This window comes from Vicia villosa, linkage group LG2, assembly GCF_029867415.1.
Source record: "Vicia villosa cultivar HV-30 ecotype Madison, WI linkage group LG2, Vvil1.0, whole genome shotgun sequence".
NCBI lineage: Eukaryota > Viridiplantae > Streptophyta > Magnoliopsida > Fabales > Fabaceae > Vicia > Vicia villosa.
Genome location: NC_081181.1, coordinates 73,958,333 through 74,030,421, shown reverse-complemented (window position 1 = coordinate 74,030,421; position 72,089 = coordinate 73,958,333). Strand labels below are relative to the sequence as shown.

The window sequence follows — 72,089 nt, the reverse complement described above, 5'->3', positions numbered from 1 at the left end:
TGCTTGAAGAGAAGAATGGAAGATCAAAATAAGAAGCAACTCTAAATAAGAACTGTTGTTATTAATCTGCTTGAAGAGAAGAATAGAAGATGCAGACAAGAAGATTCAAACGATTACTCACTTTAAAGAAATTACTTGTCCTAGTATCAAACAGTTTGTATTTAGAACATCAGCTTACTTAAGAAGCACTGTATTGAAACCAATTTAATTTGGTGATGATGCCTTGAGCGACCAAGTAAAGGTCCGAAGCTTGAGAATACAATGATGGTGGTCAATGTGTAAATTCTCTTGGAGACCAAGTGAATGTCAGAAGTCCAGGAGTCAATGGATGTTATATCTGTTGATCAAATCACTGAACAGTTCATTGTAGTTAGTCACGAGCACTTGGCTTGTCCAAGGATACTAGATTGATGAACGTTATATCTCACTGAGATCACTGAACGGTTCAGTCATCTAGGGGTTAGTCACTCACAGGTAGCTTGTGCAGGGTTACTCACAGTAGTTGGATGTGCATGTTGTTAGTCCCGACGGTTGATTGTGCAGGTTGTTAGTCACATCAATTGGTTATAGTGGATTAAGTCCTCTGTTGAGAGGCAAATCACCTGAGGAGGGTGGAATGGAGGTAGCCTTATTCAGAAGGTGATCCGGGATAAAAATGAACGTGTCTTATACTTTCTGTACAATTCATTTAACTCAAATCATTCACGCAGAATGTCTTCAGAACTATACTGAGGCAAGTCAGAAGTTCTGATGATATAAAGAAGTTAAAATGAACATCTAATTGGTTATGCAACTCCATTCCAAACATGCTTCCGCAACATTAAAGCATATCCAGAAGATGAGAAACTAAGAGAAAGAAAAGAATTGAAAGAAAGGGAATTTTAATTTGATAAAGAACACAATTCAATCCCTCCTTTCTTGTGTTTTTATCCACCTTCATTTTCAACAATAGGACTCGTTGAAGGAATCCATCCATCCACACGTGTTTCTAAGCGTAAAGCACATTATACCCGCCGCGAGCTGGTCACAAGAACCCCAAACCTCTATTAGAATATGGATATGAAGGCTAGTATGGACAAACCGATATAAGACCTTGTAATTAAAAACCTTCTAGTAGCCAATATATTTACGACAACTACAAGCAAAGGGACAACCCTATGAATTCTCTTCATTTGCAGTATAGTTTGATGATATTTCATCTTATCTACAAACCACAAAATAAGAAAGTTGAGTAAATAGTCACCAAGAAAGCATTAAAGAGAATAATAAAATTTCTACCTCACTCACCATACATGACTTGCCTTTCCTCTTTAGTAGTGCCTTTGACTACCAAATGTGTTTCAATGAACTATTTGTTTTGATTCTTTTGTGCCGCCCTAGTAGGAGTAACATCAACAATGAAACCCAAACCCTCAAAGAAGGCAACCAGATTATTATCCAAATTGTTGACATAATATCAAGCATCAATCTATAATGATTCTGACACTTGAACTTGGCAAATCAACCAAAGAATTAGAAAGAAAGCTAAAGTTCTATGTTGCATATGTTAGTGTGAGCTACCTCAGTAAGGGTAGTAATAAAATAATACCAACCCTTGAAGTTCTTCACACTAACAAATTAAACCTTAAACATCTTGCTATTTTGAATGAGGGAAATTAGAATTGACTCTACGACGAGTTGGAAGAACTCTGTTGGGTTTTGAAGAGGTGAAAATAGACTTCCAAAGACATCATGCTTCTCTTGTATTCCCACTAGTACTAGAAGAATTTGAATTAACTCCAACTCATGTGGTGTATTTGTAAAAGATAAATTTCCTAATGATTTAAAACGCCCACCCTGAAGTCATTAAAAGGGAGGAAAAACCATTCAAGTAAAACATGCATTCATGAAGGGGAGGCGTGACACTGTTATCATACTTGTTGCATATCCTTTTAAAACACCTCCCAATCTGAAGAAGGACCCACCTCAGTGAAGGCATATGATCCAGATCACCTTTACTAGAGAAGGCATAAATAATATCCAATTTTGCTCAATCTACTCACAGAGGTGAGTTATCTCTTGGCATGTTTTGGGCTTTGGGTCGAGAGTTATACATTTTAAAGAGGGATCCCAACATATAAAAAGAAATAATCATTTGTAGAAGCATTGAATCAATATAAATTTAAGCTTAACATGCCTCTCGAAAGGTTTTCATGATACATGATTTCGCCAAAATATGAGATAGGAATGACCAAAGCCCTAACATCTTTTCAGAGTAGATATCACAACCCAACATTCCATCATTGATGCTGATTTTATCCTTCAAACCATCCATAGTTCTCATCTTCAAAACCTATAGTAATATAAATAAATAAATATAAAAGAAAGGAAAGAAATTTTTACTCTTTTAGCACTACAAGAATTTTAGTGAAAAATAAGAATTTTAGAAAGAAAGAGTAGCAAACAATAGAGAGAGATTTCTATTCAGAGATCTGGTGTGGAAGGAAATGATGAGGAATCTCTTTTTTATATAAAAATAGATTTGGCTAAAAAAGAAAATAATCTATGGGACAAATAAATGAATTAATCGGTTAAAAAATGTTTTGAATCGATTAAACTTCCTTAAAACGACAACCCTAATCCAGAAAAGGAAACAAGGATTAATGGATTTTCTAATAGAGTAGAAGGAGTTTCTCTCTGCCTCGATTTGACCAAGTTCTTAACTGATTAGGTAGTGAGTTAACTTTCCTATTTGATTAGAAACACTTCTTAATAAATTTCATACTTGTTTGGATTCGTTTTAAGAAGTATAATAAAAATTGAAGAGGTTTCAAAAGAATTTCAATGGGTATGTATGATTTTCTTAGTACCTCAAGACTTACTCTTGTCCTTTTTACAATAAATTGATCACTCCAAGACACTAAAAGCATGACCATGCGAGCTTTCACTTTTTCTCACTTTCACAACTTTAAGACTTCAAGTCCTTCTACTCAATTCATCATTTGCTTAACATTTTAATTGGAAATTTGAATCATCTGACCAATGAGACTTGAGATATCTTCTTCTTAATTAGATGCCACCATTAGGAACTACTAGGCAATTTTAATCAACTCCCCCTTTGATATTTTTCATAAAGAACTCTGCGGAGTTATCTGATTTTAATCTACTTAATAGTTATAATCAGTTGTCACTATCAAAATCAATTGACGCTTATACCTACACAACACATAGATCCAAAACACATTGTATGCTCAACTAGAGGATGGGGCGCAAATATAACAAAATGATGACCAACTAGAGGATATTGACGAAGATGAAAAAAGTCGCAAACACAGAAGAAAAGCTCTCAAGACTCGTGAATGATGAAAAAGGATATAGTAACCCTAGGTACCCTCATATATACTCAACCAAAGATGGTCGTATAATCCATAGTGGTACACATTGGGAAGCTGTGTACCATGAAAATTGGCAAACAACCTCTGGTCTCCAATGAAATGATTAACTTACAGGATCAACCAGTGAATCCTAGGACATGTGCTATTGTTTGGATCACGTTTTCTTGAATGTTGAACACTTCGATAACATTCATAATTTAGAGATTGTTTGTTAAAAGATATAACTTGTAAAATGTAAAGGAAATGCAATAAAGAGTGCTTTTCTAAAAGAGATTGCAATGAAAGGTAAATGTTGGAAATTTAAACGAACTGTAAACTGAAATAAAAATAATGGTGTTTTCACACATACATTCTCATCAACTCTTTTCTCAATTCAAAAAATACTTTGAGTATTTATGAGTGTTTGTACCACGAATGAACACACGGAAAATCCTAACACTAAGACCCCTATATATACTAAGTCGAAATAACCGCTACCAACAATCTTTCTCCCAGAAAGTGACACGTTTCGCTCGACATGTCTTCCATTTATCCCGAGGCTCCACGCGTCTTTTTTTTAATCTAGATAAGGATAAAATACAATTATTCCTTATTCGAATTAAAACTACTCGTCGAACGCAACTTCAGTATTGTTGTTCGTCGAATCGTTACTTAAACTAGAAAAATATTTCTATGTCCTATTCAACATCTTCCTCTCATACAAGGATGACTTTGACTAGGACTTTTCAACAACTTCGTGTCGAATTCCAGAACAATCTTTGAAATATTTCCTTTTTCCCTTATCATATCAAATCAAGATTGGCGTCGAAACTTCCAGCTAACAGAAGCGTGAACCACCGACGATCCAAATCTTGCCTAAGACTATTCATAACACTCAAATACCTTAGTACATGTAGATATCATTGTTATCAGACGTAAGGCCACGCGTCGAGACTCCCTTTCAAAATGTTTGCTAATCATGAGGGAGATATTTAATGTATCTGTTCCTAATGTTATTGATGTCCCATCAAAACTCTTCAACTAGAAGTCAGACTGAAGGCATGTGTAACAAGCTCTCACTCTTTGAGTAAGAACAAAGGCCTTGAGAGGAACTGTTATGGGCCGTTCTCCACACCTACGATGGAAGACCCAACAACAAGCATTGCACTAAAAGGAACATAGAACAAGTGGGATCTCACCCAACCATGGACAGGTGATTCCGGCCTCCAACATATTTCCCACCATTATATTTGATCGGACGACAACCCCGCATAAGGCGTCGTATCCCACGAAGATAGTTTCAACTGTCCCTACTATATAAAATCCAACACATATCATTTTAGATATGCTTTCATTCATACACTTATATTACTTTCTCATTTAGTCACCGACTTAGACGTTGAAGTCCTAAGCTTGTAGATCCATCCCCGCTTCATTATACCAAAAATTCATTCCATCACATCAAACCTCCGTCCATTCGATATCCACCTATTTCTTATTCCAATTCAGAACAAAGCCTAATTTATCTAGAATTGACTTTAACGACGAGGGTACAAATATAAAAGTAATCAATATCATCACCGAATGAAATTCGCATTGAATATGAAAAACTAAATAGTATTAATTAGTATCAACTAACAAAACAAACAAGACTTGACCCAAATGACTTGTATTCACCGTTTATTCATTGGACGAAACATATATTGTGGTATGGTATCTATGCCTACATAAAATTTCTAAAATAGTTATTCTGATTTTGTATTATGTTTTAAGGCTTCTTTATTTTATATATATATGACTAGATGCCCTAAAGTCAGCTTCTCAATTTTGAAATCGGGGGTACTCCTGTGTACATTTTTATATTCATTGAAGGATTAAAGTAGATTTTGTATGCACTCTTCTTTAATATTGTTATTTTAATCCTATCTACTTTGATATTGTTATAGAGAAAAAATAAGTCTCTACCCCATTGTCATACCTAGCTAAGTGGTTGGGGTGATTATTTTTTTAATGGGAAGATTTAAGTTCGATAATTATGTTTTAGATTTTTTAATTTTAACCATAATTTTTTAAAGAAAAAGTTGTGTTTCGTAAGAATCAAACTCTTTTCATTGTTAAAACACTTTTCACCTAGCCCTAGTAATCACATTAAGAATATTTTTGGTAAAAATGACTTATAACTTATAAACTTAAGTAACAATTTAGATTTGTTTGGTAGCAGTTTATTTTTTATTTGGCTAACTTATAGTTTATTTTCAGACGCTATTTTAAATAGCATTTTAACTTATAATTTATAGTTTATCATTTTTCTTTCTTTTTTATTCTTATTATTTTAACAAAAACTCACTTTTATCCTTTATAATTTATTTTAATTTAAAATAAAATAATTATATATTAAATAATTTTTATGTTATTTTACATTTATAAGTTAGTTGAACCGCTAATTTTACCAAATACTTCAATTAACTTATCAGCTATCAGTCTCAGCTATCAAAGCTATCAGTCATCAGTCATCCGTTATAAGCTATAAATTATCAGCTAACTTATCAGTCAACCGATATTTTTACCCAACAGACCTTAATTGTATTTTTTCATCCAAATATGTTATTGCAGATATTCTTCCAATTTAAATAAAGAATGATACATTTTAAATTGTTATATATTTTTAATTTTGAACATAATTTTTAATCATCTTCAAATTGTTTAAGACAATCATGCTTTAAATTCACTATAAAACTAAAATATTTGAATCAATAGACGACAATGGAAAACATCTTCATTTCAAGGGCCTCTCGTATCGAATGATATTACACTTCAATTTACTTTAACTTAGAATAAAACATTAAGTTCTTATCCAGATGAATTTCACTCAATTTCATGGAATAATACAAATTTCGCTTTCTCAACACCCAGTGGCGGATCTTGCTCAAAATATTAAGGGGTGCGATAAATATTATTTAAAATTATAGTAATAATAATTTATTTTTATTTTTAAAAGTTTTTCTCTTGAGAAAATACTATTGTATCACTCTTAAAAATACATAAATCAATTACTATTAACTAAATCAATTACTATTATTACATTGATAAAATATGAATAAATTAATATCAATTCCAAAGTCACTCATGTGACAATGGCAAGAATATACATACGGTAGTTGATAAAATAAAGTAGGAAGATTATCTATCATGCTGAAATCATGCTTCAATATAAAACCTTTATAGAAAAAGTAGTCATCATTTTTTTGAGGGGTGCAGTGGCACCCTCCCGCTCCCAAGTAACTCCGCCATTGTCAACACCTAACTTTTCTAGGAATTTCTTCATCCACAATTTTTTAGATGTTTCAATTATTGTAATTTACTCGGCCCCATTGATAGATAAAAATGAACACATTTTTGTAACTTTTTCTAAGACACTTCTCTCATGTAAAAGTCATTATGTATTTGGAAGTAAATTTTCTAGAGTCAATATTACCAATCATACCTGCATATGTGTAACCATTTGTCGAATGCTAAATTGTTGTGAATTTGAGCGTGAATAATTAGTATTCATCGACCTAATTCACTTGCTTTTAGTCAATAAACTTCAATTTTTGTGTACATTTTGTATAGTTTATGTTATAGTGTATACTGTGTGTTATCGTGTAAATATCATTGAGTTTAATTATTTTTATCTCATTTTTTTGTAGATATTCAAGCAATGATATTTATGCATTGCAAGATAGAACATTGAATAAGCTTTACGACGATATTGACCGGGCGTAAATCAGAGTTACGATTCTCCAGTTATGATGAAATCAAGAAATTATTTTTCTGCCTGTTATTAATATCGCGCGGCGAGATCGGAGTGAGCCTAGAGCATTGTGAATGCCTAGAGCTCGCCAGGAGAGCTTGGAATGAGCTTGCATGTTTCTGCGCTGCATTTTGTGAATAAAACACTTCGCCGAGTGATTTTTTTGGGCGTCGGGAGAATTTTCTTGGGCTGAAACTTCTATTTAGGGTTTTATAACACAATTTTAGGTATGATTTTGGGTTTTTTTCTCCCAACTCCATTAATTTCATTCTTTTGATAGACAAAGGCTAGAAAACAACAATGGATCTTGCATATGGATGATTTGGAGCGGATTTCTCATCAATCTTAGTTGACAATCCATGAGATATTTGGTTCATTTTTCTTCTTCTCTCTGTATTTCTCTATTTGTTGGGTTATGTTTGTAAGCTTACTCCGAACCTATGTATATTTATTGATCATGGTGTTGTATAATATATGCTTTACAAATCATTATTGGTGTCTTCCTTGATCTTTTTGCATTTATGTTTGGATTTGTGTTGTTATAGACATATACCTCACAAATCTGGATTGAGGATGAATATCTATTAGTTTCGAGATTCTAGAGATATATTTAGAGCTAATATTCATTGTGGGTATCGAAGCTTAATGTCTCTGTGTTGTTTGAGTTGCGTGAGACATCGCCAATGAAAGTAATACAATTGTTCTCACAAATTTGCGTTAGACATAACCTTTGTTGTGGTGCATCTCGTAGGTGTTTCAGAAATGGTCACTAATGTGAGAGATATGTGATGATAATGAGGAGTATTGTATATTGAGTGCAACTAATCAATATGTTTAAGTTTGTGATGAGTAGATTAAATTCATGATAGACAATTCTCTCCTCTCTAAAGAATGCATTTATTTTTTGTTCATATGTTTCCCTTTTAAACCATTCAAACCAAGCTCAAAAACGTGAACATTGTTGAACGAAATTCTTACCCTCGCACCGATTTTTGTGGATACAATAAAACCCATAATATTTTCAATCTTTTGCTTGCCGCTCTACTGCGTCAATAAAATGACGCTGTTTTGATATTGAATTGCATTACAATAGTTTTTATATTTTTTTAGCTTTGTACATATTTGATTATATTGTATAAATATTTGTAAATTAACTTGTTTATTTTATACATATGCTTACTTTGTATATATAAGCGTATAGATACTTGTTATGCGTTTGTTTTACATATATTTATTTATTTTTTAATTTGTTCCAATGTTTGTATATATGTGTTGTCCATCAATGTTTGTTTAAGTGTTGTATAAATTCTGTTTTTTTTGTAACATTTGTTCAAGTGTTTGGTTAGGACATCTGCTTTTGGTTTGCAATTTGAAGAAATCATCGGTGACGCGAGGAGGTTACTAGCCAAGCACAATAAAAGCGTCGAGCTTGCGACGTGAAACTAGCACTGGTTGGGAGGCAACCCAACGGTTTTTGGTTTATGTTGTTTGTGTTTAGTTAGTTTTAGTTAAATTTTGTTAGGTTATTAGAAATAAATTGTGTTTGTTCTCAAGTTTTGGTTTTATTAGCTTGAGGTCGAATTTTGTGATTGTCCGAGTTTGATTGTCTTAACAAGACATTGTTATGGTACTGTGAAAAGTTTAAAGAGAGTTGCATTGCTAAGGTTTGTGTTTAATTCTTTTCTAGAACATAGCATATTTATGAATCTTAGGCTTTGTACAACTTACAATACCTTTATTCTTTCGCAATTTTTGTTCAATTTTGAATCACTTTAGTTCATAATCAATGTGAGGAACCTTTCCATTGTTTACTGAATTGCATGGAGACCAACATTATTGTTTTACTCATTTGAATTATGTTTAATCTCTCATTTGTGTTTTTTTGTATGATAGCATCAAAATGATCAAGGTATTTGTTTGATTTTGAGGACAACCACGTGGCCAAATAGTCAATTTACCTTATAAGTTAGTGAGAAATTTTCTTACCCCTTTGAGCCTTTGTTAGAATCCATGTTGATGTTAATTTTAGTTATTGTATGGATTCTAAACTTTTTTCTTGAACCATAACCACGACTTGTTATTTGAGTTTTTACCCTTGCCTAATACGTTTGGAAGCATTCACATTACATGTTTTATTGTATTCAGGTTGGGAGAAGGAAAGGTAGTTTTCTATGTGTAACACCCAAGGCCAAAGAAGGTGAGGGGTGGTTGCACCGCATGTAACACTCGAGGCCATTCATGGCAAGCAGTGGCCGCCACATTGGAATGAGAGGGATCTTGAGAACATGCAGGTACGAGACTGCATGGTTGAAAGAAAGCTTATAAGGATTGATGGGTACTACCTATACCAACAAGATGAATCTTCTTTTCGGTAACCCGTTCTATAAGAACTCCACAGTTAAGCATGCTTGACTTGGAGAAATATTTGGATGAGTTACTTTCTGGAAAGTTTCTCAAAAAGCATGTGAGTGAGGTTAAAGCATGCTGAAATGATCCGTGTTGGTTTGTGGGGTCATTCAATCATCCCGAAAGCAGTTCGGGGTGTTACAAATGGTATCAGAGCCATACCTCTCCTAGTACGATGTGGTTCGAGGACGAACCATGCAGAAGCTGGTGGGAATGTAACACCCGAGACCGAAGAAGGCGAGGGGTGGTTGCGCCGCATGTAACACTCGAGGCCAATTATGGCAAGGAGTGGTCGCCATATCAGAATGAGAGGGATCCTGAGGCCGTGCAGGTATGAGACTACATGGTTGAAGGAAAGCTTATAAGGATTGATGGGTACTACCTATACCAATAAAATGCATCTTCTTTTCGGTAGCCCGTTCTATAAGAACTCCACAGTTAAGCGTGCTTGACTTGGAGAAATATTGGGATGGGTGACCTTCTGGGAAGTGTCTCAAAGATGAAAAAAGTCAAAAAGAAAATTGACAAAGAAAAGACTTGAAAAAATAGAATAATTGTTGTGTTAATAAGTTGTATGGATTGACGTAACAATGGGAAAAGAGAAAAAGGAATGAAATTTGTGGATGCTTTAAATGGTGAGACGTAATTTCTCATTTGATTAGGAAAGTTTTTGTTTCATTTACCTAGAAAATAATTGTTTGTCACCCAATCCGCATTACAACCCTTGAAGCCCTTATGATTTTTACTTCTATAGTTTCAATATGAGTTTTTTAGATGATTCATAATATGAATTGATGTTAGCATGATTTTTGTTATGTGACTTGTCCGACATATTTGTTTTTCATCCCTTGATGATTTGTGTGTTAGGTGTGATTCATTCTTGAACATGTTTTGCTTTTGAATATTTGACACGTGTTTTGTGCATTAGACTTTGTTTCATATTCTTTGTTTCGTTGTAGTTTAGTGGTAAACATTGTCTTGCGTGTGCTTTTGATATTTGTATACCATACATTTTCTTTTCATTTGTAAAACTTGTTGAGCATGATTTCTTCGAAATTTCATTTTTTTCTTAGGTTGATTAATTTTTGTTTGAGGACAACCAAGTTTAAGTTGGAGAGAGTTTGTTGAGTGCTTAATTGTTGTAAATTTGAGTGTTAATAATTAGCATTCATCAGCCTAATTTTTTTAGTCAATAAACCTAAACTTTTGTGTATATTTTGTATAGTTTATATTATAGTGTATACTGTGCTTTATCGTGTAAATATTATTGGGTTTAATTGTTTTTATCTCAATTTTTGTAGGTATTCAAGCAATGATATTTATACATTGCAAGATAGAGCATTTAATAAGGTTTCCAACGCTTCTGACCGGGCGTAAATCGGAGTTACGATTCTCAAGTTATGGTGAAAGCAAGAAATTATTTTTCTGCCTGCTGTCAATTTCGCCCAGCGAGATCGGGGCGAGCCTGGAGCATTGTAAACGCCTAGATCTAGCCAGGGGATCTCAGGGCGAGCCTGCCTGTTCGTGCGCTATATTTTATGAATAAAACACTTCGCCGAGCGATTTTTTTGGGCGCCAAGCAAATATTCTTGGGCAAAAACTTATATTTAGGGTTTTAGAACACCATTTTAGGTGTGGTTTTGGTTATTTTTCTCCCAACTCCACCAATTTCATTATTTTTATAGAGAGAGGGTAGATAACAACAATCTGGCTTGCATATGGATGATCTGGAGCGGATTTATCATCAATCGAAGTTGACAACCCATGAAATATTTGGTTCATTTCTCTTCTTCTCTATTTATTTCTCTATCTGTTGGCTAGTGTTTGTAAGCTTACTCTAAACCTATGTATCTTTGTTGATCATAGTGTTGTATAATATATGCTTTACAAATCATTATTTTTGTCTTCCTTGATTTGTTTGCATTTATGTTTGGATTTGTGTTGTTATAGACATATACCTCACAAATCTTGATTTATGATGGATATCTATTAGTTTCTAGATTCTAGACATAGATTTAGAGCTAATATTCACTATGGGTATCGAAGCTTAATTTCTTCGTGTTGTGTGAGTTGCGCGAGACATCTCCTACGAAAGAAATATGGTTGTTCTCGCAAATTTGCATTGGACATAACCTTTATTATGGTGCATCTCGTAGGTGTTTTAAAAACAACACAGATGTGAGAGATACATGATGATAATGATGAGTATTTTATGTTGAGTGCAACTGATCGATAGGTTTAAGTTTGTGACGAGTAGATTAAATTCTTGCTAGACAGTTCTCTTCTCTCTAAAGAATGTAATTAATTTTTGTTCATATGTTTCCTCTTTAAACTATTCAAACCAAGCTCAAAAACGCAAAACTGTTGAACGACATTCTTTCCCTCTCACTAATCCCTGTAGATACGATAAAAACTGGAATACTTCCAATCTTTTGCTTGCCGCTTTATTGCATCAACACCATCTAACACAATTTCACAATTCCCAAAGTATAAGCACACTCTGAACCACTTTAGACTTTGATTATTTGTGTCATGACTAATAACCAAATGTAATCTAACATATACAAAATAATAACAAAATCATCATCAAATTATTTCTTCATAAAAACACATTGGTCAGTAGTAGTTTTACAATACCCATTTTTATTTTTTATGAAAGAATCAAACTTCTTATACCATTGTCTTCGTGTTGGATTGAGCTTGTACTAAATTGTCTTCAATCTGAAAAAATATCTTCTTTGTATTTTACTTCAAATCCCTCGATTTTATGCATAATAATATCTTCCTCTAAATCATCATGAAAGAAAGTCATATTTACTTCAAATTGTTTAACTTTTAGTTTCGAGCTAGTTGCTAATTTAAATACAAATCAAATAGAAGTTATCTTCACCACAAATAAGAAAATTTATTCAAAGTTAATACCTTTATCTAATCAAATCCTTTCAAAAAAAATCTTGTCTTTTATCTTGACCGTGATTTATTATCTTCAAACTTTATCTTATATATCCATTTGTTCTTGAGTTCTCTTTTGCCTTTAGGAAATTTCACCAACTCAAATGTGTGACTCGAATGCTAGAAATCCATCTCTTCTTGCATGTACTTCAACCAATTTTATTTATCAACATTTATAATGTCGTTCTTTAGCTCTCTATTATCAATGATCATCACACACTTATGTGAATGCTATCTATAAAAGAAACTTAACACTCTCTAGTAGACCTTCTAAACCAAGGCTTAGCTAGTGACCCATGCATGGCCTCCTTAACACACCCATCATAATAACATGATAAAGTTATTGTTCATTAGTTATCTTTTCATCATTTACCTATATACATCCCTCTTCAATAAAATTTTCATTATGAGGCTTACGAAAAATATTATTGTTACTTCTATAATTAGTTTTATGCCTCCCATATTATAAAAATCTTCAAAAATAAGGTTGTTAAGAAATATCACACCATTTCTGATGATTTTCTTGCCAATTAGATCCCATAAGCTATAACCAAATTCACCATGATCATAACCCACATACGCAAACACTATTTCAATTTCTTATCAAACTTGAACCTCTCATCTCTTAGAATATGAATGAAATTCCTACAAATAAACACTCTCAAGTAACCATAAGAGACATCTTCCCTTCTCCATAATTTTTTTGGAAAACCCTTATCAACTAGAACAAAAGGAGAAATGTTGATCAAATTCCATATAGTTGTTATTGCTTCACCCCAAAATGATTTTGATTTTTGCAAGAGAAAACATATACCTAATTTTATCATTAACGGTATGATTCATTTTCTCCGTAACTCTATAATGTCGAGGCATCTTTAAAAATATTTTCTTTGCAAGACTCTTTAAAAGGGCCTTAGTATTCACAACCATTATCTCCTCAATCACATTTCAACTTCTTTCCATTTTCTATTTAAATACTTGCATGAAAGTTATTGAAGACACCAAGTACTTTGTCTTTATATTTCCAAACAAAAGTCCATGTTTTTCTAGATTGGTCGTTAATAAAATTAACAAAATTGATGTATAACCAAGCTATTTTCCATCCATCATGGAAATACATATGTAAACTAAATCTAGAATATTTAGTCTTGTGTGAGGACCAAAACTATGAATGGAATTTCTATGTTGTTTATTAGAAAAATAAGTGCAAGTTTTTAGAAGTGTACTTTTTACCACAAGAAAATTTTGTTTGTAAGAATGTTAAGTCCTTTCTCACTCAAGTGACCAAGACTTGTATGTCATGAATCACTAGACGCATCTTCAATCACATTCCTTTTCTCCTTTCATAAATTTACATGCACCGTGTATAAAGTTGCAGGACTTTTCTCCTTTTCTACCTACCATTAGCGATTCTTTCGTGATCTAACATATGCCATCACTATAAAATTAAGTGTGATAGGTTCAAGGCTTTGATCAAAATAAAATTGAGACGACTATCTTGAATATGTATAAAACTATTCAATTGAAGCTTACATCAAACACCAATTTCAACCGAAACATCTTTCACACAAAAGATTTCATAAAATTCGAATTCACATTTTTAGTGTACTAAAATCACCAACAATATATTATAAGAAGAAATCATGCCTAGGAGTAACGTGATACTGTGCTCTAAAATCAATAACCCAAGTTAAATATTAACATGCAAGGTTTATGAAATTACCATCATAGAAATAAAGATATCACTATCACGTGCAATGTAGTTGTATCTTTAACATTTTCCTCCCACAATTTGAATATGGAGAAAAACACAAGAAATGGGGGATTGAATTGTGTTCTTCCAAAAACATATTTCCCTTTCTTTAAAATCTTTTCTTTCTTTTAGTGTCTCATTATTTGGATATGCTATGATTTATGTTGCGGAAGCATAGTTGAAATAGAGTTGCATAACCAATGATACATTCATTTTAACTTCTGTATATTATCAGAACTTCTGACTTGGCTTAATACAGTTCTGAAGATTTCTGCGTGGATGTTCTGAGTTAAAAATGAAATGTACAGAAAGTAAAAGAGACATTCATTTTTATCCTGGTTCACCTTCTGAATAAGGCTACCTCCAGTACATCCTCCTTAGGTGATTTTGCCTCTCTCCAGAGGACTTAATCCACTATAACCAATCAGATTACAACTGCACAATCAACCATTGTGACTAACAACCTGCACAGCCAACTGCTGTGACTAACCCTGCCCAAGCTACCCGCGAGTGACTAACCCCTAGATGATGAAGCGTTCAATGATCTCAGCAAGATATAACGTTCATCAACCTAGTAAATCCTGCACAAGCCAATTGCTCGTGACTAACTGCAATGGACTGTTCAGTGATCTGATCCACAAATATAACATCCATTGACTCTTGCACAGCCCACTGTTGTGATTAACCCTACACAATCAAACTGTTGTGACTGACCCTGCACAAGCCAACTGCTCGTGACTAACCATAGATGATGAACCGTTCAGTGATCCCATCAGGATATAACGTTCATCAATCTTCTAGAGATTACAAGTGTGCTTCTTAGTTAAGTAGATTTTCTCCTATTCTAAGTACATATGTTTACGACACACTGACTAGAAGTCACTTTTGGTGCCTAAACAAACTATCAGAAGTTTCATAAGATATAACACACTACGAGCAACAAATCTATGTGTTTTACATTTAATTACAAGGATTGAAACATATTCTTGCAGTCTTATTTTCTTCAACTCCTGGATAAGATCTTCTTCTGAAAGCAGATTAAGAGCAACAACTTTTGTATCAGTTTGATTCTTTCAGTTTGGTCTTCTGTGGTTTGAGTAAGGTGATTAGAGCTTCAACTCTTGAATGTAATTCCTTCTTGTAAGACCATCTTATTTTCTTCTTCATAAGTAGGTATGGAACAACAACTCTTATGTTGATTGCTTCTTGTACATAGATCTTCATCTTCTTCTTGAATACTGATCATAAAGCTTGTTACAACTAATGACACATTTAATGATCATAAGTAAACATGAAACACTATCGAGCAGCAACTCAATGTATTCAGTTTCTCTAGTCATTCAATGTGGGGAATATATGGACTGATCAAGTATTTGTGGATTTCTGATAACTTCATTGGAGCATACTGCAGAACTTGCAGAATTTCCTTTTTCACTCTTTTTGATTTTCTTTTCATAGGCTTATGTATATTTCAACATTCTTGTTTTCTCATCATACACTTCGTGTATGTTGCCTCTCTTATTGATGCAGCAGATTTTTCTTATGTTGTTTGTGCTTGCGCACCTGCTCTCATACACTCTTGCACCATGTCATATTTTCTTTCAACCGTTTTGTTCTTTATATAGAGTTATGGTATATTACCGTTGGAAACCTAGCCGTTTGAATCATGTTTGGACATGCAGTTAATGCTTGGTGTAGACTGGATCAGGAAAATAACAATTACCGAGGAAAATCTTATATTTGGCATTGGTAGCCTGTCCTCTTCAACTTGCTTCTTCTAAGATGGTTGCTTATTGGTGGTGTATCTTCTTTTACCAAAATATAGACCAAAATAGATGTCATAATTTTGTCTTTACATTGAGTAACGTGCTTTCTTACATGTGTTATAATTGAAGCAGCATATCCAGTTCTTCGAATCTTCTGAACATAGATTAAAAAATTTTTGTTGCTATGAACGCTGATGTTGCTTCTACTTATGAGGAAGCTTAATATTCTTTGTATTGTCAAGCCTTGATTTATGATCTTCTGTTACTGATTGTTGAGTTCTTTCTTTTTGTACATAACTTCTGATCATTTACTCACGGGGTCTTCTTGTTGTAATGAGTTCTTCATGTATCTAAATGTTTCTGTTTAATTCTTTGAAGCTTGTGTGATTTACTTTCTGATTGCTGTCGTATAAGGCTTTATAGCATAGTATCTGCACACTCAATGAAAATATTAGTAGTAAAATTGTTACTACCAAAATATATGTTTGTTATCACCAAAACCAGATTCTGAACATAGATTCTCAATCTTGTTCTAACACAATCATCTTCTTATTTTGAATAATCTTTCTTGATGAATTTTCTATTTCTTTTTATGTATCCCACATTTCAAAAATTGTAGCACATAACTTATTTTATAGTTATTGACTTGTCGCAGCTCATAGATTTGTCATATTTATGAAAATTTCTAATTTACATTCTCCCTCGCAACTTTATGGCTAAAACTTCATATCAATAAGTAGTATAAATCGAACCACACTTTTTCTTATAACTTCTTTATCAAACATGCTACCTTAACAGCTTAAATTACTAAATTTCTATTTGGAGCTGAGTAAGTAAATGTCACAATAACAACTTTCTAGTAATCAAACAAGGAATTGGGCAACAATAAGAAAGTTTGCAACTCCTCATCCAAATTAATGCTAACAGTTGTCAACTGATTCACAATATTCTAAAATATCTCCATATGCTCTATCATTGAATCACCATCTTTACATTTCTTATCAACAAAAGTCTAAATCAAACATGCTATCTTTGTCCTGTTTTGGCGCTGATACAACAATTTTAATTTCATCCACATATTATAAGCATCTGTTTTTGGCTTCAACGTGAGGATACACTAAAAAAGATAACAAAGTAACACTTCCAAAAAAAAATATATATATATTAAAAAAATTTAAAAATAGAACTACTCATAAACATATAAAAAAAATTTAAGAAACAGTTAATTTATAAATATTAATAACTTATTTACATAAACACATATGGGTAAAAATTGATCCTTGATTTACAACTTATACTAATTTAACTCAATTAATACATATGACTATATGAGTGAAGTTACCTCACCCAACCCTTGAATCAAATAAAGAAATTAACTAAGTGATAAAAATAATATTACGAACACTTAATGCACTTTTCAATCACTTAACTTAATTTTAGATTTCACTTTCGTCTTTTATTTAATAAATGTTGGTTTTAAGTCTCTCAAATCTTAGGTTGTTAGTCACATTGGTTCTTTCTATTAAATTTTGTCAAAAACCATTAACTTAGATAGATGTGACACTCCGACTGATATAAATTTGATTGAGATGAAATTGTTTTAATTGAGTTGGACTATTTTTTAATTAAACATCAATTTAGAATTGAAAAACAGTGGATGACGAAAAGGCAGATTCATTAGAAGCAAGCCCTAATTGTTTTTCATTTTCAACTAGTGTGATACCCGTGCGTTCGCACAGGTACCCGTTGGTTTCGCGCATTTGAAATGAGCAAAATAAAATGTATTAATAAAATATTAAATTTGGGTTAAAATAAAATATTATTATTTTGATCAGTAACTTCGTGTTCTCTTTAATTTTTAATATTTTGAATATTAACGGGATACCCGTGCATTCGCACAGGTACCAGTGTGATACACTCATTTGTTTTAAATGGTTTATTTTACATAGAAAATTAAATAGGATAGTTAAATCAAAATTATGTAAAAAAACTATATATGAAGATATGAAGGAAAATTAATACGCTCATTTGTTCAAAAAATATAATAAAAATAAAATGAGATTTTTTTAGAAAATATAATAAATCGGTGCCTATAATTCTTTTAATATATAAAAAATATTTAAATCAGTAATATATATATATATATATATATATATATATATATATATATATATATATATATATATATATATTATTTTTGTTTTCGAATTATTGTCAAAAATATTTAAACCAATATTAAAGTTGTTCTTTTATTATTCAATATTTTTATGAATAGTTAAAAAACAATAAATTTTTCTCGTTGAATTCGTATATTTTTAAAATATTTTTATTATTTTTAATTTTTCGAAAAAATGTAATAACTCGTGGATTCGCAAAAAATATAATAACTTTATATTTCCGTTAATATTCAATATTTTTATCAGTAACTTTATATTTTCGTTAATATTTAATATTTTTATCTGGAAAAAGAACCATGGTGCAAACAAATTATTAGGCCCTATTATGTAAAATCTACCACATGAACGTTAATAATAAAGTTTTTCCAAAAAAATTTGTCCAGCTACGTTACTTAAAAGTTCTCCTTATTACTAATTATTCATTTACATATATAAGTTTCACGTTTGCAATTTAATTGGTCTAGAAATAACAACTAAATCTAATTGATAAGTATTATTGAGCAAACTAATCAAGTATGACAAGTTTTTACAGCAAAACGACGACTTGCAACAAATGTTATAATTTATAAACTCTTCAAAAAAAACTCATAGAGAGCAATGCAAGAGTTGAATTATGAAACTACCAAATGCAAAAGGCAACATTTACACTTACATTCATTAACTTTTAACATGTAATTTGAAATAGTTAACATATCAACACAATAGACAGAGCTTAACAGAAACACATACACACCTTACTTAAATTAACAATTATAAATTGATAATGAAAACTATATTCCTTAAGACTACATATTCATGAGTATTTTAGAATCTACTAAAGTTCTGCTCAAACCATACTACAACATCACCATAAAACCATTCTCTTCCAATTAAACTCTCCTCCCATAACTTAATCTTAAACATCCAACAAACATAAATTATTCAACAAACAGAACTACCAAAACCATAACTCAACCTTCAACATCAGCATCATTCAAACCTTCACTTTTCTCATAACTAACCTCACGATAAGCAACGTAAAAACAACACTTAGAACCTATGAAAGTAGAGAACCACAACACACAATAATAGATAAAATAAAAGTGAAATAGAAGGAGAAAAAGAGAGGGCCAAGCAGGGACGGATCCAGACATTGCATATTGGTGTGACTAAACATAACAAAATTATAAATTAAATTATATTAAAATTAAAAAATAATATTGTTTAATACAGTACTTTTACAATGAAAATTATCTACCATCTATTTCTTGAAAACCAGTTAAAATAACATCATTCTTAATTATTCCAAAAACATCTCCTTCTATAAAAGTTACAAGATAGACATTTAATTAATAATCACTTATTTTATTTTATAACAACTAACTCTTCACAAATTTTATAATTGAAAAAATACATTCCACGTTTGTAGTTGCTTTCGGCAAAACTAAAGATAACTTCAAAATCTTATATCATATTATGTTGTACTTATTTATTTTCACAAATTCTGCTTAAAAATTCAAAATTTATTTTAATTTTGTAAATTTTAGATCACATCAAACATTTTTAATCTAATAGAGAGAGCACACGAGTCTCAGTAACGTAAAAAAGATCATACAAAAGAAATTTCTCCGAAAATGTTAGTGAAAGCAATAAGTATAGTGACAAATATATTGCAAGAAAATATGCATACAATGAATTTCACGAAATCCCCTGATGGTAATGCTAAATTTTAGATCAAATATTTATAGGTTAATTTTGAATTTCATGTGAAGGTAATAATATATAAACACTTTTAGTTTTAAATAATATTTTTATTTTATTTCCAAAATAATTAAATTCAATTGAAGATGCATAATTTGGTCCATTTGTGCAAAAAGTTCCATTATAGAAAGTCAGTCCTTGGTCTTCTTATTTGGATCGATTAGTGATTGCTAACAAAATAGATCTTATATTAAGTGGAAAGATTTGTAGGCAATAATGCATACATGTTTGGTTACAACATAGAACATTGATAAAATAATGGTAAAATTATGGTGTGGCTTTAGCCACATAATGCCACAAGGTGCATCCGCCCATGGAGCCAAGACTGTTGCAGTGGAGACCTTTTTTTTCCTCTGCATTAGCCGAAATAGCTCTTGACACCATTGCGGACACAATCTTCGTCCTCCATGCGAAGCTCCAATGCCGACGAAACGCACACGCCTAAATCATGACGTCCCCATTACATCAGTTCTCTTCACCTTCAAATTTATATATAGCAATTATGTCAAGACAATATGATTTTTCACAGTAGGAGTATAGTATTTTAATAGACAAACATTTCACAGGAGACAGTCTATTTTGGTTGTCTATACCCTTCAATCAAATAAATTCACTTTTAACAGGAAGAAGAGATTAAAAAATTTAAAACATTCGCATTCATATGACTCTTATGGGTGCAAATAGATTATCGCTTCGACAGGATTTTCTGAAGTGATGATGGAGTATCTGTGTCGGTTTCAGTAAGTAGTGATACTATCTAAAGATTAGTAGCTTTAAAACCGATTCCAACATGTTTGGTATTCTTAAATAACCGTTTAGAAATCAATTTTCTCTATCCATATATTTTTTCCCTTAAATTAAACAACATTAATAACTCCCATTATCTTTTACCCTTAAAGACAGAAACAGACAGTAGTACAAGAGTACTCTCAAAATCAAATGGTAGCCCGCCAAAAATTATCCAACCAAATCCAATTGTAAATAGATCCTAAAAATCAATGCAGAATAATCATTAGATGGAGTAAATAAACAATGTACTATGATTATTGAAAACTTGAAAAAAAGGAATTACTATAAAAAAACTGATCAAAGGGCAATCATTACCTTAAATTTCTTATTATGGATTCAGTAGCATTGGCCTCCTCTAATGTTGTTAGTAGCAGTAGCTGCAGAAGCAACATCTTTCTTTTAATCAATTAGCCTTCAAATCAAGAGCGGGTTCACAATGAAAGATTAATCAAATTAGCCTTTAAATCAAAGAGTAAATTCACAATAAAAGGTTATTCAAATTAGCCTTCAAACCAAAGAGTAAATTGAACTGAAAATCATGGAGAATGTATGGATGGGAAGAATAATAAACACAAATTAAGAGATATAGATATCAGAGGCACGTCCAACTCAATGAGTTTTACCTTGATAATCATCCCACAGCTGCACAAATCCAACTACAGAACATGAGAAATATAAGTAAATTTCCAAATAGAATAAACTAGAATTTGGGTATTGAAATTTTTCATAAAAGCAAACAGCATCCATTTAAGCGATGAGATAATCAGGTATCCATTTTAGCAAATCTAGAACTGGTTCCAACTGTCCAACGACATCTATTTGCTCTCCATATTCCAGAATCTCCCATGATAGTACAAATGCAGTAAAAGCCATTGGAAAACCAAACTTCATATTATCTCCAACATCAAACATTCATTTGGAAAGATCTATTTTTACTTGCTTTCCATCCTTAAGAGCCGAATCCCCTCTCCAACTTATTTTGTTGTTCTCTAACTTGCCAGCTGCATGACACGAATCAAACATATCTCGGGCAACTCGACTGAAATGTGAAAAACATGTACAACATTAACATGCCAGAGATCAGACACTTAGAGCTGGCAGCCGTCCTGGAAATCAACTGCATAGAGTTGTCCAATCAGTGAGATACTCAGATTACGCCATCCGTTGACCAGCCCATTACTTATTGGAGTCCATGTATCGGTTTCATGTGAATAGGATACGCATATGACATTGCGGTTAGACCCGAGACCCATCAAAAACCATATACTAAAACCCTTACTCATGTGCTTTTGTTTTAACAAATACCATTATTTATAACATGTTGCAGTACAAACAAATAGATGAAATATAGACAATGATTTAACAGATAACATGTGATAGTTTGCATACCACATGTAAATCTATGCATTCTGCCCTTCTTATCTTGTACTTTGAAGGAAAAGTATAGGGCATGCTTGCAGACGAATAAGGAGCCGATTTCCCTATTTCTCCTCCATCAGAACCTATTTGAAGGAGTTCACACTGAAAAATATGAAATAATGTGTGAGTAGATTAAAAATCTAAAAACATTATCCAAACAACTTCATTGCATATAACCTCCAAGTTTCGCCATCATCGTCATTTGGAGATAAGGCCATTGTTGAATCCCAAAATCTGTGCATCAGGGAGGTTTCCAACCTGAATCCCAAAGCAGCCTTGCATATGTTCTCTTCAACAGAAAAAAAATATAACATGACATGACAGACCATACAACTTAACATTATTTCTTATCATGTACAGACATAAACTAAAGACAAAGAATAAAATGAAGGATAAATCACTTACCTAGTTTAAGAGACATAGAAGTTAAAACAGGTTCACGATTTCCCCTCTCGGCTTTAATAGAAGCAATGAAAGAATCAGCATTCAGCCCCAATCCTTTTGTTCCCACCAGCTTCACTCCTAGCTTTTCGCAAAGGTGATTCAATCTCATTTAAATAAATCTGCAAGAAGGGAAGCACAGGTATGAGCATTTGAAGGAGACTTTTCAACCTTCACATTCATTGATCAATTATTAGCATGGTGGGCCATATTTCTTGCTTCTCGTAGACCACTTAGAAAAGCCCCATGCATAGTAGCAGGATAACGCCTATTGGTTGCTTCTCCAACAAAGAAAAGTCTACCATCTCCCACACTTTCAACTAAAACATCATAATCTCCACCAGAAGCTCCAACTGCAACATTAGAGTAAGAACCAAAGAAGAAGGGATCACTACCCCATCTAGTACAAACAGTTTGGATAGGTTTGGGAACATTGATTCCTTTTGGTTCATAGATACGTGCACACAGATAAAGCATTTTTTCACACATATTTTCTTAAATAAAATAGTAATCAGACCCAAAACAATTATGACCAGCATGTAAGTAAAAAAATGCCCAGGATGAATGAGAAAGTGTATGCAAACTGTCAAGAGGATTCACATATTTGAAGAATGGGTCCTTTTTACCTAATAGAACATTGTGAACACTATTGAGAAGAATGGTGATTGCCGAGAGGATTGACATATCGTTAACAACTTGAAGAACATAAGGGCTTAAGGTGAAAATGTATACAATCTGTCTTTGGAATATCATTATTAGAACCCAGAAGACTAATCCAACCACTGTTGATTGTATCACAGATACTTGCATTGCAAATTTTGCTGATTTTCCTTTTCCCGCTCCAATTTCGTTCGTCACCCGCACCCTTATAATTAGGTGACCAGCTGATCGAGCTCAACTTTAATTGACCAATAAAAAGCTGTAGTTTATGTTTCAAAAAGTAGTAAAAATAGCCTACCCGGTACCGACAAAGAAGGCAAGGGGAATCATCATTTTCCATCCATTGATAGTCATAGTGCAAAACCAATTACATCCACCACATTCCTCATACACTAATAAATATAAAACATGTAAATCAAACCCAAAATATATTATCAATTTCAATGAAGCCACAAAAAATAATAACTTTCTTTGATCTGCTATGTCAAACTGCCGCAGTTCTGCAGTGAAGGGTATTGTCTGTTGATATAAAATTTTTCAAAACTAAAGGGACAAACCAAACTTAATAAATATTCAAAGCATACATGTCCAAAAAGACGCACCGAAGAACCTAGACAAACACATGAAACTGTTGTGGAACTACCCCTGAGTAAATCGCAATTGAAACATATGATTTAGGGACTGCCACAACAAAGGTGGAGCGCGCGTATGCTCTATCGACACGCTTCACATCTTTCTGCACAGTATGAATTTAAAATATTTATTTATATTTTAAAAAAATATTCCTTTTGCAGGCTGTAAATATAGTGTAATAATCAATCATAGTATGTTCGATTCCAAAGGCACGAAAGAGATATTACCGCTTTGAAGACTTTGAAGGGCCACTTTTGAATAAGGCGAATCCAGTGAGTGTTCCATTTCTAAGCAGCAAATATAAAGAAACCATAAGAAAGCTTCAAATAACATCTACTGCAAATACAAGGTTGACAGTGAATTGAAATCAAATAAAACCTAGAAAGACCTAAAAATGAGATTAATGAAATTGGGAACTACATAGCGAATGAAAAAGAGGGGACCTAGGTGAGTAAACGTTGATAGTGAATTTCTCAGTGCCGTTAGGGGGATGTATGGGAGGAAGATAGGGGTTCTTTGACCATAGGTGCCTGTGAAATTAAATTCTCAACTATAAGATTCCAATGGTTTTCAATTCTCATAAAACAAACACTCCATAGTATTACATAGAAAAAATACTGAACAGTGTGAAACTTATTAATCGGTAAACCAAATTGACCCTTCTGAAATTAACGAAAGATTAAGACCTTATAACGTTTAAATTTCAAACCTTTATCAAAGTGGTTGTTCTACTTGAAGAATTATCCACAGTCACTCTGCAAAACAAACACAAACATGAAATTCAATTAAGTTCCAAACAACAACAATAGAAGATTCATAATTCATCATTAGAGTTTATGTGAAGGAATCAGAATTTTTAAGGGGAATAATTCAAATCATGGGTCTAATCTTTACTACAAATCACAAATAAACTTTGGTTCACAGTAAAGAGAATCTGATTCACAATTTTCACTGTAGCAGAATACAAAACCAAAACCCTAAAATTCCATCATCATCATCATGTATACAAATTTTCCAAAAACTATGAGAAGAAAGAAAAAGAACTCAGTTCATATTCAGTAAATGGGATACAACACTAACGTTCATGAAACCCTATTTTATCATCATCTTCCTCATTTTTTACACAAACCCTTCAGAAAATATTGAGAGAAGAAGAGAAATTAGAGAACTCAAAACACGAAAAACAAAGAAAGATCTCACCGATTTGCTGTGACTTTGAGCGTCACCAACATCATCATCAATTTCTCGACCGTAACCCTTAGCAACAACCATCAACGGTTAAAAATCAACATCACGATATCATCAGCAAACGTGTTCATCGTCACCATCAACATCATATTCATCTGCACATAAATCAAAAGAAGAACGATATCAGAGAAATAGAGACAAAAGAAAGAGGAAGAGGAAGAGTAAGAGAGAGAACAATTTTTCAAAATAGAAGCAACCCTAGGCACATAAAGTAGAAGTGAGAAAAGGAAACGTGAAGTGAGCAGAACATAGAATTACAACCAAGGCATCCACGTGGATGAAGCAGAAAGCAAAGGGGGCAAATAAGTACTTTCCAGATCATAAAACTTTCTTATATTGTAGATTCTAAACAGAAGCCTTTGCTCTCTCGTCACTTTCACTGTGTTTGACAAATAGACAACCTAGATTTCCAAGAGTTGAAGACAAACGAAGTGCAACCAAAACTAAAATATTCATGTTATTCATCTTTCTCACGTTTGAAGACTTCACTGAATCAGGATATTTTCAAAATGTGTGAATTCTTAACTCTAACTTGCTAAAAATGTAAACTTTTTTCTTTATCCATCTTTCTCACCGCTTCTACATTATTTAATTTGATCCGATCGTATTATTGCCTTAAATGAAAAAAGAAGACGGCGATTTTCATGGTCAGACGACCTAGACCAACACGAACCACCCTTTGAAAAACCACCACTCTGTATAAACTCCTTGTCATCTCCTCTATAAAACTATCAAGATAGGAGAAAATAGTTGAAACTTGAAAAGCAGTGCGTTGGAAATCGCACCACCATGCCGGAAAAGCTGTTGAAGATGGTTTTGTTTATGTTCCAGTGGTTCTATTTTGCATTGGAGGGTTGAGGCCAGTTATTCTTTATTCTTTATTGTTGATATATAAGTTGAATCTTTATTCTTTGCATGTTTTCAAGGAAACATTTGGTAGTTAGGTTATAAACAGGATAAAACAGAACATATGATTTCTGTTTCATGTTTAGTGCATATTAAAAAGTAGAATAGAATAGATCATCTTAAGTGATTTAAAATTCATTTTTACGGAACAGAACATAGGTTGAATTTTGATTAAATTATAGTTTATGGAAGCTTTTCAATTAAGATAAGCTATTCCACTGTATCATATAATTCTTCAATATTAATAATTATTGTAAGATTACTTTTAATGTAAGTGCTTATAGAGATGATTATCTAAACTAACAAGTAGTTTTGCTTTGATTGGATAGTACGTTTACCTCCTATTCTTGCTTAATGTTTGTAAAAAAAATTGACAGTAACACATCCTTGGCTCGCTGGGTTCAAACAATTTATATGTTTGGTCAGTTGATACAGAATTTTGCTCTAATTTCCCGTAAATGGACATTGTGATTAGTTTCCTTAAATTAGTGGATCGCAAGATAAAAAGAAAAACAACAATCTTTACTTTTGAGCAATGGTTTTATGGCATTCAAGTTAGTATCTATGTAGCTAGCATTTCATGTCTTCGGATGGTTATATGGAATCCCTTGTGCTGCTCTTGTAGAAGTTGGATGGTTATATGGCATTCAAGTTAGTTCATTTTATTTTTTGGTGTTAACCGACCGGTATCCGCGGGGAAAAGGGGTCTCACGTGACTAATCCGGACCCGGGCTCGGAGGCGACGACACCGTGCCCCCATGGCGTTTTTGACTCCAACCGAGATCGAACCCGGGTACTAGCCGGTTCCGTCCCTTTTGTGGAGAAAGCTCATTTGCCAACTGAGCCAACCCTTTGAGTTAAAGGACTTTGTATTGATTAAGAATATGTTTGAATTGGTGGTGGATAAAATTAATTTTAATAGAACTAAGTTTTATAAGATTGATTTTTATAGAATTGAGTTTAGCAGAATTGATTTATGTTTAGTGTGTGTTTGGTTCTGCGGTAAAAAAAAATTAATTTTGAAGCAATTGATTTTAATTAAAATTGAGTTTAATATAATGAGATTTATGTTTAGATATTTTCACGACAAAAGTGAATTGCATGAAAAATGTTGTTTAGATAACTTTATCAAAATTGCTCTTGGAGGTGTAAATGACGGAAAGGGCAAAAAAATGATGAGAGTTATTGATGTTGTTCAATTTAAGGGCAAAAAAAAAATTATAAGAAGAGAGAATTGATTTCAAAAAGTTAGGAATTGTAGCTTCATAAAAAATCAATTCTGAACCAGAAAAAGCACGGTGGCGACAGACTATTTGAGGATGCCAAACACTCCATAATTGATTTTAAGGGCTAATAATTGATTATGATACTTTCTGTAACACCCCGACTGATTTTGGGATGATCGACTGACCCCACAAACCAACACGGGTCTTTTCAACATGCTTTGACCTCACTCGCACGTTTTCTGGGAAACTTCCCAGAAGGTTCTTATGGAACGGGCTATCGAAAAGAAGATGCATCTTATTTGTATAGGTAGTACCCATCAATCCTTATAAGCTTTCCTTCAACGATGCAGTCTCATACCTGCACGGCCTCCCTCTCATTCCGATGTGGCGACCACCCTTGCCCTCTTCGACCTTAGGTGTTCCATGTGGTGCAACCACCCATATCCTTTTTCAGCCTCGCGTGTAACACTTTCTATTGGGTAACCAAACATAAACTTAATTACAACTTATATAAAAGTGAGTTGAGCAATAAATTTCAATGTAAAAAATCACCTAGAATAAATTCTACCTTCAATTAAAATCAATTCTGAAGGCTGAATTAATTCTATTTTAAAAAAAGAGTGAAGACCGATTTTGATCTCTCACAAAAACTACACAACCCAAATTAGTCCCTCACAAAAAAATGGGCCTGATTTAATGCCTTACAAAATTTAAGCGGACCATATTAGTCCTTTTATTAATATTTTTCAAATTGATTTTTTTTCATACTTTTAAACCGTGACTGGACTTCCACGTTGTATTTTATTTTTTATTTTTCATTTTTTAGATACTAAAATAATTTTTAATTTTAATTTCACTTTTAAATAATTCTGATTTAATAATATCTAAAAAGTCAAAATTGTTTCTCATGAGGAATCGAACCGAAGACTTTTAAACAACATCTTTAGTTAGGCATGACAAATAAACCTGCCCCCACCGGGCCCCGCCCATCCCCGCCTTAAAATTAGTGGGGAAAACCCTGTTTAACCGGAGGTGGGTGCGGGTGGGGGAAAAATCCAGTTTTTATTTATTGGGCGAGTGATGCTGGTACCCGCCCTGCACCCGCACCCGCCAACTAAATTTCATTTATTTCATTTATTTTTAATAGTTTTATTACTCATGTACACTTTTTAATGTAATAATATCATGTTTATTAGAATTATTATTTATTTTTTAAAAGAATACAATTTAAATAAAAATATCAAACATAAAAAATGCTTTTATAATAATCAATTATTTAGTTTAATTATTGATTTTTATTTTTATTAAAAAATATAAATTTTATTCGGGAGGGTGAGTGAAACTTGTTTTTGGTTGGGGGCGGAGGCGGGGGAACAAATATTAGCTCCGACTGGGTTTAGGGGCGGGGGCGGGTATGAGTGGCGGGTGCGGGCCTGGGTCTGAATGGCAGGTGCGGGTCTGTGTGTGCTTAAATCCGCTCCCGACCCACCCTATCTTTAGTTTTTACCACTAGGTTAATATGCATTCATGACAAATAATTCTCAAATTTTTTAATACTATTAAATAATATTGAATTAAAAAAATTACAAAATTTGTACCAATGGGGTCTCGAACCTAAGTCCGATAAATAATAATCACTTTATAATTAGACAAATCAATTTCTATTGTTAATATTATTAATGGTAAATACATAACTTAATAATTTAGAACAAATAATTTCTTATTTCAAATAACACACAAATAAATATTTACTAATTTCAAATAATACACCAATATAAAAGTAAAATTTATAAAATGTAAATTCTCAATATATTTAATGAAAAATATATGTAATTGAAATTAAATAACACACTATTTCAAACTAATTCAAATTAAATAATAATTAATTAATTTAATAGTAATTCAATTAGTTGTTAACAAATTTAATCAATTTAAATTAAATAATCAATTAATTTCTAAAATCAATTAGTTAATTCAAACTAATTAGTGATCAATTATTTTAATAATAATTCAATTAAATATTAATTAATTAATTTTATTTGATTAATTATATTTAGGATTTATATTTTATTAATTTTATTTTTAAATTTTTGTAATATTTAAAATTAATAAATATTTATTTGTTTTTTTATTCGAAATAAGTGAATGATTGTTTTGAATTATTAAATTAAGTATTTATCATTAAGAATATTAATAGTAGAAATTGAGTTGTCTAGTTGTAAAATGATTTTTAATATTTTGAACGGACCTGAGTTTGAGACCTCATTGGTACAAATTTTAACTTTTTTATTTTCAATTTGAAATTATTTAATATTATTAAAAATCATAGAAATTATTTGTCTTGAATGTACATTGGACTAGTGGTAAATACTTAAAATATTGGTTAAAGATCTAGAGTTCATTTCTATATAAAAAACAATTTTGGATTTTTTATATCATTAATTCAGAATTGTTTTTAAAAAAAGTATAATTAAAATTTAGTTTATTATTTAAAAATTGGAAAATAAAAAATAAAAACCAACGTGGTAGTCCAGTTACGATTTAAAAGTATGAAAAAAACCGGTTTAAAAAAATATTAAGAGAAAGACTAATATAATCTGATTAAATTTTGTAAGGGATTAAATAAGTTTTTTTTTTTTTGAAGGACTAATTTGAGTTGTGTAACTTAATCAATTCTAAATCTCTAGAATAGATTTTGCTTATTATGGAATCAAACACACACTAAACCTATATTAATCTTCCTCTTATGATTTATTTATTTATTTAATTGTTGTGAACCATTTAGGAGTAATCCACCCAACAAAGAGCAATTCTTGCATGGACACGAACCTAAATTTATATATTTAGGAACAACCAATAAGAAGAGAGAGAATTTAAATTTATTTAAAATTTAATTTTGTTTTTAATTGCCAACATGGAGGGTGGTTATGATAATGGAGGAGAGAGATTATTTTAGATTTATTATTTAATTAATAAAAAAATATGATTGATTGTGTCTAAATCCAAGTGTTATAGCTGTATCCATTTAAGTATTTTCCCCAAACAAAATGGATTAAGCACTTTATTTTCGTCATATATTTTCTTTTATAATAAGTGTGTTTAAAAAGCTAGCAAACATTTGGATACAAAAATAATTAATTTGTAAATAAAATTAAATAATTAACTTGTAAAAATAATTTAACCTAAAAAAAACTGTTTGTTGTATTTGACAAATTATTTTTTCAATGTCTCAACGCTGAATCTCTACTACCATAGCATAATACAAACCCATATTAATCTTCCTTTCATTTATTCTTTTATTTAGGGTAAACACTGAATCTCTACCGCCATAGCTTAGGAGATTAACACTGGATATTTTTTTGGAAAACCACTCTATTGTCAACCAGTGAAACAGAAAAGAGAAATTTATCAAAAAAAAAAGAAACAGAAAGAGAAGAATTAAAATGGCAAATAATTATTTTACTACTTTGGAAAAGGGCACTACAAATATGGGCTTGGGCTATGCCTAATTATTTTGACAATTTCTTTATAGGCCCTCAAGGGACGAAGACTCTGTTAAAAATTTTAAAATACTCTTTTATTTCGGTGGTGTATTTTTGAAATCACTAATTTTCACATATCAGAAATAATTTATTTTTGGGTGTTTTAGAAAAGAAAATTTCTTTACCCACCTCCTAACCTTCTTGGTCACCTCTGGCGAATTTACAAAAATACCCCTTGTTTCGGAAGTTCATTTCCGAAAACGTACTTTTATTGAAAAAAAAAGGTGTTTTCGAAAATGCATCTCCGAAAAGGTGAATATTTTAATGAAAATTATTGATTTCGGAGATGCATCTCCGAAATAAAGTTGTTTTTCAGAAAATTGGTGAATTCGGAAGTTCATCTCCGAATTCACCCCCCTTGGAGGAATTCGGAAATGCACTTCCGAAAAAAGGTCTGGACAGAAGAAAAATAACAAACAAGAACGATTCGCTTTATTTAATCGGATGAAGCTTACAACGATCACATTACATAAGATTAAAGTTACATATTGTTAAACACGGGTAGGTGAGGATGAGTCAACATTTTGATAACGTCGGCCCCCGATCTTTAAAGTTTCGTGTCCAACTCGATCGGACCCTTTGAAGAAAATCGGTCGAACATTGTCCACAAAACCGCTAAATCTTCGTCGTTCTTGATCTCAAAAGGTGTGAACTCAATGTCTCCCTCGTCGTTAAGCGATGGCGAGCGGTACTCGAGCTTGACAACCTTTCGATTTTCGGGATATTGCAATAGCGTGTGGAGCGACGTTATCAACTCCGCAAACGGCGTGTCGCGCGAGAAGCGAAATTGGAACGACATCGGGTAGCCGGTGGTGAAGTAGACGAATGCTAGGTGGGGGTAGGTTTGTGTCATTTGTGTTTCTAGGTGTGAAGAGGATGAAGAAGAGTGTGTTATATTTATAGACTTATTGGAGTAATAATGGCCCAACAAACCTTATCTTGCATTCAGTGGATGTTTCGGAAATGAACTTCCGAAAATTGGAGGCAGACTAGTATATTTCGGAAGTTCATTTCCGAATTATGCAGAAACAGGCATAAATTTTGCATTTTGTTGATTGCTTAGTGTTTTGTGTAAAAAAACAAAAGGAATTCAAAATAGACATAAATTAGACAATGATGACATAAAACATACTTATATTATATATGTATTGAATCGGTCCGATTTTACATGATAAACAACAATACATACAAAAATGGTCATTCCAAACAAAAAACGATTCGGAACAAACTAAAATTCACTGAACCAATCGGTGGATCCTAAGTCCAAAATAGGTACGTTCTTCGACAACTCTCTATTTTGCTCGCGCTCTTCGCTCATCATTTCTTCAAACTCCGCCATTCTTGAAACGAAAGGATCCGGCCAAGTCTCCGCCTCATTTGAACGATGTGCCGTCCATTGACAAGAATTAGCCGGTATAGGACACCCCGATTTCAAAAACACTTGGACGAAGTGCCGCGATCGTAGATACCCGATGCATATGATGCGGCTCGACGCGTCCAACGGCGGTCGACTATGAAGTGGAAAGAAAGTCTCACTTAGTCCAAACCTCGTCAAATCGACACACACCATATCATATGCACTTGCTATTAGATGACCCATATCGGGGAATGACATCCACTTCGAAACCGGAGCGATACCGGTAAGTGATGGAACAAGTGAATCATGAATTTTCGCAAACTTTTCTTGATTTTCATATAGTCGGCCGTAGATGTCCCGATACGAAGTCAACTCCGCAATAAGTTCCCGTCGGACTAAAGTGTGGCTATTTTCCCCTTTACCGAGCAAACCCGCAACGGCCCGATATCCACAATTGCCGTTGCCTCCAATATCAACGATGTTATCGATATATTTGTGCATAAAAAGTGGCATCTCATCAATGTATACAATGGGTGATTTTTTGATCGGCGGTGTGCGAGGTGGCTTCGAAATACGGGCTCCTTTGTTACCACTACACTTGGACTTTGGTGTCGGTGAATCCGGGAATGATGCATCAACATGTTCAAAGTAGGAAGGAGATCGTTTTGTTGATGTGTCTTCTTGTGTAACTTTGGACTTTTTCGGTGCACCTTTCGTTTTAACCGGTTGAGATGGCGGTTTCAAATCGGTGGTCTCCGGAAATGCAATTTTTCGCAATTGTTCTTTTATATGCATTTTCGTTGTGTCATCCGCTTTAGCAAACTTCTCCACTATCACTTCCAACTCGTTGGAGATGGTGATTTTGGAGTCATTTTCTTTCGGCGGTTCAAAATCATCAAAACGAAGCTTCTTCCAATGGTCGGCTACCTCATCCATGCGTATTGGTGAATTAAACTTCTTCTTTTTTGAAAGTATACAAGCACATGGACGGCCGTATGTCTTTCTAATGGTACACCCACATAAAGACCTATCCGGCCCCGTGGTCTCTGACCGCTTCGCTTCATGAAACAAAAAATTCAAACCCGTTCGGGATATGTTGTAAATCAATTGGGAGAATAAAATTTGGCCCTTATACCAGTGTTCCATAACCGTCTTGCTCCGACCGAATGATGTTTTAATTTCATTGTGTTGATTTTCAAGCATTTGGTTCACGGTGTCCCATCCCCGACACAAATCTCCCTTGCTATCACCCAACCACCTCTTGAAGACCGCATGTGCGGATTCAACTCGGTTAGTCGTGGTGCAACCAATATGTCTAACTCGATTTGTCCAAGCGCACACGACTTTTTCTCTGACTTTGTCAAGAATGGTGGATTCGATGTAATGACAAAAAGTCTTAATGGAACCACACAAAGACCTAAAGTGTACTAATTTCTCGGTATACACCTCTTCGGAGTATGCATCTAAAATTTCCCTCCATGCCGCCATTATCCTCTCAACCACAACACCGGCTTTGATAACTTTACCGTTTTCATCCGGCCTATTTTTTGTCCCAACCGCGGGTTTCAACTTACTTCTCACGTTGCAAGTTATGTGATACTGACAAAGTAACGCGGTCGATGTCGGGAAGACGGTATCAACCGCATTCATCAAAGCATTGTCCCGGTCGGTGACAATGACTTCTGGCATAACCTTTTGATCAACCAACAAAGACTTGCATATTCCCAAAGCCCATGTAAAGTTTTCTTCTTTTTCACACTCCAAAAAAGCAAACCCGACCGAATAAGTCTTGTCCGTCGAGGTCACACCGACGATCTCTAGAAGAGGAAGCCTATACTTGTTTGTCTTGTATGTCGAATCCATGACAAGAACGGTTGGAAATGTGTTGAACAATTTGATACTTTCGAGATGAGTCCAAAAAATATCACGCACCGTAACTTTGTCCTCGGACGTTCGGAAGCTTGACACATATTTGTTATCGCCTAATAGTTTCAAAAGTTGTTGCATTTCCGACCGAGGGCCCATTTTCAAAACTTTGAGATTGTGTCGTTCATTGTAAACTTGCTATCCGGTTTTTTATGCTTCAAATCGGCAAGTATGTTGCGAGGCGCCACTTTGACTATCGTTAAATCCGAAATCACATTCTTCTCTTCGCGGGACAAACGACACGCCATTGGATGTCTGTGTAACTTGGAATCCAAGGCATGATTATGAATTCCACAAATTACGGTTAAACGCCACAAATCATCAACCCTCCGAGTCGCCCGCAACTTAAAGAACACCCGCACTTTCTCGATCCCGTGTCTTCGTGTTTTAGCACCCGGTTTGATTGTGCATAACTCCCACCCTGTTCGCAATTCAAAACAACGAAAGCTTTCCGCCTACTATTTCCATTGTCGGACCTTAAAATTACAATTCCAAATCCAAGTTTACTAGCTTTGTTTCGAACCCAATCAATCAAATGCTCGCGACTACCGAAGCTCCAATCATTTGTAAATTGTTGCCGAACATCAACCGCATTGATCATAGGTCGAACGTCGATAACCGAATCGTTATTAACGTTGACAACTTCCGGAACTACTGCGTCATCGTCTTGCACAATGTTGTCCGGATGCACCATACCTAACATATGCAAAAATTAGCAAAATTGGCCAAAACTATTTTTTTTAACTGCCAAGGCATATTTCGGAAGTTCATTTCCAAAATTTGTTAGGTAATATATTTCGGAAATGAACTTCTGAACCATCGCAGGTTTCATTAGAATTTTGTTGAATCAATGTAGTGAAATAGGGGGTGAAATGGGAGATGTTTACCTCAAATTGTAGCTTTCTATGCTCCCTTTAACGTGATCAACGGTTTGAAACTTGATTTTGAGACGAAAAATAGATGGAGATTGATTGAGTTTTGGAGAGGGTTTGGAGAAGTTTTGGAGAAAAAATGATGAAATAGTGAAGGAGGGAAAATTGTATATGCATGAATATTTTCGGAAATGAACTTCCGAAATATTCACGGTTTTGAATTTTTTTGACTTCGGAAATGCATCTTCGAAAACACCACTTTTTTGGTGTTTTCAGAGATGCATTTCCGAAATGTATGAAAAATCTTTAAAAAAAATAACTTCGGAGATACATCTCCAAAGCAGGGGTAATTTTGGGATTTCGCTGGGGGTGACCCCCATAGGGAGGTGGGTAAAGAAATTTTCTTTAGAAAATGCATCTCCGAAAACATAAATCCTGCATGGCCATGGCTTCATCTCCGAAATAAAAACCCATATTTTCTTTTTCTGTTATCTTCTCTCTTCCATTTCTCGTTTTTCTTTTCCACTGTACACCTGCCCCAAAATCATTCATTTTTATTTCAAAATTGCACCATCAAAGCAAAAAAAATGAAATTGAAATGAACAGACATAAACCCCACAATGTCAATTCAATAAAAATTTACACTTCACATTTCAAAAGTATAGAAAAAGTTATAGTCTTAAGAGATTTTTGTTCTTTGAAGTGGAAGAAGCAATGGAGGAAGCCAATTTAGAAGCAAATCGGTACATTGTACTTGCAGGAACAGTAAATTGTGAATAGGGCTTTAGAGTTAGAGAAAAGGTTTAGAGTTAGAGAAAAGATTTAAGCTTTTTTTCTTTTTTTCTGGAAAGTTCGCTCTTGTTCTGTTTGGGCCATAATCTTTGTTTTGTTTGCGGTTTTAGACCGAAAATATATTTCCGGTTTATTTTGTAACCTTAACCAGAACATAACCATTTTTTTCGATTTTTTTATATATTTACGGTTCATTCGCACGTAATATGAATACCTGTACAATTGAGAAAAATCATAAATAGTCAAATAACAAACGCTAATGAACTAGAACTACTGAATATATATATATATATATATATATATATATATACAAAAATGTAATCCAAACTGAATAACAAAACGTACAACCAAATAACAAAAAAAAACGTAACAAAAACTACTGGGCATGACGAATTATGAGTCGGCATGTGATCCTCGAGGCGTTCCTCCTCTGTCTCCTATAAAGCATAGCAGCCCGAGCCTCCGCCATGATGGCACCGAGAGTCTGTCTAGCATCGGATCCATCAGGAAATGAACCTCTGTCTATACCATCTCGCGCAAGCTCCAAGATACGATGACACCTAGGCAAGACGTTAGTGGCATGATCGGCCCTAGCCTGCTCCTCCTCTAGGATATCCTGATGAACTGGCCTCGGTGGATGATAACGTGAAAATATAACATATAGTTGATTCGATTAACATAGATTATATCTGCATTTTAGATCATTTATATTATATTATTTCGATATTACGCTGGTATTTTCTCACTTTATTTCAGGTATTAAAATTATCCCGAGTTCGACTAAAAGAAGAAAATCATGAAATTTTTTGAGGAATTGTCCGAAGAAGTGAAGAAAAAAATAAAAAGCCCGCATTGGAAGCCCAAGACCAAAGAAAGAAAAACAAATTGGAAAAATAAAAAGAAAAAAAAATAAAATAAAAAGTGTGAGGGGGTGCCCATACTCAATTTGGGGCCACCACCCCCACTCACTTATTTTCAACGTGAGAAAATAAGGAAAATGAGAAAGAAAGCAAAGGGGGGGGGGGGGGGGGGGAGGGGGCGCCCATAGCATTATTGGGGCCCCCATCCCCACTCGCTAGCTTCTCAAATAAGAAAAAAAAAGAAAAAACAAAGGGGATGCCCATACCACTTTAAGGGCCCCCGCCCCGAGTCTTGGCCCAAAGATAATTCGTTAGTCTGCAACTGTCCAGATGAAGACTCCACTTGCGCAGATTTTTCTCTCCACGAATCTCCATCAAGTCCAAGTTACCGATTCTTCAGCAAAAGAACCCACTGCTCCGGAATTTTCTCCATCAACCGTCCAAGTATTCTATTATAAAAGGCAAAGAGGAATAGAAAGAGGGGTTCGGAGAATTTTACCCAGTAATAACGTAGTTTTCGTTTTCATTTCAATTTGTTGCAATTAGTTCCCAGATTCAAGTTTAATTTCCATTCCTGTTTCGAATTCCTATACCGTTTAAGCACTTAATTTCTACACCGGAAATTAGGTGCATTTAATTTTTATTTCAAGCTTCAGAATTTAGTATTAGATTTAGGAAATTTACTGTTCGCTTCAAAGTTCCAGTTTCTGCATTTAGTCTGTATTCAAGAAGAACAAGTTTCTGCTACTTCAATTTAATTCCAGGTTTTTTTATTTATTTATATGCTTCTGTCATTAATATTCGTATCTGATATCATGCTTGAATATATTTCTGTTTATCGTTTTTATTCTGGAACTATTATTAATATTATGTCTGGCTAATTACTTTGTACCGGTGTGCTAACCATTAACCGGATGAATTAATAATCACTGATTGCATAAAACTATACTAAAATTATTTTCTGGTTCTGATTTCTAAATTAATTGTTAAAAGGATTTCTTTTTACCATAGTAGAAATTCAGTTAAGGTACAAAATTAAGATAACGACAGTTTGAGATTTTTACCTGATAGTGGAAATCAAACATCAGCTCTAAAAACAGCGAAAGCGCTTTAGAGTCGATTGTATTTTATTTAAATTTCAAAAAGTATTTTCGGTTTGTGATAATTTAGCGAAAGCAAATGTATTAGATTTGTCAGTATAATTAGAGTCAATAGACGTGAAAGCGTGGGGCAAAGATTTTTAATTTAAATAACTTATTCTGAAAATATTTTATGATTCGAACTATGCATAAGATTATTAACTCGATGGTCGATGAAAGCACACCGGTATATTAATTCCCATTACTTAATTAAAACTAAAATTTAATCTCCCGTTTCCTAATCAAAACAAATCGATAGCCTTAGCTGACATTAGCAACGAAAACCCGCATTATTTGACCCTCAGTCCTTGTGGGTTCGATAATCTTTTAAAACTTAACGGCTAAGCTGTATACTTGCAGTGAAATCCCGATTGACTTATATAAAGTCCCGATCAAGTTTTTGGTGCCGTTGCCGGGGACTAATTTTAGTCAATAGTGCGATTTACCCGTTACGCGATAGACTAAGGCAACCAATTTTATTTTTTCCTTTTTCGTCGATTGTATGCCAAGTACTCGCTCAAAAAGCGATACCTTAGTACGAACAATGAGCGAACCTGAGCGTCTTATTAACGTAAGACAGGCTATCAGGAAATACTGTTCGGATCACAACATTCCCTTTCCTCTCTCAGATTCCGAAAAGGAATCAGCCGCTAAGTTAGAATCTGAATCCGACCAAGAATCCGAAGAAGAACTCAAGCCGAAAGTAGAAATGGCCGAAGGACCGCGAAACCGTCCACTCAGAGAATATTCCACCCCATCTCAACTAGAGCCCCACAAGAGCATCGTTAACCCTGCTATTAACCGAAACGATTTCGAGCTGAAGCCGTCATTGATATCAGCCATTCAACAACGTCAATTTTCCGGTGTTCCTACCGATGATCCTAACGAACATTTAACAAAGTTCATCCAATTTGCTGATACCGTGATAGCCAATGGAGTAACTGCCGATGCAATAAGACTAAGCCTTTTCCCTTCTCCCTGAGAGATAGAGCTTGGGCTTGGTTGCAATCCTTGCCACTAAATTCTATCACGACGTGGGAAGAATTAAAGACTGTTTTCTTAGCACGTTATTTTCCTCCTAGCAAAACAGCTACGTTACGAGCACAAATCAATGGATTCAGACAAAAGGACACTGAATCTCTTTTCGACGCATTGGAGCGATAGAAGACTGGCTCGTCATTCATACATTTTACAATGGACTGATGTACAACACGAGGTTGTCAATAGATGCCGCTGCTGGTGGCACGCTTATGGATAAGCCGTATGACGAAGCCTATCAACTAATTGAAAACATGGCTCAAAATCATTACCAATGGGGAAGCGAAAGAACTCCTATGGAAAAATCTCAAACTAAAGTCGGAATGTACGAAATTAGTAGCCTAGACAAAGTGAACGCTAAAGTAGATGCCCTTACCCAAAAGCTAGAAAGCTTGACCTTACCACCCGTAGCCACCGTGGCTGCTATAACTCCAAACTGCGAATTATGTGGAGTTCTTGGACATGCTGCCCCCGAATGTGCTATTTTGGCAAGAGTCTCGGTTGATCAAGTTAACTACGCTCAAGGGAATCCGTATTCCAACACCTACAATCCTGGATGGAAGAATCATCCTAATTTTTTGTACAAAAATAACAACGCTCTGTTTGTACCGAATCAAGCACCCGCTGTACCGCTAGGTTACCAAAAACCTGCTGCTAACATTCTTAATATGCCTAATGTTCCTAGAAAGTCTAACCTTGAAATTATGATGGAAAATTTCATTGCTACCCAAGCTCAACAAAATAAGGATTTCCTCAACCAAAATGTTCACACCGGTGAACAATTGAAGCAATTAGCAACTAAGGTAGATGCCCTAGCGACCCATAATAAGAAGTTAGAAACTCAGATTGCTCAAGTGGCCCAACAACAAGCAACTACTTCCGCACCTGCTGGATCATTTCCTGGTCAACCACAACCCAATCCTAAAGGGGACGCTAATGCCATAACACTACGAAGTGGAACTGAGCTAGATGGACCAATTGATCCAAGGCTTCAGAACCCAACCATGTATCAGAAACCTGATAAAGCGACTGAAAAACCTAGAGAACAACCTGAAACTGAAAAGGAGGATGAGAATGAAGAGGCATTTGGAAAAGAGAAACCTTACGTGCCTCCCCCACCATATAAACCACCGATTCCATATCCTCAAAGACTTGCTAAGTCCAAGAATGAGGGCCAATTTAAGAAATTCGTAGAGCTTCTGAAACAACTAAATGTTACCATTCCTTTTATAGAAGCTATTACCCAAATTCCCTCATATGCTAAGTTCTTAAAGGAGATCTTATCCAACAAGAAAAAGATAGTAGAAAACAAAACTGTTACACTAACTGCTGAGTGTAGCGCTATCATTCAAAACAACATGCCTCCTAAACTAAAAGAGCCTGGTAGTTTCTCTATACCTTGTGTAATTGGGAAATTCGTAATAGGCAAAGCCTTATGTGATTTAGGAGCCAGTGTTAGTTTAATGCCTCTATCTATTTGTGAAAAACTCAAATTAGGTGAACTAAGACCAACAAGAATGTCATTGCAATTAGCTGACCGATCTGTCAAGTTTCCCGTAGGAATGCTTGAAAATGTACCTGTTCGTATAGGACAATTCTATATTCCTACTGACTTCATAATAATGGACATTAAAGAGGACTCTAATATCCCTATTATACTAGGAAGGCCATTCTTAGCAACTGCTGGTGCCATTATAGATGTCAAGAAAGGAAAGCTAACTTTCGAGGTCGGTGAAGAGAAAGTAGAGTTTATTCTCTCCCAATTCTTCAAAGCCCCAGTCATAGACGATTCCTGTTGTTTCTTGGACGTTATTGATGAATGCGTTAAAGAAATGGAGAAACAACAAAACACCTACTCTGAAGTTCTAAAAATACCAATGCCACCTATTTTTGAGGACGATAACTGGCGTGAGGAATACCAAGATAATAATCTAAGTGAATGCCTAGCATTAACCCCTGATCCTATTCCTTGCCCTAAGAAACCTGCTATAGAACTTAAAACACTGCCCAAAGATTTAAGGTATGAATTTCTAGATGAAGAACTTGAACGACCTGTTATAGTAAACGTTGACCTTGGACAGATTGAAACTGAAAAGTTACTCAATGTCCTTAGGAAATATCCGTTCGCTTTTGGCTATAACATATCTGATCTAAAGGGAATAAGCCCCTCTATCTGCATGCATCGCATTATGCTCGAGGAAGACTGTAAGACCTCGCGAGAACATCAAAGACGAATCAATCCGATTCTAAGCGATGTAGTGAAAAAGGAAGTTTAAAAGCTGTTAGAAGCAGGAATCATATACCCTATATTTGATAGTAAGTGGGTAAGCCCTGTACATGTCGTACCCAAGAAAGGAGGTGTCACTGTCATTACAACCCCTAAAGGCGAATCAATAGTGCAACGCACTCAAACTGGATGGAGAATGTGTATTGACTACAGAAAACTCAACAAAGCCACTCGAAAGGATCATTTTCCTTTACCTTTCATTGACCAAATGCTCGAACGACTGGCTAAACACTCCCATTTCTGCTATTTAGATGGTTACTCAGGATTCTTTCAAATACCTATCCATCCTGATGACCAAGAAAAGACGATGTTCACATGTCCTTATGGCACATTCGCCTACAGACGAATGCCGTTCGGATTGTGTAACGCACCCGCGACATTTCAAAGGTGCATGATGTCGATCTTTGCTGATTTTCTCGATGGCATGATGGAAATATTCATGGATGATTTCTCCGTATGTGGATAAAGTTTTGAAGGATGTCTTTCGAACCTGGAGATGGTACTTAAATGATGCGTAAGTGTCAACTTAGTACTAAATTGGGAAAAATGCCATTTCATGGTAAGACAAGGAATCGTACTTGGACACATCGTGTCTGATAAAGGGATTGAAGTTGATAAAGCTAAGATCAAAATCATTGAAAACCTTCAACCCCCGAAAACTGTTAGAGAAATACGGAGTTTTCTAGGAGACGTTGGTTTCTAACGCCGTTTCATAAAAGATTTCTCAAAAATAACCAAACCATTGACTGAGCTACTAATGAAGGATGCGGAATTCATATTTGATGAGAAATGTCTAAACGCCTTTCAAACTCTTAAACAAGCACTGATATCCGCACCAATCATGCAACCACCTAACTGGAACGAACCATTCGAAATTATGTGCGATGCTAGTGACTACGCTGTAGGAGCTGTCCTAGGACAGAGAAAAGATAAAAAACTTCATGTCATATACTACGCCAGTAGAACCTTAGATCCTGCACAAATGAACTACGCCACAACAGAGAAGGAACTCTTAGCTATGGTATTCGCGTTAGATAAATTTCGATCCTACTTAGTAGGAGCGAAAATCATAATCTATACCGACCATGCCGCTATTAGATACCTATTAACCAAAAAGGATGCCAAACCAAGACTCCTTAGATGGATCCTACTCTTGCAAGAGTTCGACCTTGAAATTAAGGACAAAAGAGGCACCGAAAATGTGGTTGCTGATCACTTATCAAGAATGGAAGGAAATAAACTTGACGAAGTGCCCATTACTGATGATTTCCCATATGAGCGACTCATAGCCCAGTTAGACATCGCTTCGGTAACAGAAACATTAAACAATACTCAAACCAAAGTAGAAAGAACTACCAAAGCATATATAGAAAACTCAACTGTACCTTGGTACGCTGATCTCGTTAACTACCTAGCCGCTAAAATATTACCGCCAGATCTAACTTACCAACAAAAGAAAAAGTTCTTCCACGACCTGAAACAATACTATTGGGAAGAACCACTTCTTTTCAAAAGAAGAGCCGATGGTATATTCCGTCGTTGCGTCCCTGAAGAGGAAGTAGGAAGCATAATTTCTCACTGTCATGCTGCTCCCTATGGAGGACATGCAAGCACTTCCAAGACTTGTGCAAAGATCCTACAAGCTGGTCTCTTTTGGCCAACCTTATGGAAAGACGTCCACATCGCTGTTAAGAACTGCGGCCGGTGCCAACGCACTGGAAATATATCAAGACGCGATGAAATGCCTCAGAAAGGCATTTTGGAAGTCGAAGTCTTTGATGTGTGGGGAATCGACTTCATGGGACCATTTCCTTCTTCGTTTGGTAAAAAATACATACTCGTCGCTGTTGACTACGTATCGAAATGGATCGAGGCTGTTGCCGCTCCTACGAATGACACGCGAGTAGTAATCCGACTCTTTAAAAACATCATCTTCCTAGATTCGGTATCCCTAGAGTAGTAATTAGCGACGGTGGCTCACATTTCATATCCAAAATTCTTGAGAAACTTCTGTTAAAATATGGTGTTCACCACCGAGTAGCAACACCTTACCATCCACAAACTAGTGGACAAGTCGAAGTCTCAAATAGAGAAATTAAATAAATTTTAGAGAAGACTGTTGCTACATCTAGGAAAGATTGGTCCACTAAGCTACCTGGGGCACTTTGGGCTTATAGAACTGCCTTTAAAACACCCATTGGAACCACACCATTCAAATTGGTCTATGGAAAATCCTGTCACTTGCCGGTCGAATTGGAACACAAGGCTTATTGGGCAATTAAGACCCTTAATTTAAATTATTCTGCCGCCGGTGAAAAACGAATCTTAGATATTCATGAATTAGAAGAGCTTAGATTAGACGCTTATGAAAACGCCCGAATCTATAAAGAAAGAACGAAAAAATGGCACGATAAAAGAATATCGAGAAAAGAATTTAATGTAGGAGATATTGTGCTATTATTTAATTCTCGACTAAAACTCTTCCCAGGAAAACTTAGATCTAGGTGGTCTGGTCCCTTTGAAATTACAAAGGTACTGCCTAGTGGAGCCGTAGAAATCAAGAGTAGATCTAACGAACCATTCATAGTCAATGGGCAACGATTGAAACACTACTACTTCATAGATAATAAAGAATATTCTAATTTCATGAAATTAGTAGAGGTTTCTCCTCACTGCACCGACTTGGTAACACTAGTATGGTCGAGCTTACGACTTTAAACAAAGCGCTTCGTGGGAGACAACCCACGTGTTTATGTTTTCTTTATTTTATTATAATTTCCTTTATAGTTTTTATTTTTTTTATTTTTTTTATTTTATTTTCTACTTTTCTTTCCTAAAATTTACTTCCTTTTCTCATTTTTATTCATGTTCTTCTTATTTTTCTCTTTATTTTTTTTCTTTTTACTAAAAAGGCTTTTGGCCATTGCTGACTATTATCTCTATAATCTACTTAATTTTCAGGCTAATTTACCTTTATTTTAGCTAAGTGACTAACTTCGTTATGGCTAGAGTAGATTATATGAGTATCACGTTCAGAGGAGCAGGTCAGAGGAGGAGGTTTGAGGACTTAGTCAGTCGGGAGATGACACCCACCATTTATGATGATGATCGTGCTATGAATGCCTTAGGCATTAGAGAGAGTGTGTTGTACTGGCTACACCGGATAGGTTGGGATGCTTCCCCCATTAGGAGGAGATTTAGTACTTTCCGTAGGATTACCCTGGAGTTCCTTAGTTCTTTGAACTATCTGCCCAACCATGGTTTAGGTTTTAACCGTGGCCTGATCCGATTTAGACTGTTTGGTGTTGATTTCCATTATACCCATAACGAGTTTGCTAACCTTTTAGGTTTTCCTAATGGCCCTGATACTTTCACTGTCACCCAAGAGGAACTTCTCCCGCACCGTGAGCTTGACTATTTCTGGGGAAGTATAATTGGAAACTACCACCCTGAACCTGAGGATATGTACTCTGAAAGCATCCATAACCCTGCTATTAGGTATTTCCATAAGATCCTAGCACGTACCTTGTTTGGAAAAGAGCAAACCATTTCCTTGGTATCCCGTGATGAGCTTTTCATTATGTTCTGCGCTTCACAAGGTCGTCCTATAAATGCAACCACCTTTATGGTAGCCAATTTCACCCGTATCATAGACACTCCTGACAGACCTATCCTTATAGGAGGCCTAGTTACCATGATAGCCAATGCTGTAGGCATGCGTGAACCACTCCTAGGATTAAATCCCTACGGCGGTATTCGACCTATGAATATCCGTTTTTGTTTCAACACTAACCTGATAGGCAACCTTGGACCAATTGAGTTTGAACTGCTCATTAACCACAATAGTGTGCACCAGTTTGTCTTACCTAACCCTATCACGAGTGTCCACAACAGAAATAACTGGCTTTTTGACCTGAATCACCCACCTACACCACCCTCACCTGAAACACCTCAAATCTATGACATCCCTGCTGATTATGATCCTGAGACTCCTCCTCACTATTATAATGACCCTCCTCCTGATCGTTCTATAGTTTCTCCTGATGCATCTCCTGCTGCTGCTCATTCTGCTGCTCCGGCTAATGCTGGACCTCAGCCTCCGCCTCCTGATTTTGTCATGATAACACGAAAATGTATCGTTTATTTGGCTCGATTTATATCAATTATTTCCTTATTTTAGCTTAATTATGTTGTTTTATGTTGGTATTATGCTGGTATTTCTATTGTTTCAGGTTTTACGCTCAAAATTGAGACTAATTGTGAAAAGGAAAGAAATGGAGCTAAAATCACTACTATTTGTGCCTAAAAGATGGAAAAAGGGTGTTGAAGCAAGAAAGGGGTGCAAAGAAGGCCCAAATTGTGCAAGTACAAATCCAGCCCACGTGAAGTTGAAGCCCCCACGTCTCCAAGTGGGAGACGGTCGTCTCACCCTCCACAAATCAAGGGACGCACGTTCCCATCATCCAAGCCACGTCTCCAAGTGGGAGACGCCCGTCTCCATGCTCCTTGCCACGTCTCCTCAGAAGACGCACGTCTCCTAAGGCCAAGGGGTGAAAGAGCGCCACGTCAGCTACTTGAGACGTCCGTCTCCACCTCTCCACTATTTTCTCCACCTTTTTCTCAACTTCCCACGCATGATCTCCACTACTTCTCACATGATGCTGAAAGGAACTTCCATTTCCATTCACTATAAATAGAGGCTGAGCATTCATTTGAGGGTATCCAAGTTTTAGGCGCGGAAGCGCTGTTCATAGTTTTAGGCATAAATTATCACTTTGTAAAAGTGGTAGTTTCTCACATTGAGGAACTACCACACCATTAGTTTTAGGCCTACAATTTATGTACTCTTGGATCACAATCTTGCCGACATTATTTCAAAGCTTTATTCAAGTTTGTTTCGTCTGCTTTACTTACAGGTTTATTTATTTGCAATTATTTTAGTTTCATGTTCTTATAATATTGTTTTATCATTATAACTATAATATGGTTAGTAATTATAATTTCATGTTTAGTAATTATAATTCCATGTTTAATAATTATAATTTCATGTTTGTTTCTTTAAGTATGTCTGGCTAATTTATTTAGATATCGGTATGTAAATTAATCTAACCTTAGGGATCCGAAATAAATTGGCTTAATTATGTTTTATTAAATGTCACTTGTTTTTGGTTTGTATGTCTAATTTAATTAGTAAGTCTTAAAACCAATAGAGCGAAAGTTAGAGGGGTTAAGACGGTCAAAGGTTAAAATCAATAGAGCGAAAGTTTGAGATCTTTAACTGGATAGTAGACATAGGACATTGGTTTTAAGGATGGCGAAAGCGTATTAGAACTAATTAGAACTTATTTATTTTCAAAAAGTGTTTTTAAACCCGCGCGGGATGGCGAAAGCGTACGTTAGGGATATTAGCATGTTCCGAGTCAACAGAGCGAGAGTTTGAGATTAGGAGATTTAAGTAGATAACGACTTCATAAAACAAGCATTTTATTAACTATGTTGTTTTCAAAAAGCGTTTCTAAATCTGGTGGGATGGCGAAAGCGTACATTAAGAGTTAGGATCGTAGTCTGAATCAATAGAGCGAGAGTTTGAGAGGAGGACTTTTAAATAACATAGTTAGTAAAGATCTTTGATTTAATTAGAATCTGGCCAATGGAACTTCGGATCACCTAAGTTAGATGAAATACATACTGATATCCGTTTGTTATTATATTTTACCTAGATTTAAGATTTTAGTTTCCCCATTTATAAAAAACTCAAAAATCATTAGCCTTAGCTTTACATAGTAACTTTAGATAACGGTAGGTCGATTTATAGTCCCTGTGGATTCGATATCTTTTAAAACTACACGACACGACTGTGCACTTGCAGTTATCCCGACTAATAGACACGCAAAGTCGCGATCAAGTTTTTGGCGCCGTTGCCGGGGACTATTCAAGTCGATATCGTAACTCGCTGTTACACCGTAGAGACTAAGGCAATTTTTTTCTTTTCATTTACTACTATGTATCACCCAAACTTTTTCTATAACCCCCACTCCCAGTATTTCGAGGAATCACCTGGATCCTATAAATCCGATCTCGAAATACTATTGGAGAATTTCAATGCTGCGCCACCAATTCATTCTCATCCAAATTACCTCTACAACTCCCAATCTCAACATTTCGAGGAACCACAAGAAACCTACAATCCAAACCTCGAAACATTAATTGGGGATTACATTTCGACATTAGCTTATCCTCAACCGAACTCCCTTTACAATCACCAATCCCAACATTTTGAGGAGTCGCAAGAATTTTATTCCAACCATACCCATCCTCAACCGAATTTCCTCTACGATCACCATAATCAATATTTTGAGGAGTCTCCAGAACCCCATAAATCCGACCTCGAAATGATAATGGAAAATTTTAATGAAACATCTATGATGACAAGGAACTTTGTGGAAACACAAAATGCGACGCTAACCTACTTCGAGGAACCACAAGAATCCTATAACTCTAACCTTGAAGCATCAATAGAGGATTTCAATACAACGCAAACTTATCATCAACCGAATTTCCTCTACGATCACCACGCCCAACATTTCGTGGAGTCGCAAGATTATCATAAATCCAACCTCGAAATCTTAAAGGAGGAATTCATTGAAGCACAAACTCTCTCTAGGCTAGAATCTATGATGACGAAGCACTTTGAGGAAGCGCAAAACGCAACGCTAACTCCCTTTGAAGAACCTCAAGAATCCCATAATTTTAACTTCGAAACATCAATGGAGGATTCCGACGAGACGCTAACTCACTCTAGATTAGAAGCCATGATGGAGCACTTTGTAGAGACACAAACCGTCCAAAACCAAGAGTTTATCAAACAAGGTCTTCAAAACAATGAAACCCTTAGGCAACTGACCACTATGGTTGAGTCCCTCGCAACTCACAACGTGGCATTAGAAACTCAAATCTCCCAACTTGAACAAAAGTCGCTAGGACACTTACTTGAGGAGTATATGGAAACAACCATTAGTGAAGAACAAATTGAAATTCCTGAGGAGAGTAATAATGAGATTGAGGAGAATGATTATGAGATTGAGGAGAGTGATAATGTGGTTGAAGAGATTTCTAGTGAGAAAAGAGTGGAGATTGAGAAAAATCCACCAACACCATCTGAAAGGGAGGTTGTAGAAGAGGTAGAGAAGGAAGCACCTATAGTTGTTCCTTTTCCCTATACCCCACCGATTCCTTTTCCGCAAAGTTTTATGGAAGCTAAGGTAGAATCCCAATCCAAAACGTATGTGGAGGTATTGGAAAATATCCACACAAATGCACTCTTGTTTGAAGTCTTGCATAAAAAGAGAAATTTAGAGGACCATGAAGCCAAAGAGATCATTAGTGTTAAGAGGGTGAGGTCAACCTTTGAGGCGGTGGACGAAATTACTAATCCTAAGCTTGAAAAACTAACACTTAGGATAGATCCAGAACCACCACCGCGAGTTCAAAGGAGCAAACCACCCCACAGAAAAGAGAAGTTAGAGAACCATAAAACTAGGAATATTACTATTTTTAAGAGGGTAAGGTTAACCTTTGAGGTGGTGGATAATATCACTAAGCTCGAACTTGAAAATCTGATACTTAGGATCGATCCAGAACCGCCACCACGATTTCAAAAGAATGAACCACCCCACAGAAGAAAGAAAAGAAAAGGTGAGGGATATGTGAGATGGCTTGATAAGTGGCCATGGAAAACGAGGTTTGTTAAAAGTTCAACTGAGGAGTCATTCTCAAGAGAACCACCTTGAGTGCTTGCACTCTTAAGCCGTCGAGCTATCGACGTTAAACAAAGCGCTGCGTGGGAGGCAACCCACGAGTTTTCAGTTTAATGTTTTCCTTTTATCGTTTGAACTTGCAGATAATAAAGATATGGATCACTTGTCACGTCTCGGCCATATCTAGGCGAAAAATCTATAGACGATCATCTCAAAGATGAACGGGTCTCCACGCACATTCCTACGAGTGTTGCTGCTGGTGGTGACACCGTTGATGAGCATGATAAGAGAAGATATTTCCTCCGGACGCGGAGCAGATTTGGTTGTGATAGCCCGCCGGTAGCATCCATATAGGTTCTGTTTTTCCTTCTCCACTTTGGATCGAAACATTGAGGACAATGTTTGGTTTAAGTGTGGGGGAGAAGCTTTACCGCTTTCATTTGTTGCTTTATTGTTTTCTAGTTATGTTGTCAAGTCTTTATATATGATTTTCTATTGTTATCGAATTTCCCAAAAATTTGAAAATTTTAACCTCCAACGAAAATTTGAATTTTGACGCATGGCATACACACTCTGAAAGTATAGAGGTTGTCCTACTTTAGGCTTTGTTAGAAAGACTTGGAGATGTTTCAACAACATCGATACCGTCCTGACACCCTAAACCCCCTCTTTATGTGATATCAATTTGGATGCCCATTATGTCGAGACCTTAGGCTCAAGTGTTCAAAGTAGCTCTTAAGTAGTTTATATTAGCAGTCGGCACCATCTTAAGCACAAACTACGTAGGGAGTCGATGAATATAAGTGAATGATCCTGTTTTTAATAGATAAATGATTTGATTGAAAAAAAAAATAACCCTCTAAGTTAGGTGACCCTCACCCGGTCATTTAGCCCAACGGTTGTTACGCATATAAAGATTTAATAATTAGCACCCACTGTTGGTTGGCCTAGAGGTCACTGGTACTGGGCTTGGTAGGGTGGATTACGGTCCGATCCCCCACAACCGCAGTTGGGAAAGATGGGGCTTCGCCATTTAAAAAACCAGAACCCCGTGCTAAAGAAAAGAAAAGGATCATAGTCGCTAACCGATTTCCCCTACTATGTGCGTGTACAGATAACGGGCTTAATGTGATTGCGCTTGAATGAAAAGAGTGAAAGGAAAAACGAGAGATATAGGTTGAGTTATAATGGCATAATTCGAATTGGTTTGTATAATGGGGGAGTTTTTGACATTGTGTCGTTACGGTATCCTTGGTGTTGGCATTTAGTACCTATCGATCTAACCTTTGCCTAGTAACCACGTATGACTAGGAGTCGTGTCATGCCCTTGTTTCGAAACTTGCTTAATCATTCTCTTTTACCGTGTGGTTGATTGCTTGAGGACAAGCAATGGTTTAAGTGTGGGGGTATTTGATAACACGAAAATGTATCGTTTATTTGGCTCGATTTATATCAATTATTTCCTTATTTTAGCTTAATTATGTTGTTTTATGTTGGTATTATGCTGGTATTTCTATTGTTTCAGGTTTTACGCTCAAAATTGAGACTAATTGTGAAAAGGAAAGAAATGGAGCTAAAATCACTACTATTTGTGCCTAAAATATGGAAAAAGGGTGTTGAAGCAAGAAAGGGGTGCAAAGAAGGCCCAAATTGTGCAAGTACAAATCCAGCCCACGTGAAGTTGAAGCCCCCACGTCTCCAAGTGGGAGACGGTCGTCTCACCCTCCACAAATCAAGGGACGCACGTTCCCATCATCCAAGCCACGTCTCCAAGTGGGAGACGCCCGTCTCCATGCTCCTTGCCACGTCTCCTCAGAAGACGCACGTCTCCTAAGGCCAAGGGGTGAAAGAGCGCCACGTCAGCTACTTGAGACGTCCGTCTCCACCTCTCCACTATTTTCTCCACCTTTTTCTCAACTTCCCACGCATGATCTCCACTACTTCTCACATGATGCTGAAAGGAACTTCCATTTCCATTCACTATAAATAGAGGCTGAGCATTCATTTGAGGGTATCCAAGTTTTAGGCGCGGAAGCGCTGTTCATAGTTTTAGGCATAAATTATCACTTTGTAAAAGTGGTAGTTTCTCACATTGAGGAACTACCACACCATTAGTTTTAGGCCTACAATTTATGTACTCTTGGATCACAATCTTGCCGACATTATTTCAAAGCTTTATTCAAGTTTGTTTCGTCTGCTTTACTTACAGGTTTATTTATTTGCAATTATTTTAGTTTCATGTTCTTATAATATTGTTTTATCATTATAACTATAATATGGTTAGTAATTATAATTTCATGTTTAGTAATTATAATTCCATGTTTAATAATTATAATTTCATGTTTGTTTCTTTAAGTATGTCTGGCTAATTTATTTAGATATCGGTATGTAAATTAATCTAACCTTAGGGATCCGAAATAAATTGGCTTAATTATGTTTTATTAAATGTCACTTGTTTTTGGTTTGTATGTCTAATTTAATTAGTAAGTCTTAAAACCAATAGAGCGAAAGTTAGAGGGGTTAAGACGGTCAAAGGTTAAAATCAATAGAGCGAAAGTTTGAGATCTTTAACTGGATAGTAGACATAGGACATTGGTTTTAAGGATGGCGAAAGCGTATTAGAACTAATTAGAACTTATTTATTTTCAAAAAGTGTTTTAAAACCCGCGCGGGATGGCGAAAGCGTACGTTAGGGATATTAGCATGTTCCGAGTCAACAGAGCGAGAGTTTGAGATTAGGAGATTTAAGTAGATAACGACTTCATAAAACAAGCATTTTATTAACTATGTTGTTTTCAAAAAGCGTTTCTAAATCTGGTGGGATGGCGAAAGCGTACATTAAGAGTTAGGATCGTAGTCTGAATCAATAGAGCGAGAGTTTGAGAGGAGGACTTTTAAATAACATAGTTAGTAAAGATCTTTGATTTAATTAGAATCTGGCCAATGGAACTTCGGATCACCTAAGTTAGATGAAATACATACTGATATCCGTTTGTTATTATATTTTACCTAGATTTAAGATTTTAGTTTCCCCATTTATAAAAAACCCAAAAATCATTAGCCTTAGCTTTACATAGTAACTTTAGATAACGGTAGGTCGATTTATAGTCCCTGTGGATTCGATATCTTTTAAAACTACACGACACGACTGTGCACTTGCAGTTATCCCGACTAATAGACACGCAAAGTCGCGATCATGTCACTACCCTTACTAATTTAGAGGCTCAGATTGAAAGCCTACGCGGCGAATTCGCTACTCTGCGTACTGATTTTCACGGCTTTATGGATATCATCACGGAACAGATGGACCATCTGTATCAGCATTTCTTTTCACCTAGACGTGGCTGAATCATCTTTTTGAGTTTTTATTCACTCTCCGCACCTCGACGCCAACACAGTGGGGACACTGTCTGTTCTAAGTGTGGGGGAAAGAGATTTTATCAGCTTTATTTTTATCAGTTTTAACTTCAGTCAGTTTAATCTTCAGCAAAATTTTTTTATTTCAGTTGGTAGTTTAAATATGGCATTTTGAAAACAGCAACATTTCCATTAACTAATGCAATTCAGTTTTTATTTCGGTTTAATTGTTGGTTTCAGTTTAATTTTAAGAGCTGCGAAGTGCAAGAATTTTTATCTGCAATTACACTATCTGTGTTGATTATTTTTATCTGTGCTAATGGATTTGAGCTGCTAATTTTAACTGTCATTTGATGACATTTTGGTTCATTATCTGCTAATTTTTCCACTGTCTGACTGTTTGGTTTGGTACTTGATTTTGATATTGCTGTAACTTGGTTTTAATATTGGTTTGAATATCACTGCTATTTAGTTTGAATATTACTGGTAATTTTGAATTCTACTGCTGGTTGATTTTATGTTGTATTAATACATAATGCATAGTAACAAATTGCAGAGGAATAGATTATGAGAATAAAAAGTATTAAGTGCTTTATCAGTTGGTAGTTTGTTTTTCATTTGCTACTGAATAATAGCATTGTGTTATTCAACACCATCATTAATATTATGCATTTAAACCATGCTATTGCTGCTATTGCTGTGAACTCTGAAAAGAATACTAAAAATGAAAATGTTAACAGCATTGCTGGGCAATTATTTTTTTATTTTTTATTTTAAAAAAAAAGAATAAAAAATAAAATAAGAATTAGAGTGAAGGGGCGCCCATACCTATCTAAGGGCCCCCATCCCCTCTCTTCTTTGCAACGAAAAAAAATAGATAAATTCATTTTGGAGAATATATGTGAAAAGGGGGTGCCCATACCCACTTTGGGGCCCTCACCCCCATTCTCACTCTCTTCTCCCTTTCTCTCACGTGCCATCTTGTCCCTCTCTCTCACATGGGGCGCCCACCCCCATTTGGTGGCCCCCATCCTCATTTTTTTGTTTTTTCTTTTCTTTTCTTTTACTTTCCCTCACTCCCTCACGTTCTCTTTCTATCTCTCTCTCTCAAACTTTTCTTTTCCTCTCTCTTTCACAACAACTTTTCCTTTTCTTGTCTTTTTCTTCCTTCTTATCATTTATGAACATTTTTGTCTCATTTACTCTTGCATGCATTTTAATTGGGTAGTCAAAAGGTGGTGATTATGATACACTCTTGGACAACACATGCACCACCTCTTTTATTAATTTCACTCCATTCAATTCATTCACGTGAACCATTTCTCTGCTACCATCACAAGCTTTATTTCCATGCATGAATTCTAAGTGGACCACTCAAAAATAAAAAATTAATTGTGGTCAAACCACAATTATTATTCCTACCAACACATGCACTACCCTTATCTTTTATCTTTCTACTTACATTTATTTTTCAAAATTCACTCCACCACTTCCTCACGTTTTTCTACCTCTCTCTCTCCATAAACTACTTTTATTTCTTTCCACCCCATATTTTTTCTTCTCTTCATTCAACAATACATTTCTAAACACCACCATCCTTCAAACTTCACCATAAAAACCCACTACCAAATCCATTCACACTCTAAACTCCTAATCACTATATAAAACTTCTACACTTTCACATTCATTCCACCACATCCTTCACCATCACAAAATTCTTATTTTCCAAATACCTCTCAAATACTACCTTATCACCATGAGCCAACTCCGAGCAAGGCAAGTTCGAACAACCAGACCATCATCACCTGCCCCTCCTGAAGGACAGGAGCAAACTCCTGAAAACCCTCGTCCTTTCCCTCCTCCCCCGCTTAGACCACTAATTACCATGAACTCCCTCTACGATGCCATCTTAGATCAAAATGTTTTAGCTATGCAAAGGCATAACGAGATGATGCAAATGTTTCAACGGTTCGAGAATCAGAATCACCAAGACCACCAACTGATGTCTACCCGCATAGGAAGACTAAATGCCGATATGCAAGCTTTGTCGGTTCGTATGGATGATGCTCACAACTACACCCAACAAATTGACGAACAAACTAGCTCTGGTAGGCGTAGGAGGGTTAGAACAAGAGGGCGAGGAAGGACCAATGAACAAAATGAGGAGTAGATTTTTTCTTCCTTTCTACCTTATTGCATTGAGGATAATGCATGTTTTAAGTATAGGGGAAGATCTTTCCTTATTTTTATTTTTATTTCTTATTTTATCTTCCATGTCGCAAAAATTTCCATTTCAATAAAATAACTATGTTAATTAAATCGTACGTTTATAGTTTTCCTACGCTTATTTAAATTCTCCAAAATCTTGAGCCATAACAAATTTTTTCACGAAATTAGATGCTTAACTCGACACGCCTGATAGTACGAAGGTTACTTATTTTTAAGAAATATTAGGCACATGAGTCAAAAAATTGAGACAATATTACTACTGTCTCGACACTCTTGAAACTCCGAGTTTGCAAAGACCGATTTGGGTACCTGTTATACCAAAACCAAACTTTAGCTTCAAGTAACCCTGAGTAGTTTATCTAGCAGTCGGCACCGTCTTGAACACAAACTACGTAGAGAGTCGATGAATATAAGTGAATGATCCTTATAATATATGAAAATAATATTATAGTAAATGTACCGAACTTGGTAGGGCAAGCTAAGGTTTGATCCCCGCGACCCGCATTTGAGTAAAGAAAAGGAGTATACCACGTAATTGTGCCAGAACTCTATGGTAAAGGATCATAGTCACTAACCGACTACTCTACTATGTGCGTGTTAAGATAATAGGCTTAATGTGATTGCGCGCGAATGAAAATGGGTGAACTAAGAAAAAAGGATAAGGTTGAGCTATGATAGCATGACTCGGATTGGCATGCATATAAGGAAGTTGTCTAGTGTCGTTACCGTATTTTTAGTGTTGAAATTGATCTCATAGTGACTTGATGAAAAACATGCCGTAACCGAGTATGACTCGAGTAATGATTTTGCATTTAATTTATACTGTCCTACTGTTTTAAATAATTATTTGCTTGAGGACAAGCAAAGGTTCAAGTATAGGGGAGTTTGATAACGTGAAAATATAACATATAGTTGATTCGATTAACATAGATTATATCTGCATTTTAGATCATTTATATTATATTATTTCGATATTACGCTGGTATTTTCTCACTTTATTTCAGGTATTAAAATTATCCCGAGTTCGACTAAAAGAAGAAAATCATGAAATTTTTTGAGGAATTGTCCGAAGAAGTGAAGAAAAAAATAAAAAGCCCGCATTGGAAGCCCAAGACCAAAGAAAGAAAAAAAATTGGAAGAAGAAAAAGAAAAAATAAAATAAAATAAAAAGAGTGAGGGGGTGCCCATACCCAATTTGGGGCCACCACCCCCACTCACTTATTTTCAACGTGAGAAAATAAGGAAAATGAGAAAGAAAGCAAAGGGGGGGGGGGGGGGCGCCCATAGCATTATTGGGGCCCCCATCCCCACTCGCTAGCTTCTCAGATAAGAAAAAAAAAGAAAGAAACAAAGGGGATGCCCATACCACTTTAAGGGCCCCCGCCCCGAGTCTTGGCCCAAAGATAATTCGTTAGTCTGCAGCTGTCCAGATGAAGACTCCACTTGCGCAGGTTTTTCTCTCCACGAATCTCCATCAAGTCCAAGTTACCGATTCTTCGGCAAAAGAACCCACTGCTCCGGAATTTTCTCCATCAACCGTCCAAGTATTCTATTATAAAAGGCAAAGAGGAACAGAAAGAGGGGTTCGGAGAATTTTACCTAGTAATAACCTAGTTTTCGTTTTCATTTCAATTTGTTGCAATTAGTGAAGGATAGAAAAACACTTAGAAAGGGGGGGATTGAATAAGTGTGACTTTAAATCTTGGACGATAAAAATAAATTGCACAATTATTTTTATCCTGGTTCGCTGTTAACGAAGCTACTCCAGTCCACCCCCGCAGAGATGATTTACCTCAACTGAGGATTTAATCCACTAATCGCACGGATTACAATGGTTTTCCACTTAGTCCGCAACTAAGTCTTCCAGAGTCTTCTGATCACAACTTGATCACTCCAGGAACAACTGCTTAGTTCACTCCTAAGACTTTTCTAGAGTCTACTGATCAACACGATCACTCTAGGCTTAGTTCACTCCTAAGACTTTCTGCTCAGCCAACTGCCAAGACTTCCTGCTCAGCCAACTGCTAAGACTTCCTAGAGTATACTGATCACACGATCACTCTAGTTCCTTACAACTTAATGTAACCTATTCAAGAGTTTACAAATGCTTCTTAAAAGCGATAATCACAACTGTGATATTTCTCTTACAGTTTAAGCTTAATCTCACTAAAATATTACAACAGCAATGTAGTGAGTTGATGAAGATGAAGATTCTGAGTTTTGATTTGAACAGCGTTTCAGCAAGTTAATTTGAATTGTTTTGGAGCAGAATCGTTAACCTTGCTTCTCATCAGAACTTCATATTTATAGGCGTTGAGAAGATGACCGTTGAATGCATTTAATGCTTTGCGTGTTCCGTACAGCTTTGCATTTAATGTTATACGCTTTTGTCAACTACCTCGAGCCTTGTTCACGCTGTGTCTACTGACGTAGCCTTTAGTAGCTTTAACGTTCCTTTTGTCAGTCAGCGTAGTCTGCCACGTGTACTTCCTTCTGATCTGATGTTTGTGAATACGACGTTTGAATATCATCAGAGTCAAACAGCTTGGTGCACAGCATCTTCTGATCTTCTGACCTTGAAGTGCTTCTGAGCGTGATACCATCTTCTGATCTTCAGTGCTTCTGATCTCATGTTCTTCTGATGCTTTCATAGACCCATGTTCTGATTCTGCTTCGACCATCTTCTGATGTCTTGCCAGACCATGTTCTGATGTTGCATGCTGAACCATTTGAGACACAACTTCTGAGCGCTGAATTATGCGTACTCTTTATATATTTCCTGAAAGGGAAATTGCATTTGATTAGAGTACCATATTATCTTAAGCAAAATTCATATTATTGTTATCATCAAAACTAAGATAATTGATAAGAACAAATCTTGTTCTAACAATCTCCCCCTTTTTGATGATGACAAAAACATATATAAATGATATGAATTTGCGATCAGAAAGAGTAGACGGCAAAAGACAAATTACACAGCTATAGCATAAGCATATGAATATGTCTCCCCCTGAGATTAACAATCTCCCCCTGAGATAAATAATCTCCTCCTGAAATAAATACTCGAAGAACTTTAATAAAAGACTTCCCTGATTATTTCGGTAGAGACGATCATATAAGCTTTTGCCTTCAGAGAATTCATAGCTTCTGACTTCTGCTTCCATAGGACAGCTTCAGAACTTGAATTTCATTGATCTTCAGAACATTCACAGCTTCTGACTTCTGCTTCCATTCAGGACAGCTTCAGAACTTGAATTTCTTTGATCTTCAGAACATTCACAGCTTCTGACTTCTGCTTCCATTCAGGACAGCTTCAGAACTTGAATTACTGGATCTTTTAGAACATTCACATCTTCTGATTTCTGCTTCCCTCGGATAGCTTCAGAACTTTGAATGTCTACCAACATCACTTCATGCTAGATTTGTATCAGAACATTGTTGAATGTACCAGAGCATCATCAGAGCATCTCTACATCCTGAAATGTTACAGAACAAAAACTAAACGACAAAAGTCAGCATGAGCGAGTTAGAACATAAAAATGTTTGTTTGAACACATTATATGTATCAGAGCCATATAGGCTGAAATAATATATCAGAGCAAATAATGTATCAGAGCCATAACATTATATGTATCAGAGCAAATAGAATTTTGTCAAAGCAGGATAGACAATTTATTCAAATTCTATTATCAGTGCTTCTGATTCATTCTTCTTTCTTGCTTCTGATCTCTGAAGCTTGACAGCACTCAGCTTGCTTCAGTTTCCATGGTTTTGCTTCTAGTGTTTGCTTCTTGAAGATTTTCTTCACTTCTCTGTACCTGCAAAACACTTAAACCATATAGAACTTGCAGTTCTTGTTAGTGAATGTGTGGGAGCCTTTACCAGCAACTGATAGATTTAATCAAATCATTTATCATTTATCTTTCTCCCCCTTTTTGTCATAACATCAAAAAGAAATATTTAAAAAGATTCAGATGCATAAGACAAATAGAAAACATTGGAATGGAAAACACAAAGAAACTTTTCATTGATAAATCAAAAGAGGATTACAAAAGATGTGCAACAAAGAAAAATAAAACTACTGAGACCAAATCCTAGGACCCTAGCTAAGACCACGTCTGTGCCAGCATGCCATGAAGGAGTGAAACGCCTCATTGACTGCTTCTAGGGCTTTCAGGCGAGGGATCAGGGAGACTTGGTCCTGCAGCAGATCTTCCACCACCTTTACCAGAGACAACATCCTCAGCGGGTGAAGATGAAGAGATGTCTTCAGAAGAGATTAAGGGAGAGGAAAGATCAGAGGAAGCTGAGTCTTGAAGGTCGAAAGATGAGGAAGAAGATGGAGATGATGGAGGGCTTTCACCAGGAGGATGAAACACACGTCTAGAATAGTTTCCAGACAACATTGCTTCGAAAGGATTCACCTTGAGAGGATCATAGGTGATTTTGATCTTTTTGGGTTTGGAAGGTGATGTTTCAACAGCTTTTCGTTTGTTGTTTTTATCATTTTCATTATTTCCTGGGCTTGATGAAGAATTCATGATGGGTTTGCAGAAAAAAATGAACAGGTAGAGTTTGATATGGAAGAGAGAGAGAGACAAACTTTATGAGGAATGCAACGAGATAGGAAACCAAAAACCATTTTGAAGAGTATTTGAAAGAAAATAAAATGAAATGAATGATGACTAGCATTTAATGTTACGTGACGTGAGGAGAGATAATAAAGACAAATGAGGTGACTAGCACAGTTACCTATGGTCGGCGTCCCTTCAACTGCACGCGCGCTTATCCATGAATAGTAACGACAGGTTTACCATCCCGAGATAAAACGTAACAGCTGTTTTGCTTTAAAAGAGGTTCTGAATCAACTTAGACAATGAAACGTTAGTAATAACCGAATCATAATTTCTAAAAGAATTCAATCAGAACTTCTGATTAAAAGAAAATGTTCCACATTCATTTCAGAAGATACTCATACATGAGAACTTCTCATCTTCTCATTCTGGGCATAAATCCATACTGATGTTCTTCAGAATGAACTTAAACCTATCTTCAGCCAGGGGTTTTGTAAAGATATCAGCCCATTGATGGTCTGTATCCACAAAGTTTAAAGAAATAACACCCTTCTGAACATAGTCCCTTATGAAATGATGTTTAATCTCAATATGTTTAGCTTTTGAATGAAGAATGGGATTCTTAGATAAACATATAGCAGAAGTATTATCACAGAATATAGGAATGTTACTCTCAAATATCTGATAATCTTCTAACTGACTCTTCATCCAGAGCATCTGTGTACTACAACCAGCAGCAGCGACATATTCTGCTTCTGTTGTTGATAGAGCAATAGTTGCTTGCTTCTTGCTGTACCAGGAGATCAAATGACTTCCAAGAAATTGGCAACTTCCTGAAGTACTTTTTCTTTCAATTCTGTCTCCAGCATAGTCAGCATCGCAGAATCCTACTAAGTTGTATTCTTTAGATTTTCTGTAAACTAAACCAACATTAGTAGTACCTTTCAGATACCTTAGAATTCTCTTAACAGCAGTTAAATGAGATTCTCTAGGATCTGATTGGAATCTGGCACACAAACAAACACTGAACAGAATGTCAGGTCTAGAAGCAGTCAGATATAGAAGAGATCCAATCATACCTCTGTATAACTTCTGATCTACCTTCTTACTTACCTCATCCTTACCTAGGATGCATGTTGGATGCATAGGAGTTTTGGCTTCTTTGCAGTCCAGAAGATTAAACTTCTTCAGAAGTTCCTTCACATACTTGGTTTGGTGAACATACGTTCCTTCTGATGTTTGATTTATTTGTATTCCGAGGAAATACTTGAGTTCTCCCATCATGCTCATTTCAAACTCAGCCTGCATAGACTTAGCAAACTCCTTTCCAAGTGTAGCATTAGATGTTCCAAAAATAATATCATCTACATATATTTGACAAATTAAAATATCCTTTTCAAAGGTTTTACAAAAGAGAGTAGTGTCCACTTTTCCTCTAGTGAAACCATTATCTAGAAGGAAAGAACTTAAGCGTTCATACCAAGCTCTGGGAGCCTGTTTCAATCCATACAATGATTTCTTTAGTTTAAAAACATGATTAGGAGACATAGAGTCTTCAAAACCAGGAGGTTGATGGACATAAACTTCTTCATCTATATAACCATTTAAGAAGGCACTCTTAACATCCATTTGATAGAGAGTGATGTTATGTTGAGTGGCAAAAGAAATTAATAGACGAATAGACTCTAACCTGGCCACTGGTGCAAAGGTTTCTGTGTAGTCAATCCCTTCTTGCTGACTATAACCCTGAGCCACCAGTCTGGCTTTGTTCCTTACCACTTCGCCTTTCTCACTGAGCTTGTTTCTGAAGACCCATTTTTTGCCGATTATATTGAGTCCATCTGGTCTAGGAACAAGATCCCAAACATCATTCCTTGTGAACTGATTTAGTTCTTCTTGCATAGCAATTATCCAGTCTGGATCTTCTAGAGCATGATCAACAGAAGTTGGCTCGATCAAAGATACAAGACCTAATTGACAGTCTGCATTGTTCCTAAGGAATGCTCTTGTTCTGATTGGATCATCCTTCTTTCCAAGAATGACATCTTCTGAATGACCAGAGATGAGTCTGGATGATCTTCTGACAGATGGTTCTTCAGATATGCTTAGATCCTCCAGAGAAGCTGATACTTGGTCTTCAGATTCTTTGCTTCTGAGAAGCTCTGCTTCTGATACGCTGCTTCTTGGCTCAACAACTTCTGATATGTCAATATCATAACCTGCAAAATTATCAACCTGCTTTGGTTTTTCAGAACCAAGCTTATCATCAAACCTGATATTGATTGATTCTTCTACAACCAATGTTTCAGTATTGTATACTCTGTAGCCTTTTGAGCGTTCAGAATATCCAAGAAGGAAACATTTTTGTGCTTTGGAATCAAACTTACCAAGATGATCTTTAGTGTTCAGAATAAAGCATACACATCCAAAAGGATGGAAATATGAAATGTTGGGCTTTCTATTCTTCCACAATTCATAGGGAGTCTTATTTAGAATAGGTCTGATAGAGATTCTATTCTGAATATAGCATGCAGTGTTTATTGCTTCTGCCCAGAAATGCTTAGCCATATTGGTTTCATTGATCATGGTTCTGGCCATTTCTTGAAGAGTCCTATTCTTTCGTTCTACAACCCCATTTTGCTGTGGAGTTCTAGGACAAGAGAAATCATGGGCAATACCATTTTCTTTGAAGAATTCTTCAAAGGATCTGTTCTCAAATTCACCACCATGATCACTTCTGACCTTTATGATTTTACACTCTTTTTCAGATTGAATCTGAATGCAGAAATCAAAGAACACTGAATGAGTCTCATCCTTGTGTTTCAAGAATTTTACCCATGTCCAGCGACTATAATCATCTACGATGACTAATCCATATTTCTTTCCTCTGACAGATGCTGTTTTGACTGGGCCAAACAGATCAATGTGCAAGAGTTCTAATGGCCTTGAGGTAGAAACAACATTCTTAGATTTGAATGCAGGTTTGGAGAACTTGCCCTTCTGACATGCTTCACAAAGAGCATCTGATTGGAATTTCAGATTAGGGAGTCCTCTGACCAGATTCAGTTTGTTAATCTGAGAAATCTTTCTCAAACTAGCATGACCTAATCTTCTGTGCCAGACCCACTGCTCTTCAGAAACAGACATAAGACAAGTCACCTTCTGACTCATAAGATCTTGCAGATCTGTCTTATAAATGTTGTTCTTCCTCTTGCCTGTAAATAGGATTGAGCCATCCTTCTGATTTACAGCCTTGCAAGACTCTTGATTAAAGATTATATCATAACCGTTGTCACTTAATTGACTGATAGATAAGAGGTTATGAGTTAATCCTTCTACAAGAAGTACATTGGAGATGGAAGGAGAGTTACCAGACTTTATAGTTCCAGAGCCAATTATCTTGCCCTTCTGATCTCCTCCGAACTTGACTTCTCCTCCAGACTTAAGCACCAGGTCTTGGAACATAGACCTTCTTCCTGTCATGTGTCGCGAGCATCCAGAGTCCAGGTACCATGACATGTTGTGCTTTGTCCTTCTTGCAGCCAAGGATATCTGCAATAGGAATAATCTTATCCTTAGGTACCCACATCTTTTTGGGTCCTTTCTTAATGTGAGTTTCATGATATTTCCTAGGTTGTGTCACATGCTTCTTAGTGTGTGTTATGTGAAAACTTTGTGCATGTGAGGTGTGCCTAATATCATGAGAGTGGCCATACTTGAACTGATCATACAATGGCTTGTATGTAATTTTCATTTCATCAACAGGTTCAAGTTTGTATGGGGTTTCACCCTCAAAACCAATGCCAACTCTTTTGTTTCCAGATACGGCATATATCATAGAAGCTAGCTGACTTCTGCCAATACTTCTAGATAAGAACTTCCTGAAACTTAAATCATATTCTTTCAGAATATGGTTTAGACTGGGAGTGGATTTTTCTGAATCAGAAGGAGATCCAACATTATTGGATAATTTTAAAAGTTTTTCTCTTAATTCAGAATTTTCCAACTCAAGCTTCTTTGTTTCAAATTCAAATTGCTTTTTCAGCTTTTTGTATTTGAGACTAATTTGAGACTTGAGTTCCAGAAGTTCAGTTAGACCGGAAACTAACTCATCTCTAGTAAGTTCAGAAAATACCTCTTCAGAATCTGATTCTGATGTAGATTCTGATCCGTCATCTTCTGTCGCCATCAGCGCACAGTTGGCCTGCTCATCTTCTGAATCATCTTCTGACTCATCCCAGGTTGCCATAAGACCTTTCTTCTTATGAAACTTCTTCTTGGGACTTTCCTTCTGAAGATTTGGACATTCATTCTTGTAGTGTCCAGGCTCATTGCATTCATAGCACATGACCTTCTTCTTGTCAAATCTTCTTTCATCAGAAGATTCTCCACGTTCAAATTTCCTTGAACTTCTGAAGCCTCTGAACTTCCTTTGCTTGGTCTTCCAGAGTTGATTTAGCCTTCTGGAAATCATGGACAGTTCATCTTCTTCTTCAGATTCTGATTCTTCAGGATCTTCTTCTCTGGCCTGAAAAGCGTTAGTGCATTTCTTGATATTTGATTTTAATGCAATAGACTTACCTTTCTTTTGAGGCTCATTTGCGTCCAGCTCAATTTCATGACTTCTCAAGGCGCTGATAAGCTCTTCCAGAGAAACTTCATTCAGATTCTTTGCAATCTTGAATGCAGTCACCATAGGACCCCATCTTCTGGGTAAGCTTCTGATGATCTTCTTCACATGATCAGCCTTGGTGTATCCTTTGTCAAGAACTCTCAATCCAGCAGTAAGAGTTTGAAATCTTGAAAACATCTTTTCAATGTCTTCATCATCCTCCATCTTGAAGGCTTCATACTTCTGGATTAACGCTAGAGCTTTGGTCTCCTTGACTTGAGCGTTTCCTTCATGAGTCATTTTCAAGGACTCATATATGTCATAGGCCGTTTCCCTGTTAGATATCTTCTCATACTCAGCATGAGAGATAGCATTCAGCAAAACAGTTCTACATTTATGATGATTCCTGAAAAGCTTCTTTTGATCATCATTCATTTCTTGCCTTGACAGCTTTACGCCTCTGGCATTCACAGGATGTTTGTAACCATCCATCAGAAGATCCCATAGATCACCATCTAGACCCAGAAAGTAACTTTCCAGTTTATCTTTCCAGTATTCAAAGTTTTCATCATCAAATACCGGCGGTCTAGTATAACCATTGTTACCGTTGTATTGCTCAGCAGAGCCAGATGTAGATGCAGGTGTAGGTGTAGTCCTTTCACTTTCATCAACCATCTTTTAAATGAAGCGTTTTTCTCTTCCTGAATCTTTTCTAAACACGGTTAAGTGCTTGCACCTTAGAACCGGCGCTCTGATGCCAATTGAAGGATAGAAAAACACTTAGAAAGGGGGGGATTGAATAAGTGTGACTTTAAATCTTGGACGATAAAAATAAATTGCACAATTATTTTTATCCTGGTTCGCTGTTAACGAAGCTACTCCAGTCCACCCCCGCAGAGATGATTTACCTCAACTGAGGATTTAATCCACTAATCGCACGGATTACAATGGTTTTCCACTTAGTCCGCAACTAAGTCTTCCAGAGTCTTCTGATCACAACTTGATCACTCCAGGAACAACTGCTTAGTTCACTCCTAAGACTTTTCTAGAGTCTACTGATCAACACGATCACTCTAGGCTTAGTTCACTCCTAAGACTTTCTGCTCAGCCAACTGCCAAGACTTCCTGCTCAGCCAACTGCTAAGACTTCCTAGAGTATACTGATCACACGATCACTCTAGTTCCTTACAACTTAATGTAACCTATTCAAGAGTTTACAAATGCTTCTTAAAAGCGATAATCACAACTGTGATATTTCTCTTACAGTTTAAGCTTAATCTCACTAAAATATTACAACAGCAATGTAGTGAGTTGATGAAGATGAAGATTCTGAGTTTTGATTTGAACAGCGTTTCAGCAAGTTAATTTGAATTGTTTTGGAGCAGAATCGTTAACCTTGCTTCTCATCAGAACTTCATATTTATAGGCGTTGAGAAGATGACCGTTGAATGCATTTAATGCTTTGCGTGTTCCGTACAGCTTTGCATTTAATGTTATACGCTTTTGTCAACTACCTCGAGCCTTGTTCACGCTGTGTCTACTGACGTAGCCTTTAGTAGCTTTAACGTTCCTTTTGTCAGTCAGCGTAGTCTGCCACGTGTACTTCCTTCTGATCTGATGTTTGTGAATACGACGTTTGAATATCATCAGAGTCAAACAGCTTGGTGCACAGCATCTTCTGATCTTCTGACCTTGAAGTGCTTCTGAGCGTGATACCATCTTCTGATCTTCAGTGCTTCTGATCTCATGTTCTTCTGATGCTTTCATAGACCCATGTTCTGATTCTGCTTCGACCATCTTCTGATGTCTTGCCAGACCATGTTCTGATGTTGCATGCTGAACCATTTGAGACACAACTTCTGAGCGCTGAATTATGCGTACTCTTTATATATTTCCTGAAAGGGAAATTGCATTTGATTAGAGTACCATATTATCTTAAGCAAAATTCATATTATTGTTATCATCAAAACTAAGATAATTGATAAGAACAAATCTTGTTCTAACAATTAGTTCCCAGATTCAAGTTTAATTTTCATTCCTGTTTCGAATTCCTGCACCGTTTAAGCACTTAATTTCTACACCGGAAATTAGGTGCATTTGATTTTTATTTCAAGCTTCAGAATTTAGTATTAGATTTAGGAAATTTACTGTTCGTTTCAAAGTTCCAGTTTCTGCATTTAGTCTGTATTCAAGAAGAACAAGTTTCTGCTACTTCAATTTAATTCCAGGTTTTTTTATTTATTTATATGCTTCTGTCATTAATATTCGTATCTGATATCATGCTTGAATATATTTCTGTTTATCGTCTTTATTCTGGAACTGTTATTAATATTATGTCTGGCTAATTACTTTGTACCGGTGTGCTAACCATTAACCAGATGAATTAATAATCACTGATTGCATAAAACTATACTAAAATTATTTTCTGGTTCTGATTTCTAAATTAATTTTTAAAAGGATTTCTTTTTACCATAGTAGAAATTCAGTTAAGGTACAAAATTAAGATTACGACAGTTTGAGATTTTTACCTGATAGTGGAAATCAAACATCAGCTCTAAAAACAGCGAAAGCGCTTTAGAGTCGATTGTATTTTATTTAAATTTCAAAAAGTATTTTCGGTTTATGATAATTTAGCGAAAGCAAATGTATTAGAACTGTCAGTATAATTAGAGTCAATAGACGCGAAAGCGTGAGGCAAAGATTTTTATTTTAAATAACTTATTCTGAAAATATTTTATGATTCGAACTATGCATAAGATTATTAACTCGATGGTCGATGAAAGCACACCGGTATATTAATTCCCATTACTTAATTAAAACTAAAATTTAATCTCCCGTTTCCTAATCAAAATAAATCGATAGCCTTAGCTGACATTAGCAACGAAAACCCGCATTATTTGACCCTCAGTCCTTGTGGGTTCGATAATCTTTTACAACTTAACGACTAAGCTGTATACTTGCAGTGAAATCCCGATTGACTTATATAAAGTCCCGATCAGTGGATTTTCTGGGACAAGTGGTATCATGTATAGATGGAACACCCGAAAGAACCATAACATGTAACAGTACTCGTAGCTCCAGACGCATGTAGCTACCGTAGATTTGGCCTCCTAAAGAACAAGATGATTCTAAAAATCATCAAAAATCTCATCCATATCCCTCTGTCTCATCGTTGGAGGAGCAGCTATAGCAGGATCCTGGGGAATAGTCTAGGTGAACCCGAACTGACGCATCACCCGCTCAGGCATATAGGTAGTCGTCTTGCGAATCTCACAAGCAAACCAACATGTAAACAACATCACCTCGTCAAATAGTATCGTCTCACGGTGGTCGGTGTTGCACCCCAAAATTTGCCCATTTATTTATATCCAATTGGCTTTCATATCACATTCATGTACATACCGCATGTAGGTCATTCATCTAACACATTCATCCATATCACAGTTACTGCTCAAGAAAATTGACAAAAAGAGGCCGAGGTTGGGGAAATTCTTGGTTAAGAAGAATCAGATCTGAGGCCTTATTGAAGAGGATCATCTCCATTGGCATACTCCTAAAATCAGGGTTTCATTCACTCCGAGTCAAAACTCTGGTTAAAAGATACAAATCTCAGGTTCATCAGGCTTTCCCAAATTATGGCTTTGACCAAAGTCAACCCTGTTGACTTGTTGGTCAAAATTTAATCAAGAAATGATTGTGGATATGAAAATGCGGTTGCCTTGAAGAAATATCACTCACGGAAGTTTCTTTGGTTGAAAACTGATTGAGAATTGGATTGGAAACTGATTAATCGGGAAATTCATCTGGAATCGGGAGAATTCAGAAAAGTTGACTTTTGGGTCAAATTCAAGGTCAACTGTCAAATATTTGACTTTTGGTGGAAAATCGGTCAAAGAAAGTCAGCAAAATAAATAAAATCAAGAAAATATTCAAAGTTGCCAAATATGGAAAGTTAGTTGAAATGTGAAGCTTCCATAAATGGAAAGTTCTATACTTATAGAAATTTTAGCAAGCTTGTAAAATGGTTGTGAGGCTGACTTTATGGCCAATTTACACATGGTTCTAGACATCATTTCAAGACAAGGTCAAAATCAAAAGTATTCTACTCATGGCATACTACAATTTTGTAGTTGAAAACTTTTTGATTCGAGGTCTAGATTGAGAGATATGAAGTCATGAATTTGGAAAAATAACATTGAATGCAAGGCAAGCTGCTAGGCAAATTTCAGGGCATTGCATCAAGCACGTGGTGTGCTGAAATTAAAGTCAAGTTTACAGAGGTACAAACATTATGAGGAGTCACATCTGATACAATGCTATTCTTCTCCATGCCATAAATCCAACAAGCCCAATATCATTGTTTTTGGTTGTCTAATCATTGAGATACGAAGCCTTGAAGTAGGCAGCTTGAAGGTTACAACATGGCTTGCCAAAGTGAAGTTACCACACGCAGGGATCCTTGCCAGTCATGACACCGCATATGCATTTCTCCTTTCTCCAATGATCATCTCAACAAATTCTCAACACCAAATGGACTCGGCTATAGGTCTTCTTTGCTTGGACACCAAGATCATGACTAATGGTGGCGTGGTGGTCGAGTTATGATATGTCAAAGTGGAGCATCCGAAAATAAAAAAAACTGAGTTGGTAGTGAGCTAGAACCCAACATGCCATATTAAACCATGCATATTGCTGCAACGTGAAAAGCATGTAAAATTCTTACTACAAATAACAAAACTTGCTGGTTAAGGGAAAAGGAGAAATGATTCACTATAACAAGACACACCATAATCATCACGCACTCTAACATATAAAGAAAAACTCTTCACAAGCAAAGGGACGCTCCATTTTTTTTTCTGATCACTTTCGGATTTTCTTCCTCTCTCTACGCCTCTCTCTCACTTCACCCCTCTCTCCATAACAACAACAACCTCACTCTTCTCTCACCACCAACCCCCCTAACAAACTATAACAAACCTTCACCTCCTTCATTCTTCATCAACCATCACTCTCCACACTCCTATTCAAGAATCCAGATCCTTCTCCATGGATACGCATCTCAAGATCCATCACCTTCTTCATTACTAGTGGATTGGTCAAGTTCGAATTTTCAACAAATTCGAGTTTATTTCTCGGATAGGCATATATCTCGAAAAGCTTCGCATTCATCTTCTTCAAGGAACAAGGAAGACATTCGGATCTCTCTTCAAACCTCGATCAATATCTTTCCAAGTAAGTATCTGAATCCCTTGCTTTAGAAGCATATAGGCCTGGAACCCGTCATCAGGGATTGGGTTAGGATTTAGACCACCATGTTCTCAAGTATGTGCTGCATTCTATATGAATTTTTGGATCTTGAAGTTTGATACCGATTCCTGTGATATGATGCTTATTTGAATGTGTGACTTGCGTATTTGAATGCCTTGTGTCATGAGGATTGCTTTGGTACTTATTTTGTGTGTTTTAGAGGAGATCTTGGATTTTAGGGTTTTAGAAATGCACCCGGTTTGTAAGTTATAGGAAGAATTAGGGAAAACCAAGGTTGGATTCGGGATCTATGAGAAAAACCGAGTGGCACGGTGGTTGCGTTTTACGTTTCTGGGCGAGTTAGGGTGGAGCTCCGGCGAGGACCGAACGGAGAAGACGACCGAAAATAAGTTCCGGCGTCTGCATGGTCTTGTATGGAACCCTTGACGTGGCAGCTTCCTGATGGCTGTGGTTTTTTCCTATTTCCTTTTTGTTTTATTTTAATTCAAAGTTTTTTGGATAAAAAATGTAGTGTTGTTAATCATTGATTGGTTAAAATCGGTTTTTGTCCTGTAGTCACTTAAATTATATTTGACCAATTGATAAAGGTCCCTATTAGTATCATGTCACGTTGCTTTTTTTCTTTTTTCTTTAATCTGGCCACCTGAATAAATGAATAAACATCATGCTGTTAAAAAATAGTAAAATGTGAATAAAAAATGAAATAAGTCAATCTGGGCCACGAATTCATACTGCATTGGGTCTAGCATATACCCGCTTTCTGCACCCCCTCTTGTCTGGGCCTTAACGCCATATGACAGTTTTAAGTCCATGTCCAAATTACTTTCTCACCCCCCTGTAGACAGATTTCACATTTTGATTAAATTTTGTTTTCCCTCTAGTTTTTTATTCATAAATCAGTTTCCATTGAAATAAAAAATCAATAAAAATATGTTTTAGATTGAATTTTGTGTTTAGATAATTGTCATAATTTTTGTGGATTTTTTTGATTAGATTTACTATTTCTTGATGGGTCATTTTGTTGAATATGTTCATAATGAATCGTGTTTTGATAGGTTTTGCAAACTAATTTGGTTAAATGCCTTAGGAATAGAATTTAATTGTCATTTTTTGTGTGATATCAGTAGACTCATATGTCATAATGTGTATATAAAATGAAAGTCCAATTCCATTTTTTGGTTAGGTTTTCACTAGGTTTTCTATACCCGATTAATGTGCATTTCTAAATGGATAACCATGCGAATTTGACCTATAATTTGCTTTGCATTTATGCAATGGCCTTAGATACTTTTTGTACATATGATTAGGTATGTTTAGAGGTTCTAGGACCTGGAATTAGATTTTTTAGTCATGTTTTCTTATTTTACTTGATTTTTCTTTCTCACATGTAAATAACTTGCTTTTGGCTAACGATTGTATCATAACTTGTCCAAATGACCTATAATTTTGTATGAGACTTCTTGACATGATTTTATGGTAGTTTAGAAACATCTTAGGGGCTGTTCACTACTGACTTCCATCATTTGATTGCATTTTTCTAACTTCATTCACAATTTGAAATCGTTTAGCTAGTATTGACCTAGTTTCGTCTAGTTTTTGTTAGAACTTTGTGTTGCTTCAAGCTAATTGACTAACATAGATTGGTATAAGATATTAGACCTATAAAAGAATTAATATGCTACTGACCTCAAGTTTAGCTCATGTTTTCATTCGCTTTTTGTTTTGACTAATTGATGTTTGTTTGCTAGTTGTTAAGTAACGATTCATGCGATACTTTGGTAACTTCTTGTGAATATTTTCGTGTGATGCCATGATGCTTTTATGTTTGATTTAGGACACTAATTTCCTTGGTTTGATACTGCCCTAAGGCTTTCTTCCCTCTCTCTCATGCTTTGCCTCTTCTTATACACTTTGATTGTTGTTAGTTTAAGAGGCGAAACTTGTTTGTTCTTCCTTCACCTTTTGTGGATTGTTTTCTCTTGGGATTCATTGTGTGTAGTCTCTCTTAGGAGTAGACTTGGTTAGGGACTTCATTAAGTCACCTACCTTGCTTGTTGCTTTTGCTTATCTCTTACTATATGCTTACCATGTTCCCTTAGGGGGGTGACTTCAATCTTCATTAAGATTAGTCACATAGAACAACTTAGGTTGTAGTCTATGCATGATAACATAGGTAGAGATCCCTTACCCTTGACCTTAGGGACACTTGTAGAATAGAATAACTTAGATTAGAGAATAGGTTAGTTCCCCTTTGTTCATTCTTTTTTATTTTTCAACTTTAAAACATTAACAAATAAAGATACGAATCACATTAAGAAAGTGATAGAGAAATGAGTGGGATTCATTCCCTAATCTGTTTCTCAATCACTTAGTGGCATAGAAATGAGTGGGATTCATTCCCTAATCTGTTTCTCGGTCACTACTTAATGGGAGAGAAATGAGTGGGATTCATTCCCTAATCTGTTTCTCGAACATTAATTAATGGGATAGAAATGAGTGGGATTCATTCCCTAATCTGTTTCTTGAACATTATATAATGAGATAGAAGTGAGTGGGATTCATTCCCTAATCTGCTTCTCGATCATTATACAATTTTATGTGATTCGAATCGCAAAGTAATTTCCCTTAAAAAATACCCAACCAAAAACACTTAAAACACTTAATAAAGGCTCAAATTAAAACAAAGTGACGAAGTGGTGCGAAACCTTGTATTGGGTTTTGTTCATCATGTAGTTACATAAAAAACACAAACCCAAGTTCATTCTGCTGTTAAGAACAAGTTAAGTCCTTTCCAAAACTAGGCGTATAAGTCTCCAAAGGTCGAGCATCGTGGATTGTGACCTTAAGCTCTGTTCAACTAAAAAACACAAAACAAATGGAAACTATGGAGCCGAACTACGGTCGTTCTGATTCCTGAAAAGGATACGTAGGCATTGGGTCGCGGGGCCTAAGCGAACACACTTGTAAATAATTCCTTCTTTTCCCCGTATTTCTTTTGCATTCATTCGCATTTAGGTTTAGACATAGATACACCCTTTAGATAGAAGCAAACATAGGCGGATACCATCGAGTACGATGGGCGTGAGGGGTGCTAACACCTTCCCCTTGCGTAACCGACTCCCGTACCCCGTTCTCTGGTCGAAAGACCTTTGTTCTTGTTTTGAGTTAGGTTTCTGATATTCCTTTCCCGCGATGGGATGAATATATTAGTGGCGAA

The 72,089-nt window shown here is 35.6% G+C and overlaps 1 protein-coding gene and 1 long non-coding RNA gene across 17 annotated transcripts; one reads left to right on the top strand and one right to left on the bottom strand.

Moving 5' to 3' along the window:
* Window positions 1-20,071: 20,071 nt before the first annotated feature.
* LOC131651474 (uncharacterized) lies at window positions 20,072-25,694 on the bottom strand. 16 transcript variants are annotated; one of them, XR_009298404.1, is made up of 10 exons: window positions 24,592-25,694; window positions 24,326-24,412; window positions 24,110-24,169; window positions 22,554-23,985; window positions 22,326-22,437; window positions 22,119-22,250; window positions 21,353-21,385; window positions 21,045-21,141; window positions 20,832-20,928; window positions 20,072-20,419 (listed from the first exon to the last, which is right to left on the bottom strand). It is a non-coding gene; the product is annotated as an uncharacterized LOC131651474 (long non-coding RNA). The 16 variants fall into 16 exon arrangements; XR_009298403.1 differs by having other exon boundaries at window positions 21,045-21,106; XR_009298401.1 differs by having other exon boundaries at window positions 21,353-22,250.
* Window positions 25,695-38,952: 13,258 nt separating this feature from the next.
* On the top strand, window positions 38,953-41,064 carry LOC131649363 (uncharacterized). The gene has a single exon (XM_058919125.1). It carries the CDS (start codon window positions 38,953-38,955, stop codon window positions 41,062-41,064), a length of 2,112 nt encoding a protein of 703 aa, XP_058775108.1.
* The last annotated feature ends 31,025 nt before the right edge of the window (window positions 41,065-72,089 follow it).

Bases quoted from the DNA above. Each gene is read 5' to 3' on its own strand.
- LOC131649363 (XM_058919125.1), top strand. From the start codon at position 38,953: ATGTACAACACGAGGTTGTCAATAGATGCCGCTGCTGGTGGCACGCTT.